Genomic DNA, 72089 nt, shown 5'->3' on the forward strand with positions numbered 1-72089 from the left:
CTGCCCTGTGGACCTTTCCTTAATGGCCCTGGTTGCGTTGTCTCTTAGCATTTCAATAACCCATTAGATCTCTGAGGAGGGCCCTTTTTTTTTTTAATCCTTTTTTCTTTTTCTAAAACAATTACTCTAAGAAGCCCAATACAGAAAGCTTCAAAGATTTGCAATTTGGGCAGGTCAAGTCAAGAGCAGAACTAAGAGAGCTCTGAGACAAAAGGCAATAATCCAGTGGCTGAGAAAATTCACTAAACACCACAACTTCCCAAGAAAAGGGGGGTGTCCGCTCACAGCCATCATCCTGGTGGACAGGAAACACTCCTGCCCATCGCCAGCCCCATAGCCCAGAGCTGCCCCAGACAACCCAGTGTGACGGAAGTGCTTCAAATAACAGGCACACACCACAAAACTGGGCGTGGACATTAGCCTTCCCTGCAACCTCAGCTGATTGTCCCAGAGTTCGGAAGGTGGAGCTGTGTGAATTAACAAAGCCCCATTCAGCCTTCATTTCAGCAGACTGGGAGCCTCCCTACACAGCCCAGCAGCCCAGAACTGCCCTGGGGGGACGGCACCCACCTGTGACATAGCACAGTCATCCCTCAACAGAGGACCTGGGGTTCACAGCCTGGAAGAGGGGCCCACTTGCAAGTCTCAGGAGCCATACGCCAATACCAACGACTTGTGGGTCAGTGGCAGAGACAAACTGTGGCAGGACTGAACTGAAGGATTAGACTATTGCAGCAGCTTTAAAACTCTAGGATCACCAGGGAGATTTGATTGTTAGAGCCACCCCCCTCCCTGACTGCCCAGAAACACGCCCCATATACAGGGCAGGCAACACCAACTACACACGCAAGCTTGCTACACCAATTGGACCCCACAAGACTCACTTCCCCACTCACCAAAAAGGCTAAGCAGAGGAGAACTGGCTTGTGGAGAACAGGTGGCTCGTGGATGCCACCTGCTGGTTAGTTACAGAAAGTGTACTCCACGAAGCTGTAGATCTGATAAAGTAGAGATAAGGACTTTAATTGGTCTACAAATCCTAAAAGAGCCCTATCAAGTTCAGCAAATGCCACGAGGCCAAAAACAACAGAAAATTATAAAGCATATGAAAAAACCAGACGATATGGATAACCCAAGCCCAAGCACCCAAATCAAAAGATCAGAAGAGACACAGCACCTAGAGCAGCTACTCAAAGAACTAAAGATGAACAATGAGACCATAGTACGGGATACAAAGGAAATCAAGAAGACCCTAGAAGAGCATAAAGAAGACATTGCAAGACTAAATAAAAAAATGGATGATCTTATGGAAATTAAAGAAACTGTTGACCAAATTGAAAAGATTCTGGAAACTCATAGTACAAGACTAGAGGAAGTTGAACAATGAATCAGTGACCTGGAAGATGACAGAATGGAAAATGAAAGCATAAAAGAAAGAATGGGGAAAAAATTTGAAACAATCGAAATGGACCTCAGGGATATGATAGATAATATGAAACGTCTGAATATAAGACTCATTGGTGTCCCAGAAGGGGAAGAAAAGGGTAAAGGTCTAGGAAGAGTATTCAAAGAAATTGTTGGGGAAAACTTCCCAAATCTTCTAAACAACATAAATACACAAATCATAAATGCTCAGCGAACTCCAAATAGAATAAATCCAAATAAAACCACTCCGAGACATATACTGATCACACTGTCAAACACAGCAGAGAAGGAGCAAGTTCTGAAAGCAGCAAGAGAAAAGCAATTCACCGCATACAAAGGAAACAGCATAAGACTAAGTAGTGACTACTCAGCAGCCACCATGGAGGCAAGAAGGCAGTGGCACGATATATTTAAAATTCTGAGTGAGAAAAATTTCCAGCCAAGAACACTTTATCCAGCAAGCTCTCCTTCAAATTTGATGGAGAGCTTAAATTTTTCACAGACAAACAAATGCTGAGAGAATTTGCTAACAAGAGACCTGCCCTACTGGAGATACTAAAGGGAGCCTTACAGACAGAGAAACAAAGAAAGGACAGAGAGACTTGGAGAAAGGTTCAGTACTAAAGAGATTCGGTATGGGTACAATAAAGGATATTAATAGTCAGAGGGGAAGAATATGACAAACATAAACCAAAGGATAAGATGGCTGATTCCAGAAATGCCTTCATGGTTATAACGTTGAATGTAAATGGATTAAACTCCCCAATTAAAAGATATAGATTTGCAGAATGGATCAAAAAAATGAACCATCAATATGTTGCATACAAGAGACTCATCTTAGACACAGGGACACAAAGAAACTGAAAGTGAAAGGATGGAAAAAAATATTTCATGCAAGCTACAGCCAAAAGAAAGCAGGTGTAGCAATATTAATCTCAGATAAAATAGACTTCAAATGCAGGGATGTTTTGAGAGACAAAGAAGGCCACTACATACTAATAAAAGGGGCAATTCAGCAAGAAGAAATAACAATCGTAAATGTCTATGCACCCAATCAAGGTGCCACAAAATACATGAGAGAAACACTGGCAAAACTAAAGGAAGCAATTGATGTTTCCACAATAATTGTGGGAGACTTCAACACATCACTCTCCCCTATAGATAGATCCACCAGACAGAAGACCAATAAGGAAATTGAAAACCTAAACAATCTGATAAATGAATTAGATTTAACAGACATATACAGGACATTACATCCCAAATCACCAGGATACACATACTTTTCTAGTTCTCATGGAACTTTCTCCAGAATAGATCATATGCTGGGACATAAAACAAGCCTCAATAAATTTAAAAAGATTGAAATTATTCAAAGCACATTCTCTGACCACAATGGAATACAATTAGAAGTCAATAACCATCAGAGACTTAGAAAATTCACAAATACCTGGAGGTTAAACAACACACTCCTAAACAATCAGTGGGTTAAAGAAGAAACAGCAAGAGAAATTGCTAAATATATTGAGACGAATGAAAATGAGAACACAACATACCAAAACCTATGGGATGCAGCAAAAGCAGTGCTGAGGGGGAAATTTATAGCACTAAACGCATATATTAAAAAGGAAGAAAGAGCCAAAATCAAAGGACTAATGGATGAACTGAAGAAGCTAGAAAATGAACAGCAAACCAATCCTAAACCAAGTAGAAGAAAAGAAATAACAAGGATTAAAGCAGAAATAAATGACATACAGAACAAAAAAAAAATAGAGAGGATAAATATCACCAAAAGTTGGTTCTTTGAGAAGATCAACAAGATTGACAAGCCCCTAGCTAGACTGACAAAATCAAAAAGAGAGAAGACCCATATAAACAAAATAATGAATGAAAAAGGTGACATAACTGCAGATCCTGAAGAAATTAAAAAAATTATAAGAGGATATTATGAACAACTGTATGGCAACAAACTGGATAATGTAGAAGAAATGGACAATTTCCTGGAAACATATGAACAACCTAGACTGACCAGAGAAGAAATAGAAGACCTCAACCAACCCATCACAAGCAAAGAGATCCAATCAGTCATCAAAAATTTTCTCACAAACAAATGCCCAGGGCCAGATGGCTTCACAGGGGAATTCTACCAAACTTTCCAGAAAGAACTGACACCAATCTTACTCAAACTCTTTCAAAACATTGAAAAAAATGGAACCCTACCTAACTCATTTTATGAAGCTAACATCAATCTAATACCAAAACCAGGCAAAGATGCTACAAAAAAGGAAAACTACCGGCCAATCTCCATAATGAATATAGATGCAAAAATCCTCAACAAAATACTTGCAAATCGAATCCAAAGACACATTAAAAAAATCATACACCATGACCAAGTGGAGTTCATTCCAGGCATGCAAGGATGGTTCAACATAAGAAAATCAATCAATGTATTACAACACATTAACAAGCCAAAAGGGAAAATTCAATTGATCATCTCAATAGATGCTGAAAAAGCATTTGACAAAATCCAACATCCGTTTTTGATAAAACCACTTCAAAAGGTAGGAATTGAAGGAAACTTCCTCAACATGATAAAGAGCATATATGAAAAACCCACAGCCAGCATAGCACTCAATGGTGAGGGACTGAAAGCCTTCCCTCTAAGATCAGGAACAAGACAAGGATGCCTGCTGTCACCATTGTTATTCAACATTATGCTGGAAGTGCTAGCCAGGGCAATCTGGCAAGACAAAGAAATAAAAGGCATCCAAATTGGAAAAGAAGAAGTAAAACTGTCATTGTTTGCAGATGATATGATCTTATATCTGGAAAACCCCGAGAAATCGACGATACAGCTACTTGAGCTAATAAACAAATTTAGCAAAGTAGCGGGATACAAGATTAATGCACATAAGTCAGTAATGTTTCTATATGCTAGAAATGAACAAACTGAAGAGACACTGAAGAAAAAGATACCATTTTCAATAGCAACTAAAAAAATCAAGTACCTAGGAATAAACTTAACCAAAGATGTAAAAGACCTATACAAAGAAAACTACATAACTCGACTAAAAGAAATAGAAGGGGACCTTAAAAGATGGAAAAATATTCCATGTTCATGGATAGGAAGACTAAATGTCATTAAGATGTCAATTCTACCCAAACTCATCTACAGAGTCAATGCAATCCCAATCAAAATTCCAACAACCTACTTTGCAGACTTGGAAAAGCTAGTTATCAAATTTATTTGGAAAGGGAAGATGCCTCAAATTGCTAAAGACACTCTAAAAAAGAAAAATGAAGTGCGAGGACTTACAGTCCCTGACTTTGAAGCTTATTATAAAGCCACAGTTGCCAAAACAGCATGGTACTCGCACAAAGATAGACATATAGATCAATGGAATCGAATTGAGAATTCAGAGATAGACCCTCAGATCTATGCCCGACTGATCTTTGATAAGGCCCCCAAAGTCACTGAACTGAGTCATAATGGTCTTTTCAACAAATGGGGCTGGGAGAGTTGGATATCTGTATCCAAAAGAATGAAAGAGGACCCCTACCTCACACCCTACACAAAAATTAACTCAAAATGGACCAAAGATCTCAATATAAAAGAAAGTACCATAAAACTCCTAGAAGAGAATGTAGGAAAACATCTTCAAGACCTTGTATTAGGCGGCCACTTCCTAGACTTTACACCCAAAGCACAAGCAACAAAAGAGAAAATAGACAAATGGGAACTCCTCAAGCTTAGAAGTTTCTGCACCTCAAAGGAATTTCTCAAAAAGGTAAAGAGGCAGCCAACTCAATGGGAAAAAATTTTTGGAAACCATGTATCTGACAAAAGACTGATATCTTGCATATATAAAGAAATCCTACAACTCAATGACAATAATACAGACAGCCCAATTATAAAATGGGCAAAAGATATGAAAAGACAGTTCTCTGAAGAGGAAATACAAATGGCCAAGAAACACATGAAAAAATGTTCAGCTTCGCCAGCTGTTAGAGAGATGCAAATTAAGACCACAATGAGATACCATCTAACACTGGTTAGAATGGCTGCCATTAAACAAACAGGAAACTACAAATGCTGGAGGGGATGTGGAGAAATTGGAACTCTTATTCATTGTTGGTGGGACTGTATAATGGTTCAGCCATTCTGGAAGTCAGTCTGGCAGTTCCTTAGAAAACTAGATATAGAGTTACCATTCGATCCAGCGATTGCACTTCTCGGTATATACCCGGAAGATCGGAAAGCAGTGACACGAACAGATATCTGCATGCCAATGTTCATAGCAGCATTATTCACAATTGCCAAGAGATGGAAACAACCCAAATGTCCTTCAACAGATGAGTGGATAAATAAAATGTGGTATATACACACGATGGGATACTACGCGGCAGTAAGAAGGAACGATCTCGTGAAACATATGACAACATGGATGAACCTTGAAGACATAATGCTGAGCGAAATAAGCCAGGCACAAAAAGAGAAATATTATATGCTACCACTAATGTGAACTTTGAAAAATGTAAAACAAATGGTTTATAATGTAGAATGTAGGGGAACTAGCAATAGAGAGCAATTAAGGAAGGGGGAACAATAATCCAAGAAGAACAGATAAGCTATTTAACGTTCTGGGGATGCCCAGGAATGACTATGGTCTGTTAATTTCTGATGGATATAGTAGGAACAAGTTCACAGAAATGTTGCTATATTAGGTAACTTTCTTGGGGTAAAGTAGGAACATGTTGGAAGTTAAGCAGTTATCTTAGGTTAGTTGTCTTTTTCTTACTCCCTTGTTATGGTCTCTTTCAAATGTTCTTTTATTGTATGTTTGTTTTCTTTTTAACTTTTTTTTCATACAGTTGATTTAAAAAAGAAGGAAAGTTAAAAAAAAAAAAAAGAAAAACAAGGAAAACAAAAGATGTAGTGCCCCCTTGAGGAGCCTGTGGAGAATGCAGGGGTTTTGGCCTACCCCACCTCCATGGTTGCTAACATGACCACAGACATAGGGGACTGGTGGTTTGATGGGTTGAGCCCTCTACCATAGGATTTACCCTTGGGAAGACGGTTGCTGCAAAGGAGAGGCTAGGCCTCCCTATGGTTCTGCCTAAGAGCCTCCTCCCGAATGCCTCTTTGTTGCTCAGATGTGGCCCTCTCTCTCTGGCTAAGCCAACTTGAAAGGTGAAATCACTGCCCTCCCCCCTACGTGGGATCAGACACCCAGGGGAGTGAATCTCCCTGGCAACGTGGAATATGACTCCCGGGGAGGAATGTGGACCTGGCATTGTGGGACGGAGAACATCTTCTTGACCAAAAGCGAGATGTGAAAGGAAGTGAAATAAGCTTGAGTGGCAGAGAGATTCCAAAAGGAGCCGAGAGGTCACTCTGGTGGGCACTCTTACACACACTTTAGACAACCCTTTTTAGGTTCCAAAGAATTGGGGTAGCTGGTGGTGGATACCTGAAACTATCAAACTACAACCCAGAACCCATGAATCTCGAAGACAGTTGTATAAAAATGTAGCTTATGAGGGGTGACAATGGGATTGGGAAAGCCATAAGGACCACACTCCACTTTGTTTAGTTTATGGATGGATGAGTAGAAAAATAGGGGAAGGAAACAAACAGACAAAGGTACCCAGTGTTCTTTTTTACTTCAATTGCTCTTTTTCACTCTAATTATTATTCTTGTTATTTGTATGTGTGTGCTAATGAATGTGTCAGGGATTGATTTAGGTGATGAATGTACAACTATGTAATGGTAATGGAAACAATTGAAAGTACGATTTGTTTTGTATGACTGCATGGTATGTGAATATATCTCAATAAAATGAAGATAAAAAAAAAAAAAAAAGAAACTTTAGACCGACATGTAGCTGAAATCACACCCTCACCTCCACACTGGCAGAAAATACGTGGTAGAAACACATTCCTTTCAGATACAATGAAATGGGCAGGATGAGGCCAACCCACCCAGGGCAGCCCCATAAGCTACAATCATCTGGATGATTCTGTCAGTGCCAAGCTCACCTGGAGCTCACCCAGGGCTCCAGGCCAGTGAAAAGTGAAATTCAGTCATGTTCAAGAGTCTCTTCTGAGCATGTTCCTCACTCGGTCAACTCTGGAGACAAGCACCAGGCTCAGCTTGTGTCTTCTGTTGCATCAGCACAGGACCCTGAACTGAGAATGAGTTCTTGGATGGAGTCTTGATTGCATCCCCTTTTCCCTGCAAACACCACACACATGCAGCATTGAGGCAACCACCTGCCAGAAACTGCACCAGGATCTTCTAAGATAAAATAAAATTCCACCAAAGGGGATAAAACAAGACCTGGATATAGTGAATTAATATGGGAACAATGAAAATTAAGCTAATTTAATTTATTAATATAATTAATAGATTTTAATAAATACAGGTTTATTAGGGAAAGTTTACACATTTCAAATACCCATTTGGAAATTGCTAAGCCCAGGAATATCCAGCAAGAGTTTTGCAAATTCATGAAAAATGAGGGGGACATACACCACTGCATAATGAAAGAAAATTTGAAGCAAAATTAAACAGTGTTAAACAGTTACAGAAACAGAAATTTAATTAACAGCACAGAAACAGACTGATGCATGCAATAGTCTCAGGAAGGATTGTTCAAATGAAAATTCCCTTCTCCCTCTTGACTCTCCTCCTACTTTCTTCTTGGAGCCCTCACCATGTCCCATGGATACCTGGTTCTCTCCCTCCCTCAAGTATCTCTCAAACACAACATCTCAAAGGTTTTGCCATCCATGGACCTCCCTTGACTTTCCTGAGTTTGAAGCTCTTAAAATCCTTTGTCTTCCAGAAGGCCACTCCCTCCTTCCCTCCCATGGGGAGCTCCCCACCCACTCATCCAAGCAGGGCCAATTGAAGGGCACCTTCTCTGAGGAACATTTTCTAAATGCCCCCAAATATTAGAGTTTTTAAGACTACAGTCTTCTCTCCCAGTACTTTCCATATTCCCTGTATTATTTATTTCATTTTGAAAAGGCCTCCAGGGTCTTCAAACCAGCACAGCATCTGACAGTTGACTGATGGGAAATATGTATTAGCTTTTTCCAGAATCTTCTGTATTGGTGCTAACCCCATAGGTGTAGTTTTTGCACATGATAGCAACTCCAGTAGGCTTTCTGGAAGTGGAAAACTGTTTAGTAATCAAGAGTGGTGTGTGAGAATCACAAAAGGTAGAAGCCAGGCCGTTGATGTTTGGACATAGAAAGTGATCTTGGGGAAATAAGCAGTGGAGCTCTCAGGCCTTTTGGCAATGGTGTCATCCTCCCCTGTGACCAGCAGGGGGTGCTGTGGGACTGCCCTGGGTCTCCTACACCGGGGCTTAGGAAGGACCATTCACTTATATGGGTGGGCCATGGCCTGGGGGGCTGGGCCCTGTGCTCACTGATGGGGACTCAGCAGCTGCATCTTCTCTGCCTGGCAGAGTCCCCTGAGCAAGGATCTTTGTGTCATCTCAGCAGCTGCTTCCTCCCGGGGTCTCCCAAGGGGCAATTTCTCCTGTATATGATATTCTTAGAGGTACTGATGCATGACTTTATGTTATATACTGTTGAACTGTGTATTTGACATATAAAATATGTACAATATTGATATCAACCTTTGGTTTGAAATTTACCCAAAAATATTGTTGTATAATTTTCTTTGGTCAGAAATGTTTGGACTAAGTAGTGCCACTTGGGTCAGGATTTTCTTCTGTGCCATTTAGCAAATGACTGTTTTTAGTCTATGCAACTGGCAACATTCTGAGATCTTCTATTTTAATTAATTAATGTTACAGTTGTCTCCTTTTAAATTCATGGGGATTCTTCTGGAAGCCAGTCTAGCAAACTCAGAGCAAAGGCCCTAAGGAAATTTATTTCTCTTTAGGGTAAAAGCCAACATTTTCAAGGCAAACAGTTGAACCTACTATAGACAATAATGTCTACTAGCTCAACCCTCCAAAGCTTGCAGTTTGGGGACCATAATTTCTGCTTTTTAGTGTGGTAGGTGCATAAAATTGGGCAGCTAAATTTTTCAGTCCCATGTGCCTCCCAAATAAAATAACTAGTTATTGTAAATTAAGACTTGATGTGAGGTAGAAACAGTCCTGCATGTTTTGTAAAACAGGTGACATTTTCCAACCAAGCTTATGCCATTCAGTTTCCTGTTGATCACAACCTTGTATAAAATGTATAAAACATTGTATAAAATGTCCAAGGTGGGGCAAATGATTATTTTGAGTGCTTTGAATTACTTTGCATGGTCTCATTTGATATAATTAAAAAGAAAAGAATTGGTAAAAGAATTATGTTTTCCACAACAAAAACTTTAAATGATTTTTTGACACTCTGTTCTTATGAATTTGATCAGCTATATAAAATGGCTTGCATTCTTGCACACACAAAAAATATTTCTTAGATTGAGAAATGGTAAAAGAAATCATTTTAATTCTGTAAATTTTAATACAATTAAATACATTTTAGTAAAAATAAAAGCTCTTTATTTATACTACTGGACCCATTAGAAACCAGAACTTTCTAACAATGTGAAAGAAAGATTTGCTCAATATTCCAAATTTGCAAGTATAATTCTTTAGCTTTAGATTAATTGTACAATATAAGACATGGCACAATGAATACATAGTCTATTGTGTATTAAAGGACTCCCAAATCTACAATGAAATAGAGCCTGAAAAACTGAATTTTTTGCATAGGTATACTTTGAATCTTTTACATCTTTGACAAAATAACTTTTTATATATGAAAAAATTATATGTAACAAAATAGATGCATTTCAGCTATGATAGCTCCCCCCAAAAAAACCCAGATTTATTAGATTGATTTTTCAAAAGGCTGATGTTTTCTTGTTGATCCTTTCCATTTTATAGACCCATTATAACAGTCATGCTCATTTTTCTCCACAGACTCTAGGAAAAGCCTCTGGATCTGGGTGTTATAATCAGTCAGTGCATCTGTGCAAATGCTGTGAGTCACCCCCATTCATGGAACTGCTGGAAGAAGTAAAAGACAATGAATGAAGGATCCCGGCCTCTTGTCAGTCATGGAAGACTTTGACAAACTGTACTGTATTGTGAAATGCTCTTCAATACTTTCTTTAATCTCAAGGAATGATTGCCAAATCATTAATAATCAAGTAAAAACAGTTATAACTTGATGTTTTCTCATCAATATCTGACTTCATATGAATGCACATTATATTAAATCCAAGTGTTGGAGCCAAGCATGCAGGATTTTGTAAAGTGGCTTCATAAATGAAAAAAAAAAAAAAAATAGAACATTTGAAACTTTGTTGATGTGGACAAATTTAAAGCTGCCTTTAAATCTATGCATTGACATTTTGGCTGAGCAAGAGTTACTGAGTTTACTTAATCTGGGCAGACATAATGGTTTTGAAACTGTTAAGCTTTTGTTTCAAAGTCAAATTAACTCTCCTAGGAAAGTGAACCTATTTAGTGAATGTGAATTTGAATGTTAAAGGAAATGAGACTTTGTTACTCTATGCAGTTATTGGAAAAATTTTGAATATGGTTGGTTAAACAATTTGGATATGTACATGTATTTGAACACCAGAAAATTTTCTGAAACCTTACTACAGATCAAGTATTTCCATTAAAAATTATTGTACAAATTGACAGGAGAGACAAATATATAATATACATCAAATTTCATACTTAGTGTGACAAAAAGCTGGTAAAATATCTCATGAATAAGTTCATATTGATTACATGGGGAAATCATACTATTTTTTTATATATTATGTTAAACTAAATATATTATTAAAGTCATTTAACTGTTTTTATTTTTTCATGTGGTGAGGAGACACTTCAAGTTCAGATGAGGCTCACACCATCTTGCTATTGGACAGTGAGGGTGCAGATGTCCTCTGATGAGAGGTGCATTGGGGTCACCTGGAGGAGGGAAGGTGGGTCTGGGTCTCCTCCACCAGCAGGGGGCAGCAGTGCTGCACTTGGGAATATCTAGGAGAAGCTGAGGCTGCCCAGGTGGAACCTACTCACAAAGGAGAACTGAGGTGGGGGTTCCCCAGGAGGCAAGATTCAGTCCTCACACAGGCAGGCTGGGACCCTCCCTCTATCCCTCAGGCTGTAGCCATCATGCTCTGAGGGACAGACTCAGACAGACCGAGCTCCCAGCAGCAACACTGAGTGGTCACCTGGGCAAGGAATGGGACAGAACCTGGTCCCAGCCATAGGGTCTCAGGAAGCAAAGCTCAGGGGCATCTCCACTGGGTCCTGGGCTCCTCTCCTGCTCACCTGCTCACTCTCAACACAGGTTACTTTCTCCAGGTGCATGAGGCTAAAATTCACCCAGAACTTCCCTCTTGGCATTTCTAGAGTCTGTAAATAATGGCAACAACCAAGAAAATGCCTCCTGCTGCAAACACCTACCACCCCTGGGGACTGATGTGCCACTTATGAGGAATGTCTCCCCTCCTCTCTGGAACCAGGTCCTGGGAGAAATGGTCCTGGGCCCTGGATGGGCATGATTCCCTCAGTCACTGCCCTCTGAGAGGTTTTGTCTTCCAGTAAAGAAGGAAATCCTGATGTCTCACCAGGCCCAGCTTTACCCTCTGAGAAGGACCTTTGTTCACACTCTGAGAGATGCAGGGAGGACAGGGCTGGGGACCAGCAGAGATGGTTTACATAAGGATGGGGTCATTTGAGAATACTGAAAAAAATGTGCAAACCTGGGACAAGGAGCACAGAAACCTCCTGGTGCATAAAAAACCAATGGGCTAGGAGAGACAGTGCCCTCCCCTGGGGGCTGAGAGAAAAGAGACGCTGTGGGAGCACAGCCCAGCTTTGTGGGGACCTTGAGGTGAAGACAGGCTGCAGCCCAGTGTCCCCTCTGTCCCTTTTTTCCATCCCTGACCCAATAAATGGAGTTTTTGCCAGGCCTAAGTCTCAGGTGACAAGATTCTGGGATTCAAAAGGCATCCAATCCTTTGAAAATAATCATGCTATAAATGGATATTTTGAGAGGTTCATGGCAGAGAGTGTGAGAGTAACAAGATTCAGGTATCACTCATCCTCTGAAACTGGGGCTATTCTGGAAATAACCATCAGGATCAAGCATAGTCTTGGAAACTGAAAGGACACTTACCACCACCATCTGGGGTATGCATGATAAGGGGCAAGGCTGGCAAGCTTTGCAGGAGAGTGGCATCCACATACCACCATCACCCCCAGTTCCTCAGCTGAGCTGCAGCCATGGGGATGGCAGCCTGGGTTCCATGGCCTGGGTGGGTGGCATGAAGGTGAGCAGTCATGAATGCCTCTGATAATGTGGGCCATGTACTTGGGTCAGTTGGGAAATTCTCTGGGGCCCACTCAGGGCCTAGTTTGTTTTGCTTGTGTATTTCCAAGCTGCTCCAATCAGAAAATATAAAGAGACACATGCAGCAAGGAGTACAGATTTTGAAAAAAATAGTTTGGAAAGTCACTGTACACAGATTTCAAAAGCAGCCTGGGGGAAGAGAGAATATAGTTTCTCAAGTGATGACATCATAATCCTCAAAATGTCCAGTTTCCACAAAATATTACAAAGCGTACAAAGAAACAGGCATTTTTGCTCATTCATGAGATAAAATAATTTGAAAGAAATGACCCTGAGGAAGCCAGATATTGGCCTTGTTATTCAAAGATATTTAATTAACTGTTTATAATATATTCAAAGAGCTAAACTTAAACCATGGAAAAGAACTAGAAGAAATCAGGAAAATGATGTATGAATAAATATGGAAAGTTAATAAAGAGAAATTTTAAACAGCCAAAAAATAGAAGTTCTGTTAAATATTTCCAGATGTTTTATAGTGTAGACACATGTGACCAAAAGATGCAAACAGCTGAATGCTAATCTTCTTCCAAAACATGAGACTGCAATTAGGCTATTGCTTTCCACGTACACGCCAATTCCACAAGGGACCCAGGAAACTTCTAATGATCTGTTCTATATAGTGCACAAGCTTTACTATCATTTGTCTTTGGTTTCAGTTCACACAAAGGCTGCTGCAGCCCAGCCACCACACCCTAGCCTAGAGTACTGATGCTTCATGAAAGCAGAATGTTCCCTTCTATCAAAAGACAAAAGGGACCTGAGACAGACTCTAGCACCTGGACCTTAGATTCCAATTGCCAATGCTGGTTACAGGGTCACTTTGGAAAGCAGGTGCCTGGCATTTAAATGAATATAACAGATGATGCAACGTTAGAAGGTGCTGGGCATGTCTGTAGTTTCTTCTAACAATTGTGCTTATCACATTGCCCAACACACAGGATTGGAAATCTCTGGGGAGCAAGGACCTCATCTTGCTCACTGCTGAGTTCTCAGGCCCTGGGATGTGGCCAGACCAAAGCAGGTCTGAATAAATATGATAGGGGTTGTTCACCTCTGTCTGTCTTTGTTGCAGGAGCCACCACTACCCCAGATTGGCCTGGCCTGCAGAATTGGCTCAATTAGCAGCCAATCCTGATGTCCTGTATCCCCCAGGGCCAAGTCTTAGGGCCATGACATAACCACCATCTCCAAGAGATGTGTGCAGGTGCCTCAGGTTGGTCTTGCCTCCTCCAACTTAAATGACACTGTTTATCCCATGCTTTATGGGTCACCTAGACTCTCTCTCCTGGTCTTCAGGCAGGTGGGGCCTCACAGAGAAGACTAATTCCTCGATGGAGCCAGAGTCCATGGATCAGGGAATCTCCACCCTGAGCAGCAGGGTCTGCATCTCCCCCTGGACAAGGACACCCCCTGTGCCTCCAGCAGCCAAGGTGGAGCAGCCACCAGGGGGCAGCAGAGAGTCACCTGGCAAAGCCCCTGGGGATGGGGCCCTGGGTCTCAGGGGATCCTAATGAGGAGGGAGGGGAGCACCTCAGACCTGGGGGAGAAGGTGACCTTCCTGTTCTGCAATATCCTCCCCGACCCTGCTGCTCAAACCCTTCTGAGCTCACTTCTCTCATCTCTGGCACTTGAAGATGTGGCTTCTGTCTCTGACCACAGGTCCAGGCCCCATGCTCCTCCCAGCCCACAGTTTGGCTACAATGCTGGGCCCAAACACAAATGCCTCATCACCTCTGTGACCCCAGAGGCAGGGGTCAGATTTTATTTTCCAAGATTTCTCAGTCCCTGGCACACATCAGTATCTATATCAACTTTCCTCAATTGGTTAATCACAGTATTTTTTTATTAATTCATTTTCTCCAACAACTGAGGACATTTATTTATAATTAAAAAATCCCTGAATTGTTACTGGGGCTGGCAGCCCACCTTCATCCCCTCACACAGCAGATGACACCTGATCTGTACCTGCCATGAAGCCACACTGGGGATACTGAGGCAAAGAACTGATGACCTGCCCCTGGAGCTCACAGTTGAGGGCAGAAACTAATCAGTCCCTGATGGTTGTTTTAAATCTCCATGGCCCTGGCCAGGAAGGAATGTTCTTCTGGTTCTGCCCCTCAAGAGCAGGACTCAGGACAAGGGCACAGCCCCTCCCCAAGCCTCCTGTTGTCACTTGTATGATGGGACAAAAAGGCCACTGCAGTGGGTTCTGGGTGGTCAGGGGGGTGTCATCCTTACAGCTTCCAAAGGTGTAGCTAGGATTAGATGCAGCATCTGAGCTCCTCTACAAAATACTGAATATTCTAGACAGGACACCTCAGGGCCCTGGACTGTAATGCACACCCCCCTCCTGAGCCAGGTGAGCACAGGAAGGGAGTCCCAGGGTCATTCCAGCATCACCCTGTGCCCCTCTGGCCAGCTCCAGGACAGGGTCAAGATCACCCCAGGAGCAGGAGCACCAGGTTCCCTAAAAATGCAGACAGGTGTCCCCTCTGGGCTCTACAGGGGCCAGGCCAGCCCAGGACAAGGGTAGGATGAGGTCTGGGGATGGAGATGGGCCCAGACTCCTGGACCAACAGGGTAGGAGAACCCTGTGAGCTGAGGGTGGGTCTGCAGGGGCCACCCCCCTTGCCCCTGGGGGCTGAGCTTTTCTCTGGGAGCCACAAAACTCCCTCAGGACAAAACCCTGAGCCCTGGCTGATTTGCATAACCAGAAGCTCTCCTCAGCCAGGGGATAAGAGAGGCCTCAGGGGAACCAGCCCATCCTAGAGGCCTGAGAGAGCAGACCTGGGGACACCTCCACCATGGCCTGGACCCTTCTCCTCCTCACCCTCCTGGCTCACTGCACAGGTGCTGCTGCCCGGGGATGGAACCAGCACTGAGCACTTTACCCCTGGGACTCTGGGCCTCAGGCAGCCCTCTCATCCTCAGAGAGGCAGCTGATTATTGTAGTTTGATCAAGGGGTCCATCCACCTGCCCAACCCTTTGTCAGACGTGATGGGGGCTGATGTGAGAGGGACCCTATGAGATCCAAGACTCCCTGGAGCTCAGTCCCAGCAGGCAGGAGGAGAATCTCCCAGGCATGAGCCCCTCACACCAAGCTTATGTCTCTTTGCTCCTCTTGCAGGTTCTGTGGCCTCCTTTGAGCTGACCCAGCCACACTCAGTGTCAGTGGCCCTGGGACAGACAGCCAGGCTCACCTGCTCTGGAGGTCAATTAGAGAAGAAATATGCTTACTGGTACCAGCAGAAGACAGATCAGTCCCCTAAGCTGGTCATCTATGAGGATAGCAAACGGCCCTCAGGGATCTCTGACCGATTCTCTGGCTCCAGCTCTGGGAACACAGCCACCCCGACCATCAGTGGGATCCAGAATGAGGATGAGGCTGACTATTACTGTCTGTCATCAGAAAGTGAGAGCAGTGCTTCTCACAGTGACACAGGCAGATGGGGAAGCAAGACAAAAACCCAGTCCCCTGTCTGTTTCACTCTCCCTCGAGCCCCAGGGGACTGAGGACAAAGAATGTGCAGGCCTAGCCCATTCACCCAGGCCTGAGACCCCCCAGGCTGCCCAGGCTGCCGACTTTCCCCCACCTTCTGAGTTCCTAGCCAGGTCAGTGAGTCTAAGGGATGTGGAGGAAATCAGAGCTGGGTCACCCTCAAGAGACCCTAGATGAGGTGCAGGACCAGAGTTCCCCACTGGGCTCAGAGGCCCCCAGGCCAAGAGGAGGGTACAGAATTAAGGCAGCATTAATGGGGCTTGGTGACCACAGCACCCAGTGTGCTCAACTGTCAGGTACAATATGGAGGTGCCAGGGAGCTGGATGGAGCCCACCTGGAGACACTGTCCCTGCCCAGGGGACACTCCTGGAGGCCATGAGTCCCTGATCAGCACCTGCCCAGGTCACCTGATTTATGACCCAGAATTTCCCCTTTACCACCCATGACCTCACATCCCTCCCCACCTCAAATTCCTCACTCAGGGGTAACATCACTGTACCTGCTCTGGCTTTGATTCCCAGCTCCCCCAGGTCACCCCTGTTCTCTTAGCTCCTCAAAGTCATGACCCCCACAGGGCCATGACATAGTTCTGCCCCAGATTCTGCCCATCCCCTCTTTCCTCTTCTTGTCCCAATAGAGGCCCAAAAGCCAGCCGTTGAGGAAGGTCTCCCCCATCCCAGAGAGCATCCTGCCTCTCATTTTCTCTCACACTCTCCACTAATTTTCTGCAGATCACTCACCACTGCTTACCCTGTGCCATACTGAATTCTCTCTTTCTTCTGTCTGTCCCTCTGTGTGTCTTTCCATAGATATATAAACACATGCATTGCTCCAATAAGTTCAATATCATTCTCCCAGAGGAGAAAACTAAAAGGGAGCCTCTCCCATGCCACAGTCACATTTCCTAACTTGCACAGGAATTTCTGCAATAGCTATTTAACTGTGTTACCAAGTAGGGCCCACAATCCCAGCCTCAGATTCCACAGGGATTCTCTCCTGACATGACTTTCTAACCCAGGATCCCTTGGAAGCTTTGTCTGCTGCAAAGTATTGCACAGAGACCCACAGGAAAGGGTTGCACTCAGCCTTCACAAGAAAACCCAATGACTGCACCACAGGTCTGGGGTCAGTGCACATGTCAGGATCATTTATTCAGTTCAGCAGGATATTGGAGTGGATTTAGAATTTGGACAAGCAAAAAGGGCATCATTTGTGACTGTTGTTCCTCAATTGCACTGAGAGGAAGGCAGTGACTGATGATGGCACTGTCCACTGTCAGATAGACATGAAGTCACCTGGCAGAATGGGGAGTTCAGGGAACCTGTTAATCTGAAGACAGAATTTTCTGATGCAAAATAATTTCTCTGACCACAATAGAATGAAGCTAAAATCAATAATGGGAGGAAACCAGAACATTTGCATGTATGTGGAAATTAAACAACACATCCTTAAATAGTAAGAGGTCAAAAAAATCACAAGGAAAATCAGGAAATAAATAATAGAGAGGTGTGAAAATGAAATGAAAGCAGAACATAACAGGTATGGGATGCATCAAAGGCAGTATTCAGAGGCAAACTTCTAGATGGAGATGCCTATGTTATAAAGACAGAGAAAGAACTCAGTCCAGGAACCTCACAGCTCACCTTGAGGATCTAGGAAAAAAGAGGGTCACTGCATTGAGTCCCGGGAGGTCAGAAGAGATTATGTATTTCCAGCCACCAAAGGTGGATTGAGGGCTGGATTTAGCAACTTCGATTCACCACCAAATTTTCATGCATTTATAGACTAGTGATTCCTGGATGAAATGTCACTCCTCCATTCCTGAGATAGGATTTCAGAAATTAGGGGAGGGTCCCAGGACAATTTTAGCATCTCTGCTATCACCTTGTACCCAGGAAGATTCCACAAACAGGGGCAATGATTTCCCTGAGAAATGCAGACATCACTGCCAAGCTCTGCCATGGCCAGGCCAGCCCAGGATGATGCCAGGATGAGGTCTGGGGGTGGAGATGGGCCCAGACTCCTGGACCAGCATGAGGAGGAGGAGGGGAGGGGCTGAGGGTGGGACTGCAGGGGCTGCCCTACTTTCTCTGTGTCTCTGGGGGCTGAACCACCCCCTGAAAGCCACAAAGGCATCCTAGGAGCAACCCCTGATTCTGACTGATTTGCATAACTGGGAGCTCTCTGCAGCCAGGGCATGAGAGCCCTGGAGGAAATCTTGGGGACTCAGAAAGCAGGTCTTGGGGAACTTCCACCTTGTCCTGGATGCTCCTCCTCTCCTTTGCTCATTGCACAGGTGCAATCACCCAGGATCACCCCCTCTGCTCAGACCCCAGGGCTCTGGACAAGCCCAGCCCTGCACTTAACTCTAGAGGACCTGAGTTTTGGCAGATGTTTATGAACACATGGCCAGCCAGGGGGTGATTGGAGCTAAGATCCATTTCACCCCAGGCTGTGCCCACTAAGGAGCAAACCCCAGAGGGTCCTGCCCTTGTCAAGAAAAGGGGGTTTTTCTCATTTTAAAATCTCCACCTGCCAGACAAGACCCTGGGCCCCTGGGGTGGGGGCTGATGGGAGAGGGTGCACTGGGCACCTCAGATCCCCTGGAGATCCACCCAGACAAGGCAGGCAGGATCTCTGGGTCACAACCCTGTTTCAATCCCACATCTCTCATCTCCTAGAGGCTCCATGACTTCCTATGTGCTGACTCAGCCACCCTCAGTGTTACTGGCCCCCGGAGACAGAGTAGGATCACCTGATCTGGAAATAACATCTGGAATAAATTTACTCAGTGGTACCCACAGAAGCCAGTCCAGGCCCCTGTTCAGGTCATCTCTAAAGATAAAAAACAGTCTCTGGGATCCTTGATCCTGAAAACACAGCCACCTGGACAAAGGATGAATGAGACTGACTCTTGTCAGGTTTGGGAGTCACAACAAAACTGCCCACAGTGACACAGGCAGATGGGAAATGAGACAGGAACCTTCAGCCCCCATCTTGCTGAAATGCCCCCAGACCCTGCCTGCATCCCACTGAACTTCCCTCCTCCACAAGGAGCCGAGCTTCTACTCCAGCCTCTCTTCACATTCCTGAGTTACATGGAGCCTCTTCTTGTCCCTCAGTGGGACTCAACTTGTCCCTTTGTAAATAGAGAAGAAGGTTTTAGACTGTCCACTCCCAACTTGCAAAAACCGCTGGAAATCCTGACATGCAGCAAGCCTGATTTGATGAGTGTTGAGGGAGAAGAACATTTCACAGTCTTGTAGGGTCAAGAGTGGGACTCAGTACCCAGCACCCGGGGCATCTCACTTTTCTCATCCAGCAGTGCCACAGGCAAAGGGCTCCAGCCGTGAGCTCCCAGTGCACACTCCGGGGTACCTTTGAAGGTGATATTCAGGCATCAGGGGCTTTCCTTCCTCACCACCCAGCGCTGGCTGAGAGAACCCGGAGGGTACGCGGGGATGTGGTGCCGCCAGCTCTGTGTGCACCGCGCCACGGAAGCTGCGCTCCTGTGCCTCACTCCTCTCTTCTCAGAACCTCTCTGGGCTCCAGCAGTGAGACCCCAAAGCAAGGAAAGGAGGAAAAAGCAAGAGAGGGGTGGCACTGCAGACTCCAGCGTCCTCCCAGTCCTCCTGTGGGAAGAGAGCAGCGCTGCGAGGAGGAGGCAGGGAGGGGACCCGGGCGCTCTGCTGGGGTCTGGTGCTGAGTCCCCGCGAGCGAGTTCTGGAGGCGACCGAGGCGGCGAGGGGGAGGGTCCCCACGGGGCTGCACGGCCTCTCGGAGGGGGGTTGTTGCTTGTTCTCTCTTTCCATTGCTTTTTTTTTTTTATAAAGTTACTACATAAACAACAGTTATTGCTTGAATAATGAGTAAATGAAGAGATTTTATAAACAAAAAGTTTTAAGATTTTCTAAGAGAGAAAGAACAAATAGCCTCTCCGGCTGAAACCTCAGAACTCCTAAGACATTCGTCCCAGCCAGGGGTTCCAAAGGAAGTACTACTCAAGCACTCTCAACCTTCTTTCCCCCCTATTTTTTTTAACTTTTATTTTGAAATAATTTCAAACATATAGGACAGTTGCAAATACAATACAAACCCCATACAGAGAGCTCCAACATCCCCCCACTTCCAGATATCTGTATCTACCAATTTTACATTTTGCTACCTTTGCGGTACCTTTCCTTCCTTCCTTCCTTCCTTCCTTCCTTCCTTCCTTCCTTCCTTCCTTCCTTCCTTCCTCCCTCCCTCCCTCCCTTCCTTCCTCTCTCTCTACCTCCTTCCCTCCCTCCCCCTCTCTTTTTCTTTCAACTATATCTATCTTTCTATCAATTATCTTTCTATCAATTTCTATCAATTTATCATCTTCTGAACATTTGAGAGCAGGTTGCATATATCATACTCCTTGAATTCATGGCACTTCCATGTACATTTCCTACAAACAAGGATATTGACTTATGTCATTAACTTAACTACAGTTAATTCAAGAAAATTAATACGGATATAAAGCTTAAATTCTATATTCCAATTTTTCCTTATGCCCCCTTTGAGCTTTTTTCCTCCATTCTTAGATCCACTCCAGTACCATATATTGCATTGATTGTCATTAACTCTTAATTAACTCTTTTTTTAAATTAACTATATCAAAAAAGATTTTTTTTAAAAAAGATATACAATAAAAAAAAATTCAAACAAACCATAACAAGCAAGTAAGGAAAAGACAACCAACCTAAAATAAATACTTTACTTCCAACATGTTCTTATTCTACCCCAAGAAAATAACCTAATACAGCAACGTTTCTGTGAACTTGTTCCTACCATACCTGTCTTAGTTTGCTAATGCTGCAGAATGCAAAACACCAGAGATGCATAGGCTTTTATAAAACGGGGGTTTATTTTGCTACACAGTTACAGTCTTAAGGCCACAAAGCATCCAAGGTAGCACCTCAGCAATCGGGTACCTTCACCGGAGGATGGCCAACGGTGTCTGGAAAACCTCTGCTAGCTAGGAAGGCAGCTGGCGTCTGCTCCAAAGCTCTGGCCTCAAAATGGCTTTCTCCCAGGATGTTCCTCTCTAGCAAGCTTGCTTCTCACAAAACATCACTCACAGCTGCACTCAGTTCCCTCCCCCCGAGTCAGCTCATTTATATAGCTCCACCAATCAAGGCCCACCCTGAATGGGCAGGGCCATGCCTCCATGGGAACATCTCATCAGAATCATCTCCCACAGCTGGGTGGGGCACATTCCAAGCAAATCCAACCATCACCAAAACGTCTGCCCCCACAAGACTACAAAGACAATGGCATTTGGAGGACACAATACATTCAAACCGGCACAATACCCATCAGAAATTAACAAAACATAGTCATTCCTGGGCATTCCCAGAATGTTAAATTTACCCACGATAGCTTATCTGTTCTTATTGCATTATCATTCTCCCTTCATTAAATGCTCTCTATCACTAGTTCCCCTACATTCTACATTATAAACCATTTATTTTAGGAGTGTGTTGTTTAACCTCCAGGTATTTGTGAATTTTCTAAGTCTCTGATGGTTATTGACTTCTAATTGTATTCCATTGTGGTCAGAGAATGTGCTTTGAATAATTTCAATTTTTTTTAAGTTTATTGAGGCTTGTTTCATGTCCCAGCATATGGTCTACTCTGGAGAAAGTTCCATGATCACTAGAGAAGAATGTGTATCCTGGTGATTTGGGATGTGATGTTCTATATATGTCTGTTAAATCAAATTCATTTATTAGATTGTTTAGGTTTTCAATTTCCTTATTGGTCTTCTGTCTGGTTGATCTATCTATAGGAGAGAGTGATGTGTTGAAGTCTCCCACAATTATTGTGGAAACATCCATTGCATCCTTTAGTTTTGCCAGTGTTTGTCTCATGTATTCTCTGGCACCATGATTGGATGCATAAACATTTATGATTGTTATTTCTTCTTGTTGAATTGCCCCTTTTATTAGTATGTAGTGGCCTTCTGTGTCTCTCCTAACATCCTTGAATTAAAGTCTATTTTATCTGAGATTAATATTGCTACTCCTTTTTTTTGCCTGTAGCTTGCATGAAATATTTTTTCCATCCTTTCACTTTCAATTTCTTTGTGTCCCTGTGTCTAAGATGAGTATCTTCTATGTGACATATTGATGGTTCATATTTCTTGATCCATTCTGCCAATCTGTATCTTTTAATTGGGGAGTTTAATCCATTTACATTTAATATTACTGTGAAGGCATTTCTTGAATCAGCCATCCTATCCTTTGGTTTATGTTTGCCAGATGTATTTTTTCCCTCTCTCTCTTAATGTCCTTTAATTTTGACTCTCTTTAGTACTGAACCTTTCTCCATCTCTCTCTCTCCTTTCTTTGTTTCTCTGTTGCTAGGGCTCCCTTTAGTATCTGATGTAAGGCAGGACTTTTATTAGCAAAATCTCTCAGCATTTGTTTGTGAAAAATTTAAGCTCTCGCTCAAATTTTAAGGAGAGCTTTGCTGGATAAAATATTCTCAGTTGGAAATTTTTCTCTCTCAGAATTTTAAATGTGTCATGCCACTGCCTTCTCACCTCCATGGTGGCTGCTGAGTAGTCACTACTTAGCCTTATGTTGTTATCTTTGTATGTGGTGAATTGCTTTTCTCTTGCTGATTTCAGAACTTGCTCCTTCTCTTCGGTATGAGAGTCTGATCAGAATATGTCTTGAAATGGGTTTCTTTGGATTTATTCTATTTGGAATTCACTGGGCATTTATGCTTTGTGTATTTATATTGTGTAGAAGGTTTGGGAAGTTTTCCCCAACAATTTCTCTGAATACTCTTTCTAGACCTTTACCCTTCTCTTCCCCTTCTGGGACACCAATGAGTCTTATATTTGGACATTTTTATATTATCAATCATATCCCTGAGGTCCATTTCAATTTTTTTATTTTTTTCCCCATTTTTTTCTTTTATTCTTTCATTTTCCATTCTGTGGTCCTCAAGGTCACTGATTCATTGTTCAGCTTCCACTAGTCTTGTACTATGAGTATCCAGAATCTTTTTAATTTGGTCCAACAGTTTCTTTTATTTTCATAAGATCATCTATTTTTTTATTTACTCTTGCAATTTCTTCTTTATGCTCTACTAGGGTCTTCTTCATGTCCTTCATATCCTGTGCCATGCTCTCATGATTTGTCTTTACTTCTTTGATTAATTGCTCCAAGTACTGTGTCTCATCTGATCTTTTGATTTGGGTGTTTGGGCTCAGGTTATCCATATCTTCTGGTTTTAATTTAAAATTTATTTTAAATTATCCATATCTTCTGGTTTTAATTTAAAATTTAAATTTAAAAATGCTTTAAATTTTTCTGTTGTTTTTGGCCTCTTGGAATTTGCTTTACTTGAGAGAGTTCTTTTAGGATATGTAGGATTATTCAAAGATGAATCTCTAATATGTCAGATCTACAGCTTGGTGGTGTACACTTTCTCTAACTGACCAGCAGGTGGCGTCCAAAAGTCATCTATTCCTCTCAAGTCAGTTCTCTCCAACTTTGTCTTTGTGGTGTGTGGGGGTCTGATTCTTGTGGGTTCCAACTGGTGCACCAAGTTTGGGTGTGTTGTTGGTGCTGTCTGCCCTGAATGGGGGCATGTGTCTGAGCAGTTAGGGAGGGAGGGCAGCTTTGATAATCAAACCTCCCAGGTGTTCCTGGAGATTTAAGGCTTTTGCAAGAGTCTAAACCTTCATTTCAGTCTTGCCACAGATTGTCTCTGCCACTGACCCACAAGTCTTTGGTATTGGCATATGGTCCCTGGGATTTCTGAGTGGGTCCCTCTTCCAAGCCATGCCCTTCTAGGGCCTCTGGTGAGGGAAGGTTGTGCTACATCACAAGTGCACACTACCCCTCAAGGGAAGTTCTGGGCCACCGGGCCATGTAGGTGCATTCCCAGCCTACTGTAAGGATGGCTGTATGGGCCATGTTAATTTCCCCCTTTTTGCACAGCTCTGCCTTCCCAGCTCTGGGACAATTAGCTGTAGGTGTGTGAAAGACTATTGTCCATGCCTGATATTGTGGTGTGTGCATGTGTTGTTGGAAACAGTTCCTGTCACACTGAGTTTTTTGGCACAGCTCTGGGCTGTGGCTCCAGCACCAAGCAGGAGCATTCCCAGTGTGCCCGGAAGATGACTGCAAGGGGTGTGGTTACTTTCCCCTTTTGGCTAACCTCTGCCTCCCTCACTCTGAGATGATTAGCAGCAGGTTCATGAAAGGCTATCTTCCATGCCAGATATTGAGGTGTTCACACAGCCTGTTCCTGCCACACTTCACTGTATGGTTCACACTGCAATATCTGCAGCTGCTTTTGGGTTTTTTTTTTTAAAAAAAGAACTAGTGGCCCTCCAAATGCCGACCTTCAGTTTCCCCACACTGCAGCACGGCTGCCAGATATTCAGCAGCTTACTCACTAGTTTCAGAACACAGACTCCCAGTTTCACCAAGTGTATGGTCCCTGTGGATTTAGCAGAAATTGTTCACCTGGTCCATTGCTGGAACTGGTGTTCTGGGTCACTTTCTGGCTTTTATCTAGTATTTTTCATGGAGGTGTTTTTTTGCCGTCTCTCCTAGCCACCATCTTAGGTTCTCCCTGCTTATTAATTTACTTTAATTTTTAGAAAGTCTTAGATTAACAGAAAAATAGAGAAGATAGGACAGAGCTTCCCATATACCTTGAGCCCAGTTTTCCCTATTATTGACATCTATTGCTACATTTCTTATAATTAATGGACAAATATTCATACATTATTATTAATCAGGAACAGTGAGAATATCCTCCAAAATACTGGCAGGATAACAAGCCTTAGGGGCCCCTTATTGCAGAAGTGGGTGAGCATCTTACCTAAATTGTAAATTTCCATTAAAATAAATGTGTTATTATCAAAGCACAGTGGGTATGTGATGTCATAGTGACCCAGGACTTCTCAGATACAATCTTCCTTCCTAACTGCCATTCAATGTGAGGCATGAGTGTGCATCTACTATTTTATTTCTATCCAGCAGAAGCCAGAGACCAAGAGTCTACAGTAAGATTGTGTGAGAAGGAGAGGGCAGGCCAGAGGGAAAGGCATGGGGCTCCTAGGGTAGGTCCTGACCATCTCTAGGAAGACTCTCATACATTCTGGGGGAGAAGGAAGAGAGGGGCAGGCTGTGGAGCCCTGGCAGGGAGGGCTGAGCTCTGACCAGGTGCTGGGCTTCCTGTCTCCCAGGGGCACCTCTTTCAGTGAGGCCGAGGTCTCAGGACTGTTCTGTAACCCACATGGTAAACCTGGTAGGGGAGTCCTGGTGGGAAAGGTTGGATGAGACAGGAGAATATGATATATTTGGCCCTGATAAGGTTTATTTGGCAAATGCTCCCTGGACTTATAATGAAGAAAACCAGGAGATCCTGGGAATTTCCCTGAGATGTTGGTTTTCTCTGTGATAAGAGGTTGGGATTATAATCTCCATGTACCACTGAAATGAGATGCATCTAACATTATCCCAACCAAAGATCCAGAGAGAGAAGAGAATTACACAGGCAGAGTGAGCAGGGGTGGGTCTGATACAACCATTGCCTAGCTTGGTCCTCTGGGTGAGGGGAAAGTAGAGAGTGGAGGAGAAAGAAAATGTGTGTGCCCAGGTCTCAGGCCACAGAGGACAGTGGCCTTTCCCAAGGGTCTGTGCTGCTGCCCAGCTGGGAGCATCCCACATGCCCTGGCCTGGGACCCTCTGGCCTGTGCTCACTGGGACTCAGCAGCTGTGTCCTCAAGGGCTCCTGGAGAGACACAGACCAGGGGCCCTGACCTAGCTCCACCTCATCCAGGATGAACTTTCCAGGGGGCCTCAGGTTCAGGTCCCAGAGAAGTGTGAGCTTGACTGTAAAGGTCAAATGGGGTCAAGGAAGAGTCCTCACCTGGCAGTGACATTCCCAATTGGCCTTTAGAGAGACTATCTAGCAGCAGATGCAGAAAGAAATGATGGGTAAACTGTGGCAAGAACAGAGAAAAGGAGAACAGTTACAAGGCAGAGGCAGTGATTTAAAGATAGGATGACAATGACCTTTCCTAGGTAAGTGATATTGGAAAAGTAAGGAAGAAGGGGAATTTCAGATCCAATGTGGAGGTGTGGTTGGGAAGTCTTGGGAAGTGAGTGACTTTTGAGATCAGGAAAAGGGAAGCATCTAATATGAGGAAGGTCTATCTCATTGGGGATTTGGAAGGATGCTGATACCCCATTTGAAAGAGAGCAAGCAGAATTATGGTTTTCTGGGTAAATATATGATATTATTGTTGTGTTTACCTCAGGGGAAGGTAAGGAATTTTGGGTAGTTTCCAGGGAGGAGAAGATGTGCAGAGTATTTTTCATATTTTCATCCTATGTCCTCCTCTGTATTATGAAGTTTTAAGTTAAGAATGTACATGTGAAGGATGCTTGATCCCAACAGCCAGATGTCATGGGATGAATGACCACTGTACCCCGAATTTAAGTCTTTTGAAATTTAAGGTCCCAGCACAAAAGCATAAGTGGGACGGTAGTCTCTAGACCCCCTGTGTGGTTACATGGGATAAGACCCCCTGCAGAAACAGGGCCTCTGCCTGGAGTTCTGAGAGACCTTAGAGGGCCCTAGGGATCCTGCTTAGGGGAAGGAGGGGGTGCTGTGGAGCTGGATATGAGAAGACAGCAAAGATGGGCAATGCCAGCTGGGGAAGCCCTCTACTTTCTCTAGAGCACTGGGTAAACTGAGTCATCAGTGTTGGGTGATTTTCATATGCCTTTGAGGCCCCCATGGCCTCAGGATAGCCCAGATCTGGTTCCCACCCCCATGGCTGTGATCCTGGTTATCCTCTCCTCTTCCCCATGGATTCCTCACCCTGGGATAGGTGCAGAGAGAGATGTGGGCAGTGAGGGGCAAGGAACACATTTGCCTAGAACAGCTCTGCCCTCAGGGCCAAGGATGTGCAGCAGCTTCTCTACAATGGCCCCAGGGGACTGAGAGCCTGTGCCATCTCCCCATGGGCCTGAGCTTGGTTCCTCTGCACAGGAGACAGTCCTTGTTTGTGGAGGGGAGAATCACCCTAGGGGGGACATGGTGGTAAGAGCTGATGGTTGGTTTTGTGTTCAGAGTTCAGGGGGTCTGGGAACCTCAGGGTGTTCCCTACAGACAGCAGATTCCAAGACCAGCTCTTCTGATGATCCTTCTCAGACATGGCACCCTTTAATTACACCTGATGGCCACTAATTCTCATCCAAGTGGACTAATCTGTTTTCACTATGACCTTGGGGAAAGTTATGGAAAGAAGACACATGTAATTTTCATAATGCAAGCTAGAATATAATTACTTTGTTTCAAACTGCATTTCTATTTTTAAAATAACTTAGAAAATAAGTAAAAATCTATATGAAGGGATAGATGATATTTTTAAGGTATAGTGAGCTCTGCTAATCCTAGGGGAAAGGGGGCAGATAATTATTTCAACTATGCTTTTCTGACCATAATGCCCCAAATTTCACATTCCTACAGGACATGGCTGAGACACTGACTCACTCCCAGCCACTCCTGGGTCACTTACTCTAGAAGGTGCTTTCCAACAGGAATGTAATGAGAGCCACTACGTCATGAAATATAGAACACAACTTAAAAAAATGAAAGAAAATCAAAGCAAAACAAACAGCAAATAGATGCAAGTATTTTATGATATATTTTATTCCTCTAAATATATCCAAATATTATCATTTCAACCTTTGATCAACTATAGTAAACTATTAAATACATACGTCATGTTCTTTACTTAGTAGTAAGCCTCCTAAATCTGGTTTCTAGTTTACACTTAGAGCAGGTCTCAATTGAGACTGGCTGCCATGCAGGACCAGTGACTTCCCTAATGCAAGAGCCATTCTAGAGCAGGAGGATGCAAATTTTGGGGTGTAGGGCCATTTTTCAAATACTTCTAACTTTTCAGGCCAAATTACCTCAGTTGTAACTGCTCAAGTTGGCCAATGTAGAGAGAAACTGCAGACTCGTACAAAGGAACTGATGTGGGTGTTTTAAATAAAGCTTTATTTACAAATGCAGGCAGGGGTCCTGACTGGACCTGCATGACTTGTTTGCTCATCATTAGTCTAGAGTCTATGTAACAGACTCTCCTTCCTCCCACCACAGCCAATTTAACCCAGATGCACACCCAGGAGCCCCTTCTGCTAGATACCCTCCTCTGCCCTTCAATCCTCTACTACCCAGTCCCCCATTGTCTCTGTGGACCCCCACCCTTGGCCCCCATCAGCCCTGGGTCTGATCTCACACTGAGGAGACCCTCCTTGGCTGAGGGAAGGCTGTGGGGTCCCTCATGCCCCTCAGAGTGGAGCAGCCCCAGGGCAAGCTGAGCTCTCTCTCCCTGACACTGGCTGCCTCTCCTCCCAGCCTCTCTGGGTTGTTTCCCCATCAGGGATGAGGGAGGGAGGAGCCAGGAGGGTTAGGGGAGCCTCCCACCTGCCCCCAAGGGAATGGGGCACCAGAGAGATGACAGGCAGGATTCTGGGCTTCACAACTGCTAGGTCTTGGCTGGTTTGTCACTGTCCTTTGTCCTCCTGGTTACTGAATCCAGAACAAATTCTCTCAGTGAGCTACTCAGTAGATAAACATCTTCCATGATTTTGTGCTAGGGAGGCCCCTTCCCTGAGCTCCTGGCTGAGCTGTGGTAAAGGGGCTGCAGCCTGAAGAGGAGGTTCCCGGGCCATGAAGATGCCCCTCTCTGTGAGGAGGGGCAGCAGGCAGGAGGTAGGACCAGTTTTCTCTCCCCAGGGTCCCCTGCACTGCATCCCAGACTTGAGTGATTCTGGCCCTGAGGCATCAGGGGGAGCTGTGGGCCTTCCCAGTGGGATCCCAGCCACCTGGCTCCTCTGGAGGGCCTGCTGCTCAGTGTCCCCTGGGACAAACCAGCCAAGTGTTCTTGTCCCCTGAGGAAGCATGTCATGCCAGGCCCTGCCTGTCCCAACCAAGAGGACTGATGAGAGCTCAGGGGTGGGAGGCCCTCCAGGGGTGGGCAATGTTTTGCGTGTGGGGTCCTCCCTCCCCTGAGTGGGGCAACTGGGTAAAAGAGATATTGGGCAGCTCTGGTGCAGCTGTGGGACCTGGGGAAGCAGAGCTCTGGGGCATCTCCACCATGGCCTGGACCCCCTTCCTCCTCACCCTCCTCACTCTCTGCCCAGGTGACCAGCTGTCAGGGGTCAGGAGATGGGGCAGAGAGAAAACACTCAGGCCCTGACATTTCCTCTTTTCCTGGGGATGTAACAAGACAGTGATTCCATATTTACCATTTCTGGTGTCCCTCTCCTTCACTCCAGGGTTCTAGGCACAGTTTGGGCTGACACAGGAAGCCTCAGTGTCAGGGTCTCCTGGGCAGACACTCACCTTGACATGCTAGGGGAACAGCTTTATCCTTGGAGTATTTGGTGCTGGCTGATACCAGCAAGTCCCTGGGGGCACCCCCAAGCCTGTGATGCTTGGAACTTCTTGGCCCTCAGGGATCCCAGCTCAGTTCTCTGGCTCCAAGGCAAGCAGCAGGGCCTCCCTGAGCATCACAGGTCTCCAGCCAGAGGATGAGGCTATTACTGCTCAACAGCTGACACCAGTGCAGGGCACCCACAGTGCTCCAGATACATGGGGAAGTGAGACAAAAACCTCCTCAGTCTCTGCCCCTCTCTTCCTCTCTCTGCCTGAGAGCAGGACCAGCTAAGGAGACTTTGGTTGTCTGTTCCCAGAACCTGAGCTCAAAACTCTGCCATTATAATGCGGTGAGGCTGACAACCCCTCCCCTTCCTGACTCCCTCTCCTCTGAGGGTCTGATCCTCCCCCAGACTCCACTGCTAGGATTGCAGCCTGTGAAGCATTCAGGTGGGCCCTGGCCCTGAAAGCATCCTCAGCCTCATCCTCCCACCTGCAGGGCCCCAGGAACCCTGGGAGATGGTGGAGGGCAGAGGGGCTGGTCCCAGCCAAGCCCAGCTCAGGGGACAGCAGTGACCAGAGACTGTACATGTGCCTGACACAGCAGCTCAGGACTCACACTGGCTCCAGGCCTGAGGAGAATTGAGACCCAGGCCTGCCCGAGGCTCCCCTCCCTCACCTGCCAGGCACTTAGGGACCCACAGAGACAAGCACCAGGTGCCCCTGAGGCTTCAGACCCCAGCACAGGGACCTCCCCTGGGAGCAGGACCTTGGATGGAAGACTTCCTGCTTCCTCTTCTCCCCAAAGATATTAAATCGGTATACACACATCAGAACAATCCCTATGTAGAATCTAGATGATAGCCTGAAAATATGCACATAGAATTTAGAAGTGAAAAATTTAATTGCTATAAAAAGCTATAAGTAATAGCTAATTAAAATGGAAATGATCAATGGCTGTCATTTCATAATTGCTCTCTGTCATGCAGACACTTCCTGCTCTATTGTGGGAATTGAGTGGAATATGTCTCATGAAATCCCCTCGTGGGCATTCCCTGGTTGTAGCTGCCAGAGTGGTGGTGCCTGGTGGAGCGGCATTTGTTCCACTATTTTTTTTTTAATGTTAATTTTATTGAGATAGTCACATACCACACAGTCATACAAAACAAATCGTACATTCAATTGTTGACAGTACCATTACATAGCTGTACATTCATCACCAAAAGCACTCCTTGACACCTTCATTACCACACACACAAAAATGACAGGAATGATAAAGTGAAAAAGAGCAATTAAAGTAAAAAGGAACCCTGTGTGCCTTGTCTGCTTGTTTCCTTCCCCTATTTTTCTACTCATCCATCCATAAACTAGACAAAGGGGAGTGTGGTCCTTATGCCTTTCTCAATCCCATTGTCACCCTTCATAAGCTACTTTTTTATACAATTGTCTTCAAGATTCATGGGTTCTTGGCTGTAGTTTGATAGCTTCAGGTATCCACCACCAGCTACCCCAATTCACTGAAACCTAAAAAGGGTTGTCTACATTATGCCTAAGAGTGCCCGCCAGAGTGACCTCTCGGCTGCTTTTGGAATCTCTCTGCTGCTGAAGCTTATTTCATTTCCCTTCACATCCCCCTTTTGGTCAAGATGATGTTCTCCATCCCATGATGCCAGGTCTACATTCCTCCCTGGGTGTCTGATCTCATGTAGTGGGGGAGGGCAGCGCTTTCACCTTTCAAGTTGGCTTAGCTAGAGAGACAGGGCCACATCAGAGCAACAAAGAGGCATTCGGGAAGAGGCTCTTAGGCACAATTAGAGGGAGGCCTACTCTCCTTTGTAGCAACAGTCTTCCCAAGGGCAAATCCTGTGGTAGAGGGCTCAACCCATCAAACTATCAGTCCCGTATGTCTGTGAGCATGTTAGCAACCATCGAGGTGGGGTAGGCCAATACCCCTGCATTCTCCACAGGCTCCTCAAGGGCGGCTCTGCATATTTTTTTCCTTTTTTTTTTAACTTGATTTTTTTCTAAATCAACTGTATAAAAAATAATAAAATAACAAAATAATAAAAAAAAACATATAATAAAAGAACATTTCAAAGAGACCATAACAAGGGAATAAGAAAAAGACAACTAACCTAAGATAACTACTTTACTTCCAACATGTTCCTACTCTACCCCAAGAAAGTGACCTAATATAGCAACATTTCTGTGAACTTATTCCTACTATACCCATCAGAAATTAACAGACCATAGTCATTCCTGGGCATTCCCAGAATGTTAAATTTACCCACAATAGCTTATCTGTTCTTGTTGGATTATTGTTCCCCCTTCCTTAATTGCTCTCTATCGCTAGTTCCCCTACATTCTACATTATAAACCTTTTGTTTCACATTTTTCAAAGTTCACATTAGTGGTAGCATATAATATTTCTCTTTTTGTGCCTGGCTTATTTTGCTCAGCATTGTGTCTTCAAGGTTCATCCATGTTGTCATATGTTTCACGAGATCGTTCCTTCTTACTGCCGTGTAGTATTCCATAGTGTGTATATACCACATTTTATTTATCCACTCATCTGTTGAAGGATGTTTGGGTTGTTTCCATCTCTTGGCAATTGTGAATAATCCTGCTATGAACATTGCTGTGCAGATATCTGTTCATGTTACTGCTTTCCGATCTTCCGGGTATGTACCGAGAAGTGCAATCGCTGAAGTGAAGGGTAACTCTGTATCTAGTTTTCTAAGGAACTGCCAGACTGACTTCCAGAGTGGCTGAACCATTATGCAGTCCCACCAACAATGAATAAGAGCTCCAATTTCTCCACATCCCCTCCAGCATTTGTAGTTTCCTGTTTGTTTAATGGCAGCCATTCTAACCGGTGTTAGATGGTATCTCATTGTGGTCTTAATTTGCGTCTCTCTAATAGCTAGTGAAGCTGAACATTTTTTCATGTGTTTCTTGGCCATCTGTATTTCTTCTTCAGAGAACTGTCTTTTCATATCTTTTGCCCATTTTATAATTGAGCTGTCTGTACTATTGTCATTGAGTTGTAGGATTTCTTTATATATGCAAGATATCAGTCTTTTGTCAGATACATGGTTTCCAAAAATTTTTTCCCATTGAGTTCACTGCCTCTTTACCTTTTTCACAAATTGCTTTGAGGTACAGAAACTTCTAAGCTTGAGGAGTTCCCATTTATCTATTTTTTCTTTTGTTGCTTGTGCTTTGGGCGTAAAGTCTAGGAAGTGGCCACCTAATACAAGGTCTTGAAGATGTTTTCCTACATTATCTTCTAGGAGTTTTATGGTACTTTCTTTTATATTGAGATCCTTGGTCCATTTTGAGTTAATTTTTGTGTAGGGTGTGAGGTAGGGGTCCTCTTTCATTCTTTTGGATATGGATATCCAACTCTTGATCTGTATGTCTATCTTTGTGCCAGTACCATGCTGTTTTGACAACTGTGGCTTTATAGTAAGCTTCAAACTCAGGGAGTGTAAGTCCTCCCACTTCATTTTTCTTTTTTAGAGTGTCTTTAGCAATTTGAGGCATCTTCCCTTCCCAAATAAATTTGATCACTAGCTTTTCCAAGTCTGCAAAGTAGATTGCTGGAATTTTGATTGGGATTGCATTGAATCTGTAGATGAGTTTGGGTAGAATTGACATCTTAATGACATTTAGCCTTCCTATCCATGAACATGGAATATTTTTCCATCTTTTAAGGTCCCCTTCTATTTCTTTTAGTAGAGTTATGTAGTTTTCTTTGTATAGGTCTTTGATATCTTTGGTTAAATTTATTCCTAGGTACTTGATTTTTCTAGTTGCTATTGAAAATTGTATCTTTTTCTTGAGTGTCTCTTCAGTTTGTTCACTTCTTGCATATAGAAACATTACTGACTTATGTGCATTAATCTTGTATCCTGCTACTTTATTGAATTTGTTTATTAGCTCTAGTAGCTGTATCATCAATTTCTCAGAGTTTTCCAGATATAAGATCATATCATCTGCAAACAATGACAGTTTTACTTCTTCCTTTCCAATTTGGATGTCTTTTATTTCTTTGTCTTGCCAGATTGCCTTGGCTAGCACTTCTGCCACAATGTTGAATAACAGTGGTGATAGCGAGCATCCTTGTCTTGCTTCTTACCTTAGTGGGAAGGCTTTCAGTCTCTCACCATTGAGTACTATGCTGGCTGTGGGCTTTTCATATATGCTCTTTATCATATTGAGGAAGTTTCCTTCAATTCCTACCATTTGAAGTGTTTTTATCAAAAAGGGATGTTGGATTTTGTCAAATGCTTTTTCAGCATCTATTGAGGTGATCATTTGATTTTTCCCTTTTGATTTGTTAATGTGTTGTAATACATTGATTGATTTTCTTATGTTGAACCATCCTTGCATGCCTGGAATGAACCCCACTTGGTCATGGTGTATGATTTTTTTAATGTGTCTTTGGATTCGATTTGCAAGTATTTTGTTGAGGATTTTTGCATCTATATTCATTAGGGAGATTGGCCAGTAGTTTTCCTTTTTTGTAGCATCTTTGCCTGGTTTTGGTATTAGATTGATGTTAATTTCATAAAATGAGTTAGGTAGTGTTCCATTTTCTTCAATGTTTTGAGAGAGTTTAAGTAAGATTGGTGTCAGTTCTGTTTGGAAAGTTTTGTAGAATTCCCCTGTGAAGCCATCTGGCCCTGGGCATTTATTTGTGGGAAGCTTTTTGATGACTGATTGGATATCTTTGCTTGTGATTGGTTGGTTGAGGTCTTCTGTTTCTTCTCTGGTCAGTCTAGGTTGTTCATATGTTTCCAGGAAATTGTCCATTTCCTCTACATTATCCAGTTTGTTGCCATACAGTTGTTCATAGTATCCGCTTATATTTTTTTTAAATTTCTTTGGGATCTGCAGTGATCTCACCTTTCTTATTCATTATTTTGTTTGTATGGGTCTTCTCTCTTTTTGATTTTGTCACTCTGGCTAGGGGCTTGTCAATCTTGTTGATCTTCTCAAAGAACAAACTTCTGGTGTTATTTATCCTCACTATTGTTTTTTTGTTCTCTATGTCATTTATTTCTGCTTTAATCGTTGTTATTTCTTTTCTTCTACTTGGTTTAGGATTGGTTTGCTGTTCATTTTCTAACTTCTTCAGCTGATCCATTAGTTCTTTGATTTTGGCTCTTTCTTCCTTTTTAATATATGCATTTAGTGCTATAAATTTCCCCCTCAGTACCACTTTTGCTGCATCCCATACGTTTTGGTATGTTGTGTTCTCATTTTCATTCATCTCTGTATATTTAGCAATTTCTCTTGTTATTTCTTCTTTAACCCACTGATTGTTTAGGAGTGTGTTATTTAACCTCCAGATATTTGTGAATTTTCTAAGTTTCTGATGGTTTTTGACTTCTAATTGCATTCCATTGTGGTCAGAGAATGTGCTTTGAATAATTTCAATCTTTTTCAATTTATTGAGGCTTGCTTTATGTCCCAGCATATGATCTATTCTGGAGAAAGTTCCGTGAGCACTAGAGAAGAATGTGTATCCTGGTGATTTGGGATATAATGTTTTCAATTTCCTTATTGGTCTTCTGCCTGGTTGATCTATCTATAGGAGAGAGTGATGTGTTGAAGTCTCCCACAATTATTGTGGAAACATCAATTGCTTCCTTTAGTTTTGCCAGTGTTTGTCTCATGTATTTTGTGGCACCTTGATTGGGTGCATAAACATTTATGATTGTTATTTCTTCTTGTTGAATTGCCCCTTTTATTAGTATGTAGTGGCCTTCTTTGTCTCCCAAAATATCCCTGCATTTAAAGTCTATTTTATCTGAGATTAATATTGCTACACCTGCTTTCTTTTGGCTGTAGCTGGCATGAAATATTTTTTCTATCATTTCACTTTCAATTTCTTTGTGTCCCTGTGTCTAAGATGAGCCTCTTGTATGCAACATATTGATGGATCATTTTTTTTGATCCACTCTGTGAATCTATATCTTTTAATTGGGGAGTTTAATCCATTTACATTCAATATTATAACTGTGAAGGCATTTCTTGAATCAGCCATCTTATCCTTTGGTTTATGTTTGTCATATATATTTTTCCCTCTCTCTATTAATATCTTTTAATGTACCCATATTGAATCTCTTTAGCACTGAACCTTTCTCCATGTCTCTCTTTCCTTTCTTTGTTTCTCTGTCTGTAGGGCTCCCTTTAGTATCTCCAGTAGGGCAGGTCTCTTGTCAGCAAATTCTCTCAGCATTTGTTTGTCTGTGAAAAATTTAAGCTCTCCCTCAAATTTGAAGGAGAGTTTTGCTGGATAAAGTATTCTTGGTTGGAGACTTTTCTCACTCAGAATTTTAAATATGTCGCGCCACTGCCTTCTCACCTCCATGGTGGTTGCTGAGTAGTCACTCCTTAGTCTTATGCTGTTTCCTTTGTATGTGGTAATTGCTTTTCTCTTGCTGCTTTCAGAACTTGCTCCTTCTGTTGTGTATTTGACAGTGTGGTCAGAATATGTCTCAGAGTGGGTTTATTTGGATTTATTCTATTTGGAGTTCACTGGGCATTTATGATTTGTGTATTTATGTTGTTTAGAAGATTTGGGAAGTTTTCCCCAACAATTTCTTTGAATACTCTTCCTAGACCTTTACCCTTTTCTTCCCCTTCTGGAACACCAATGAGTCTTATATTTGGACATTTTGTATTATCTATCATATCCTTGAGGTCCATTTCAATTTTTTTGATTTTTTCCCCATTCTTTCTTTTGTGCTTTCATTTTCTGTTCTGTTTTCTGCCAGGTAACTGATTCATTGTTCAACTTCCTCTAGTCTTGTACTGTGAGTATCCAGAATCTTTTTAATTTGGTCAACAGTTTCTTTAATTTCCACAAGATCATCTATTTTTTTATTTAGTCTTGCAATGTGTTCTTTACACTCTTCTAGGGTCTTCTTGATGTCCTTTATATCCCATGCCATGGTCTCATCATTCATCTTTAGTTCTTTGATTAATTGTTCTAGGTACTGTGTCTCCTCTGATCTTTCGATTTGGGTGCTTGGGCTTGGGTTATCCATATCGTCTGGTTTTTAAATAAGCTTTAAAATTTTCTGTTGTTTTTGGCCTCTTGGCATTTGCTTAACTTGATAGGGTTCTTTTAGGATTTGTAGACCGATTGAAATCCTTATCTCTAATTTGTCTGATCTACAGCTTCGTGGAGTACACTTTCTCTAACTAACCAGCAGGTGGCGTTCATGAGCCACCTGTTCCCCTCAAACCAGTTCTCCACCACTTTGCCTTTGTGTTGAGTGGGGGAGTGAGTCTTGTGGGGTCCAATTGGTGTACCAAGCTTGCGTGTGTAGTTGGTATTGCCTGCCCTGTATATGGGGTTTGTGTCTGGGTGGTCAGGGAGTGGGGCGCGGCTCTAACAATCAAATCTCCCTGGTATTCCTGGAGTTTTGAATCTGCTGCAATAGTCTAATCTTTCAGTTCAGTCCTGCTACAGTTTGTCTCTGCCACTGACCCACAAGTCCTTGGTATGGCCCCTGTGACTTGCAAGTGGGTCCCTCTTCTAGGCCGTGCACCCCCTGGTCCTCTGTTGAGGGATGACTGTGCTATGTCACAGGTGAGTGCCGTCCCCCCAGGGTGGTCCCAGTCTGCTGAGTGGACATCCCCCTTTTCTTAGGAAGTTGTGGTGTTTAGTGAATTTTCTCAGCCACTGGATTATCACCTTTTGTCTCAGAGCTCTCTTCATTCTGCTCTTTTCTTGACCTGCCCAAATTGCAAGTCTTCGAGGCTTTCTGTATTGGGCTTCTTAGAGTAATTGTTTTAGAAAAAGAAAAAAAAAGGGGGGGTGGCCTCCAGGTAGATATAATGGGTTATTGAAATGCTAAGAGACAAAGCAATTAGGGCCATTAAGGAAAAGTCCAGGGGGCAGAGAGATCAGTTTTTCTTCAGGATTTGCATATGAGCTGCAGAGCCTGAGCTCTGCCCTTCCCCTTTCTATGTTCACCAGAACTCCAAAAAGCTTCCATTTTTCTTTTTGGGCTTTTCTTGCTGTTTCTTGCTATCCCTATCTCCTCTCTGCTGGGCTGGCTGCTTTCAGATTCTCAGACTGGTCTCAGTCTATCCATGGTTGGAGTTTGGATCAGTAGAATGAGTTTCCAATAAGAGCCGCCACTGCGGTTCTCCCTTCTTCCCAGAGCTGGCGGCCCCTCCTCCCACGGGACTGAGCCTGGCAGGGAGGGGCGTGGGTCCCCTGGCCACAAAAACTTACAGATTTCACTGATCTCAGCAGTTTCACGTGTTCATGAGTGTTGTATGAAGTATGCCCAAAGTCAAATTGCTCTGTGGTATCCACTCCATGCAGTTCCTGGCTTTCTACCTACTTTCCTGAAGGAGTAACTAAAACATACACCTCACCAATCTGCCATCTTCTATTCATTTACTTTTTGTCCCTATTTTTTCTACCCATTTGTCCATACACAAATAAGTAAAGAGGGTTTGAGCCATATGGTTTTCGCAATCACATTGTCACACCATATAAGCTATATAGTTATATGATCACCTTCAAGAATCAAGGATACTGGATTGCAATTCAACAGTTTCAGATATTTCCTTCTAACTATTCTAATAAACTAAAAACTAAAAGGGGATATTTATATAATGCATCAGATTTACCTCCAGAATGCCTCTCAACTCCATTTGAAATCTCTCAGCCATTGAAACTTTGTTTCAATTCTGTTCCCCCTTTTGGCCCAAATGTCTTTCTCAATCACAGGATGCAGGGTCCAGGCTCATCCCCGGGAGTCACATTCCACATTGCCAGGGATTTATACCCCTGGGAGTTATGTCCCACATAGTGGGGAGGGTGGTGAGTTACCTGCTGAGTTGGCTTAGAGAGAGAAGCCATATCTGGGCAACAAAAGAGGGTCTCTGGGGGTGACTCAGGCACAATTATTAGCCTGAGGAGTAGGATTAACTTCTCCTTTGCAGTATCAAGCTTTGTAAGGGAAAGCCCCAAGATGAAGGGCTCAGCCTAGTAAGCTGGTGGTCCCCAATGCTTGTGAGGATATATGGAATTCCCCAGCTGGGGAAGTTTCATATTCAATTTTTCCACAGTCTCTCAAGGGGGCTTTGGAAATACTTTTTATTCTCTGCCCAAATTACTCTGGGATGTATCAGGGCTTCGTGCTAACCTGTACAACAACAAGGTCTCTCTGCCTAGTAAAGTTTCCATGTAATTATGACATTTGAATAAACTGACCATACAAGTTAAATTATATAGTGTGCTACAGAAAATATAGATTTTGAACCAAATATTTCTTCCTTTGGTCCCACATAGAAGTCAATGTTTTAAAACATGGTTAGTATCATCCTGTACCCTTTAGTCAGATCTACCCCAATCTTAACCAAGTCCATTTAATTTATATCTCCAATCGAACTCTGATCTCCTTTTCAGCCTCTTTAGCAGTTGTTTCATGGGACAATGCCAGCACTCACAGCTGCTGAACTCTGACTCTGAGTTCCAGGTGCCACACAGACACCCAAAACTCCAGGGACTGACCATGTCACACACAGACATGTCAGAACCTCAAAATTTTGAAATAACTGTTACAACTCATGAATAAATGTGACTGCCATAAGAGCTTACAGTCTAGGAACCTTTACATGAGTCTTCCCCTTCTAGCCCATGCTCCCAGATTCAATTCCCAGAGTTGACTCATTGTAACTAGTCCATTTTAGTGAGGCATTATAATGTTTGTCTTTTCATTTCTGGTTTATTTCACTCAACCTACTGTCCTCATGGTTCATTCACTTTGCTGTGTACCTCATAACTCTATTCCTTCTTGCTGCTCCCTCATGCAAGAATATTCTTATATTTGTACATTTAATCACACTCATTGGTCACTCTAGGGTTCAATAAGTTATACATTCCCAGTCTTCATCTTCTATCATTCCTTCTGGTGTCATACAGTCCCCTAACCCTCCTCTTTCAACCATATTCATAGTCATGTTTGTTCAGTGCACTTACAATATTGTGCTACTATCACCCAGTATTGTGCTATCCATTTCTAGATCTACACAGTCAACCCTCAAGAACATTCTATGTTCCTTCATCATCTGATCTCTACCCTTTATTTCCTGATATCTTCATTTCTACACTCTTCTCCAAACCTCTCTCCTGCCTTTTCCCCTCTGTAGCACTCTCTTTAGTATTTCCTGTACAGGAGGTCTCCTGATCACAAATTCTCCGTGTCTGTTTATCTGTAAATATTTTTAACTATCCCTCATTTTTGAAGGACAGTTTTGCTGGATATAGGATTCTTGGTTGGCAGTTTCTTTCTTTCAGTATCTTGAATATATCATGCCATTGCCTTCTTGCCTTTGTTTTCTGCTGAGAAATCCACACTTAGTCATATAGAGCTTCCCTTGTATGTGATGGATTGCTTTTCTCTTTCTGCTTTCAGAATCCTCTATTTGTCTTTGACATTTGAAAATCTGTTTAGTATCTTGGAGTAGGTCTATTTGGATCAATTCTGTTTGGGGTGTGCTGAGCTTGGTCCAGCATTCTTGTCTCAAAGGCATCTTCTGGGGTGAGGGGCTGCCAGCAGCAGGCACAGATCTGCCACCCTCTGTGGTGGGGCCCAGCAGACACAGGCAGGGGCCCTGAGCTGGGCTCTGCTCTCAAGAGGTTACCTGAGTTGGTATCAATCACCTTGACTCTCTGGGCCTCCGTTTCCCCAAATGTACTTGATCTAGCTGAGCCAGAGAGCCCTTCTGGTTCTGGCTCCCTCCCACTCCTGGCACACAGTAGGTGCTCAGGAAGCATCTGGGTGAAGAAAGCAACCTTGGGGCAAATCACAGGGGCTGCCCTCCAGGCCAGCTCCAGCGCCCTCTCAGCCACCCCACCCCAACCAGTCAAGGACACAGCTGCAGTCCCTGGCTTGCCTCCTGACACCCATTCCACACTCTTTGCTGGGCATTTGAACTTGAATTTGAAGTTCAACCCCTGCAGAAATATCTCGAGGCTCCCACCAGTGTCCCTGTGCTGGGATCTAGGGTGATCCTCTGAGTGACAAACAGATGCCCCCTGCCCTGGGCCTGGGCTGGGAGGAAACTGGGTTGGAGACAAAAAGCTGCCCTTCCCAGTGGCAGGAGGGAGCCAGCGGCAGGAAGGTGCCTGCTTGTGGCACCTGGAGCGGAGAGGGGAATGTGCCCAGAGAGCCAGGTGTTGGGGAGCCAGGCAGCTGATGTAAGGGATGTGGCACTTTGGGGCCAGGAGGTGGGCGTGTGCGGGCCCCTGCCTGAGAGTGTTTCCAGGCCCTTGTGCCTGTTTCAGAACCCTGGGCTCTCCCTCCGAAGTGCCCCCGGCCCTGAGCCTTCCACGCAGCAGCCAGCTCCTGGGCCCCGGTGCTCCCGCCTCTCAGGAACTTTGGGGCGAGGCAGGGGAAAGGGGCGTCCCCACCACCCAGGGGGGCGCAAGGCATATGCGCCCAGCTCTGGGCAGGCTCTGCAGGGAAGACCCCGCGCGACTAGATGGAGCCGGACCCGCAGGCTTCATCTAGACCCGCCGGAACACCAGGCGGGAACGCTGCAGGGCTCCGGGTGCCCCTGGGTCCCCTCCGAGGCTCGGACGAGGCGCAGACGCCGGGGGGCCAGGGCCGGGTCCGTGTCCGAGCCTTCCCCGCCGGCTCTGGCAGCCCGGAGTGGCCGCGACGGCATCGTTCTCCCGGCCCGCCGCTTTCCGAGAGGTCCGGGCCACCGGAGCGCGCCGGCGTCTGCCAGGCAGGGGCAACGGGGCCCGCGGGAGGCCGGCGCTGCGTTGCCCCCTACCGATAGGCGCCACCGCTGCCACTATCACCCGGCGGCCCGGGAAGCTCGCGCAGGGCCTCGTCCTGGCCTCGTCGCTGCCGCTGCTGCGCGGGCTCGGTCGACCATGGGGAAGAGGGCCTGGGGGCGGCCACCCAGGGAGGCGGTCCGCCATCCCCAGCGCGCCAATTCGCGCGGCCCAGGGCGGCCCCGGCTGGCGGCGATGGTGCGGCGCCCGGCGCCCCGCGCGTAGCCTTGAGCCTGGTTCTTGGAGGCGGCGCGGCGGCCCCTGATTCCCCGGCCGGAGCGAGCGCGGGAGGCGGCGGCAGATCCGGGGCGATCGACGGGACCCCGCGCGGCCGAGCGGCTGTGCAGTCCGGCCGGGGCTTTCGCGGCCCGGGCATGCGCGCTGCTTGGGGGGCCGCCGGCCGATTCACGGGGCCGCCGGGCCGCCTCTCCACGCCCACACCCTGCAGCCTGCGGTGGTGGGCGGAGCGCCAGAGCGGCGGCCTCTGTGGCAGGAGAGTTTTTTTAAATCCCGGCCTGACGCCCGCCCCTCCGCGGCGCCGCCCCCATCCTTCCCGGTGCCCTAAAAGACACAGATCGCCTCCCGGAGTGGCGCCTCCAGTAGCTGTGGCGGGGGCGGCGGCGACCGCTTCCCTTGGCCAGCCCCAGCCCGTCGTCCCCGCGCTCTTCTGGGACTCCGCCGGCTCGGGATCCGGATGCGGGGGCCCTGGCCCCTCCCGCGTCGAGCCGCGATCCCCGTCCCAAGCCGAAGCCGCCATCCCCAAGCCCCTCCCCTGCACCAGAGCTCCACGCCTGCAGGGCCGGGCTTCGCGGGAGCCGGCTGCGAGGCCTGTGCACCCACACCCCGCGCCCCAAGTCGCGCTTCCCCAGGAACAGGGCTTGGCCGCCGGGCCCGCGCAACGTTGGGGTTCCCCCTTCTCTGGGCCGTCCAAGCGCGGGGCTCCCGGGTCCCTATGCTTGGGATTTCGGCTGCGGGCAGGTAGGGTGTCGGCGAGACCCTTACGGCTGGAGGGACTCTTCTGTCTAGAGACACCTGCACTGAGCTCGGGGCACAGGGCGCTCTAGCAAGGGCTGCAGGAACCCCGGGCACCCCGAGGCTCCCGTCTCCACACCCTCAGCACACCGCTCCTTAGCCTGAAGGGCTGGCGCTGGAAGGCTGAGACAAGAGATGCCCGCCGCCTGTGGTCGGCCAGTGCTCCCTGCCTGTAGCCAAATGTCGGCCGGCTGGTGCCACGCACACCAGCCATGCCAACACTGACAGTTTGGCAGTGAAAGCCGAGCACAGAGAGGGCTGGTGCAGCCAGTGCCTGGAGCCTGATCTCATTAGCTCCGGTTCCTATAAAGGCCTTTGCCACTTCAGCTGCTTCTCTCCCTGATTGAGGATGCTCCGGGAGGCGGGTTCAAGGGCAGAGGGGATTTCAGGAGACCTGTGCTCTCTAATCCTACACCCAGGCCAGGCCCAAGCTTTACCCTACTCACATCATGGGGATATGCGCTCCAAGCTGGGCCCCAGCCTCTGCCTGTCTACACCGCAGGTATATCGTTTCTAAGCTGAACCCAGCCTCCCCCATCTACACAGTGGAGACATGGGCTCTGAGCAAGACCCCAGCCTCCACCCACGTATCCCACAGGTATATGGGCTCTGTGGCAGGCCCCAGACCTCCACCCCTCTACATTGCAGGAATATGGGTTCCAAGCCAGGCCTCAAGCCTCTGCCCAACTACATTGCGGGAATATGGGCTCCAAACCAGGTGTCAGTGACCACCTGTCTTCACTGTGGGGGTATGGGCTCCAAGCTGGGCCCCAGTCTACATCTATCTACACTGTTGGCATATGAGCACCAAGCCAGGCTGCAGCGTCCCCCCATCTAACCCAAACTGGGCCCCATGCCTCGTCTTGTCTATACCACCGTTATTTGGGCTCCAAGCCAGTCCCCAGCCTCCACCTGTCTATACCACAGCTATATGGGCTCCAAACCAGGCCCCAAGCCCCAACCAGTCTACACTGTGGGATATGGGCTCCAAGCTCGGCCACAGCCTTTACCTGTCAACCACACAGGTATATGGGCTCTGAGCTAGGCCCCAGCATCCACCTGTCTAAATTGCAGGAATACGGGCTATGAAATGGGATCCAGTTTCTACCTGTTTACCCCACAGGTATATGGGTCTGAGCCAGTCCCCAGCCTCTACCCCTCTATTCTTTGTGGATATGGGCCCTGAGCAAGGCCCTAGGGTCCTCTTGTCCACCCAAGATATATGGGCTCCAAGCTGACTGTGGCCTTCAACCTATTTGCACCACAGGTATATGTACTTGAAGCTGGGCCCCAGCCTACACCTGTCTACACTGTAGGGATATGGGATCCAAGCTAGGCCCCAGCTTCCACACATCTACACTTGTTGGGATATAGGTGACGAGCCTGGCCCCACATGCCCTGCTGTCTACATTGTGGGGATGTGGGCTCCTATCTGGGCCCCAATTTGACACGGGTACACTGTGGAGATATGGGCTCCGTGTCGGCCCTCAGCCTCCACTCATCTACACTCTCAGAAAGTGAGCTCCAAGCCTGGCCCTAGCCTCCGCCTGTCTACCCCAGAGGTATACGGGCTCCAAGACGTGCTCCATCCTCCTGCTGTGTACACCACAGTTAAATGGGCTCCAAGCATGGCCCCACACATGCACCTGTCTATAAAAAGATCATATGGGCTCCAAGCCAGTCCCTAGCTTACACGTGTCTCCAACAAAGGTATATGGGCTCTGAACCAGGCCCCACGTCACGACCCGTCTAGAGTGTGGGGATGTGGGCTCAGAGCCAGGTCCCAGCCTCCACCCATAAACACTGTGGGGATACGGGCACCAAGCAGCACCCTAGCCTCCACATCTCTACCCCATATGAATATGGGCCCGATGCTGGGGCCCAGCCTCCGTGCATCTACATTGTGGAAATATGGGCTTCAAGCCAGGCCCCCAGGTCCAGCTGTATAGCCTATAGTTATACGGGCTCCAAACTGAGCCCCAGCATGTATTTGTCTACACTGTGGGTATCTGGGCTACAAGCTGGGCCCCAAACTCTACTTGTATACACTTGAGTTATAGGGGCTCTAATCTGGGCTCCAGCTTCTACCTGTCTACACTGTGGGGATATGGGCTCTAGCTGGGCCCTAACTGCCACCTGTGTGGCCCTCATGTATGTGGGTTCCAAGCTGGTCCCTAGCCTCCACCTGTCTACACTGAGCAGGTATCGGCTCTGACCTGGACCCCAGCCTCAAACTGTCTACCTCACAGTTATATGGGCTCCAAGCAGGGACCTGGGCCTCCACCCATACACAGTGTGGGGATATGGTGTCCAAGCCAGACCCCAGCATCACCTGTCTACACTCTAGGTGTATGGGCACCAAGCTGGGAACCAGCCCCCACACATCTATACCACAGGTATAGGGGCTCCATGCTGGGCTGCAGCATCCACCCATCAACACCACAGGTGTTCGGGCTCTGAAGAAGGCCCCCAGCCTCCACATGTCTACCTAACGGGAACATAGGCTTCAAGGTGGACCCACATCTCCACCTGTCTACCCTGTGGGCATATGGACTTGGAGCTGAGCACCAGCCTCCACCCATCTACACTGTCGTCATATGAGCTCTGAGTCAGGACTCAGCTTCCCCCTGTCTATACTCTTTGGGTATGGGCTCCAGGCTGCCCCCCCCTTCCAACTGTCTACACTGTCAGAATATGGACACTGCCACAGCCAGCCTCCACCTGTTTACCCCACAGGTATATGGGCTTCAAGCTGCCCCACGCTTCCATCCATCTATACTGTGTGGATGTGGTATCCAAACTGGACCCCAATATCCACCTGTCTATACTCTGGGTATATGGGCTGTGATCCAGGCCACTGCCTTCACCCATCTATACTATGGGGATATGAGCTCTGATCTGGGCCCCAGCCTCCACTTGTCTATACCACATTTATATGGGTTCCAAGCTGGGCCCCATGCCTCCACTTGTCTACACTGTGAGGATTTGTGTTTTGAGCTGGGCCCCAGCCTGCACCTTCTACACTGTGGGGATATGGGCTCCAAGCAGAGCACCAGCCTCTACCCATAAAGACTATGGGGGTATGGGATGCAAGCTGGGCCCCAGCCTCCACCTGTCTACCCCACAGGTATATGGGCTCCAAGCTGGATCCAAGCATCCAACTGTCTACACCATCAGTATATGGGCTCTGAGCCAGGCCCCAGTCTCCACCTGTCTACACTGCGGGGACATGGGCTCCCTCAGGGGCCCAAGCCTCCACTTATCTACCCAACGTGTATATGGGCTCCAAAGCTGTGCCACAGCCTCCACCTGTCTATCCCGCAGATATATGAGTTCCTAATCAGCCCCAGCCTCCACCAGTCTATACCAGATGTGCATGGGCTCCAAGCTGGGCCCCAGCCTCCACCAGTCTGCATCAGATGTGCATGGACTCTGAGCCGGGCCACAGCCCCCACCAGTCTACACTGGAGAAATATGGGCTCCAAGATGGGTGCAAGCCTCCACCTATTGTCCCCACAGATATATGGGCACCAAGCTGGGCCCTAGCCTCCACCTGTCTGCACAACAGGTATATGGGCCCCAAGCTGGGCCCCATGCCATAACCTGTCTACATTATGGGGATATGGGCTCTGAGATAGGCATCAGCCTCAACCTGTCTACACCACAGGTGTATGGCTTCAAGCTGGGCCCTAAGTCTCCAACCAACTACACTGTGGGGATATGGGCTCTGGGAAAGGCCACAATCTCCACCTGTCTACACCACAGTTATATGAGCTCTGAGCCAGGCCCCAGCCTCATCCTGTCTACCACAGAGGTATATGGGCTCCAAGCTTGGGCCCCAGGCTACAACTGTCTACACTGTGGGGATATGGGCTCCAAGACAGGCCCCAACCCCCACCTGTCTACCCCAGATCTATATGGGCTGAAGCTAGGCCCCATCCTGTCTACACTAGAAGTAAATGGCCTACGAGCTGGACCCAAGCCGTCATGTCTACACCAGAGATATATGGGCTCTAAGCTGGGGCCCAGCCTCCACTCATATATATTTTGGTAGTTTGGGCTCTGAGGTGGGTCCCAGCTTCCACCTGTCTGAACTACAGGTTTATGGGCTCCATGCTGGGCCCCACGCTTATACCTGTCAAAACCACAGTAGTTTGGAAGTTGAGCCAGGCCCCAGGCTCCACTTCTCGAACCATAATGTTCCAGTTTGCTAATGCTGCGGTTTTACAAAACACCAGAAATGGATTGGCTTTTATAAAGGGGATTTATTTGGTTATAAAGTTACAGTCTTAAGGCCATAAGGGGTCCAAGGTAAGGAATCAACAATAGGGTACCATCACTGAAGGATGGCCATTGGCATCCAGAAAGCCTCTGCTAGCTCGGAAGGCACATAGCTGGCATCTGCTTGCTCCCAGGTTGCGTTTCAAAATGGCTTTCTCCAAAATGTTGCTCTTGGGGCATTTTGTCCTCTCAGTTGCAGCTCCTCTTCAAATGTCACTCTCATTTGCTCTGAGGTCCTTCTGTCTGTGAATTCCTTTATATGACTCCAGTGATCCAATTAATACCCACCCTGAATGGGCGTGGTAACACCTCCGTGGAAATTATCTAATCAAAGGTTTCACTCACAGGTGGGTTGGTCACATCTCCATGGAAACACTCAATCAAAAAATTCCAATCTAATTAACACTAATATGTCTGCCCCCACAAGACTGCATTAAAGAATATGGCTTTTTCTGGGGGACATAATATATGCAAACCAGCACACATATATATATGGGCCCCAAGCTGGATCCCAGCTTCCACTTGTCTACACCACAGGTATAGGGGCCCAAACTACCGCCCATCTACACAGGCCTCCAAGTTGGACTATTGCCTCCTCTTGTCTACCTAACAGGTATATGGGCTCCAAGCTGGGCCCCATGCCTCCACCTGTCTACACCACAATTATATGGGCTCCAAGCTTGACAGATGCCTCCACCTGTCTACCCAACAGGTATATGGGCTCATAGCCAGGCCCCAGACTCCACTGTCTACATTGCAGGATTATGGGTTCCTTGCCGGGCCCAGCCTACATCCATCTTCCCCACAGGTATATATGGGCTCCAAGCTCGGCCCAGCATCCACCTGTCTACACCACAGGTATATTGGATCCAAGTTGGACCCAACACCTCCACACATCTACACATAGGGATATGGGCTCTGAGCCGGGCCCCAGCTGCCACCTGCCTATGCCCCAGTTGTCACTTGTCTACCCCACAGGTATATGGGCTCCAAGCAGGGACCCAGACTCCACACATCTATCCCAAGATACATCAGCTCCATGCAGGTTCCTAGCATCCTCCCGTCTACACCACATGTATATGGGGTCCAAGTCAGGCCCCAGCCTCCACCTGTCTACCCCCACAGGTATATGGGCTCCAAGATGGGCCCAAGCATCCATTCATGTATATTGTGGGGATATGGACGCTGAGCCTGTCCCCAACCTCCAACTGTCTACACTCTGGGGATATGGGCTCCAAGCCTGGCCCCAGCCTCAACCCATCTACATTGTGGAAATATGGGTGCCGAACTGGGGCCTAGGCTCCACCTGTCTACACCACAGTCATATGGGCTCCAAGATGGATGCCACACCACCCCCATCTACACTGTGTGATATGTGTTCCGAGCTGGACACCAGCATCTCCCAGTCTGAACTGTGAAGACAGGGGCTCTGAACTGGGCTGAAGTGTCCACTATCTACCTGACATGTGCATGGCCTCCAAACTAGGCTCCAGCCTCCACCCGTCTACACTGTGGGATATGGGATTAGAACCTGGCCACAGGCTATATCTGTCTACCTCACACATATATGGATTCCAAACTGGGCCCCAGACACCACCCATCTGCACTGTTGGGATATGGGCTCCCAGCCATACCCCAGACTCCTCCTAACTACACTGTGAATATATAGGTTCAGCCAGGACCCAGACTCCACCTGTTTACCCCTTATGTATATGGGCTCCAAGCTCTGCCCCACACCTCCAACTGTTTACACCACAGATATTTGGACTTGAGCCAGGCTGTAGCCTGGACCTGTCTACACCATGGGTATATGGGCTGGGAGCCATGCCCGAGCTTCCACCTGACAATGCTACTGGTATCTGGGTTCTGAGCTGGGTCCCAGCCCCACACATCTGCATTGCAGGAATATTGTCTCCAGGCTGGGCCCCAAAATCCACATTTGTACCCCACAGGTATATGGTCTCAGAGCCATGCCCCAGCCTGCACCCATCTATACTGTAGGAATATGGGTTCGCAGATGTGCTCCGACTTCCTGCCAACTACACCACAGATATATGGGTTCCAAGCAGGATGCCCTGCCTCCTCCTATCTACACCACGTTTATTTGGGCTCAGAGCTCTGCTCTAGCCTCAATCTGCCCACACCACAGGTATATGGGCCCTGAGCCAGGTCCCAGCCTCCACCTGACACTCCTACTTGTATCTGGGTTCCAAGCTAGGCCCCAGCCTCCACCTGTCTACAATGCAGGAATATGGGTTCCAAGATGGATCCCAGCCTCCACCAGTCTAAATTCTAGGGATACGGCTTCAAGTTGGGCTGCATTCTCCAACTGTCTACACTGTGGGGATTTGGGCTCTGAGCCAGACCCCTGGCCTCCACGTCTCTGCACCAGCATTATCTGGGCTTCAACCCAGGCCCCATGCCCCCATCCATCAACATTAGGGTATTTGAGCTCCAAACTGAGCCCCAACTTCCACACATCTACACTGTGGTGATAAGGGGTTTGAGTAGCACCCAGCCTCCTCCTCTCTACCCCACAGGTATTTGGGCTACAAGATGGACCTCAGCCTCCATCTATCTAACCACAAATATGGGCTTTGAGCTTTGCCCCACCATCCACCTGTCTATACTACAGGTATATGGGCTTCAATCTAGGCCCCAGCTTCCACAAGTCTACATTGTTGGGATATCAGCTTTGAGCCTGGCCCCACGCACTCACCTGTCTACACTGTGGGGATATGGACTCTAGCTGGACCCTAGCCACCACCTGTGTGCCCCTCATGTATATGGGTTCCAAGATGTGCCCCAGCCTCTACCTGTCTACACTACAGATACATGGGATCCAAGCTGGACACCAGCCTCTACCAGTCTACACCACAAATATATTGGCTCCAAGCTTACCCCACACCTCCACCTGTCTAAACCAGTTGTTTGGGCTCCAAGCCAGGCCCAGCCTCCACCGTCTACATTGCAGTAAAATGGGCAATGAGCAGGGTCCCAACTTCCCCTTGTCCTCCCTAGAGATATAAGGGCTCCAAGCTCAGCCCCATGCCTACACCGGTCTACACTGTGGGGATATGGGCTCTGAGCCAGACTCTGGCCTCCATGTGTCTTCCAGGCAGGTATATGAGCTCCAAGTTAGACCCCATCCTCCGTCTCTCTAGACCAGAGGTATATGGGCTCCAAGCCAGCCCACAGGCACCTCCTGTCTACATTTTGGGAATAAGGGCTCCAAGCTGGACCCCAGACTCCACCTGTCCACACCACAGGTATATGGGCTCCAGGCTCTTTGCAGCCTCTACCTGTCTACACCACAGGTATATGTGCTTGAAGCTGGGCACCAGCCTACACCTGTCTAAAGTGTGCGGATATGGTATCCAAGCCAGGCCCAGTCTCCACCAGTCTACACAAGTATATATGCTGCAAGCCGGGCCCAGCCTACCACCATCTACATTGCAGAATATGGGCTCTTAGCCAGGCCATAGCCAACACCCATCTATACTGTGGGGATATGGGCTCCGAGCCAGGCCACAATCTCCACCTGTCTACACCACAGTTATATGGGATCTGAGCTGGCCCCAGCCCCCACCTGTGTACCCCATAGGAATATGGGGCCAAGTTGGGCCTAAGGACAGTGTCTATATTGTGAGGATATTGGCTCCAAGCCTTGCCCCAGCCTCCACCCATTTACCCTGTGGGGATACAGGTTCCAAGCTGGACCCAGCCTCCATCTGTCTACAATGTGGCAATATTGTGGCCTCCACCTGTCTAAACCACAGGTATGTGGACTCAAAGGTCGGTTCCATGCCTCTACCATCTACACCATTGGTGTATGGGCTCCGTGCTGGACCCCAGCCTCTACCTGTCTAAACCACTGGCATATGAACTCCAAACTGGGCCCCAGCATAAAAGCATCTACCATGAGGGAATATGGGCTTCAAACGAGGCCCACCCTCCACCTGTCTACACCACAGTTATATTGACTCCAAGCTGGGCCCTAGGGCTGCCACCCATCTAAATTAAGGGAATATAGTGTCAGAACCAGGCGCAGTCTCCACCCACAAACACTGTGGGGATGTGGGCTCCAGGCTGGGCCCCACTCTCAACCTGCCTACCCCACAGGAATGTTGGCTCCACACTGGCCCCATCCACCACCTGTCTACTCCACAGTTATTTCAGCTTCAAGAAGGGCTCTCACCTCCATCTGTGTACACTGTGGTAATATGAGCTCCAAGTTAGGCCCCAGCCACCACCTGTCTACCCCACAGTGATATGGGCTCCAAGCAGGGCCCTGGGCCTCCACCCGTGCACATTGTGGGGATATGGTATCCAAGCCGGACCCCAGCATCTACCTGTCTACCCTCTAGGTGTATGGGTGCCAAGCTGGGAACCAGCCTCCACACATGTATCCCACAGGTATAGGGGCTCCATGCTGGACTGTAGCATCCACCCATCTACACCACATGAGTTTGGGCTCTGAAGAAGGCCCCAGCCTCCACATGTCTTCCTAACAGGAACATGGGCTCCAAGCTGGGACCCACGCCTCTACACTGTGGGCATATGGACTTGGAGCTGAGTACCAGCCTCCACCCATCTACACTGTCATCACATTAGCTCTAAGTCGGGCCTCAGCCTCCCCCTGTCTATACTCTTCAGATATGGGCTCCAGGCTGACCCCTCCCTTCCAACTATCTATACTGTCAGAATATGGACACTGCCACACCCAGCCTCCACCTGTCCACCCCACAGGTATATGGGCTTCAAGATGGCCCAACGCCTCCATCCGTCTATACTGTATGGATGTGTTATCCAAACTGGACCCCAGCATCCACCTGTCTAAAGCACTTTTATATGGGTTCCAAGCTGGGCCCCACGCCACAACCAGGCTACAGGGTGAGGATATGGGCTCTGACCAGGGCCCCAGACTCAACCTATCTACCCGAAATGTATATGGGTTCTGAGGTGGTACCCAGCATCCACATGTCTACACCACAGTCATTTGGGCTTCGAGCCAGGCCCTAGCTTCCTCCTATTTACACCACAGGTATATGGGCTCTGAACAGGCCCCATGTCACCACCGTTCTACCTTGTGGGGATATGGGCTGAAGCTTGGCCCCCCACACCCACCTGTCTACACTATGGGGATATGGGCTCCAACCTGGGCTCAATACCTCCACCCATCTACACTGTGTGGATATGGGATCTGACCCGTGCCCAGCCTATACCCATCTACAATTTGGGAATATGGGCTCTGAGCTGGACCCCGGCCTCCAGCCATCTATCACACAGATATATGGGTTCCATGCTGGGCTGTATGCATCCACCTGTCTATACCACAGTTATTTGGGCTCCAAACCAGGCTCCAGGCTCAAGCTGTCCACACCAAAGTTATATGGGCTCCAAGTCAGTCCCCAGCCTCCAATGGTCAACCCTACAGGTATATGGGTTCCAAGGTGGGCCCCAGCACCCAATGTCTATATTGATGGGATATGGGCTCCAAGCCAGGCCAGATCATCCACCTATTTTGATTGCAGGGAAATGGGCCCTGAGCAGGGTTCCAGCATCCATCTGTCTACACCACAGGTATGTGGGCACCAAGCTGGGCACCAACTTTGTTCTGTCTTCTTTGGGGAAATATGGGCTCCGACACAGGCCACAGCATCCACCTTCTACCCCACAGGTATATGGGCTCCAAGCTCAAACCCAGCCTCCACCCGTCTACATTGTTGGAATATGAGCTCTGAGCTGCAACCAAGCCTCCTCCTTTCTACCCACAGGTATATGGGCTCAGAGCTAGGCCTAGTTTCCAATGTCTAAACTGTGGGATAATGGCTCAAAGCTGGGCCCAAGTCTCCATGTATCTACACTGTGGTATATGGTCTCTGAGCCAGCATATAACCTCCACCTGTCTTCACCCCAGTTTTATGAGCAGCAGGTGGTGCTCCATGCCTCTACATGTCTACACTGTGGGACTATGGGCTCTAAGCTGGGCCCCAGCTTCCACCTGTCTACCCCAGTGGTATATGGGCTCCAATCTGGGCCCCATGCTTCCACCTGACTACTCTTTGGGAGTATGGGTTCTGATCTGGACCCAGCATCTACCCATCTACCCCAGAGGTATACTGGTTATAAGTTGGGCCACAGCCTCCACCCGTCTACACTGTGGGTATATGGGCTTGAGCCTGACCCCAGCCTCTACCTGTATATTCCACATGTATATGGGTTCCAAGCTGGGCCCCACACTTCCACTTGTCTACACTGTGAGGATATGGGCTTCGAGCTGGGCCCCAGCCTGCACCTGTCTACACTGTGGGGATATGGGCTCCAAGCAGAGCCCCAGCCTCCACCCATAAAGAATATGGGAGTATGGGATGCAAGCTGGGTCCCAGCCTCCACCTGTCTACCCCACAGGTATATGGGCTCCAAGCTGGATCCCAGCATGCAACTGTCTACACCACTGGCTTATGGGCTCTGAGCCGGGCCCCAGCATCTACCTATCTACATTGCGGGAATATGGGCAGTCTGCCAAGCCCCAGCCACCACCAGTCTATATTGAAGAGATATGGGCTTTAAGCTGGGCCCCGTCCTCCACCTGTCTACACTGTGGGGATTTGGGCTTGGTCTCAACATCCAGCCATTATATGAGCTCTAAGCACTGCCCCATGCTCCCCTTGTCCACATTGTGTGGATTTGGGCACCAAGCCAGGCCCAAGCCTTCCCCTCTGTAGCCCACAGGTACATGGATTCAAAGTTGAGCCACAGTGTCCACCCGCATGCACTGTAGGTATATGGGCTCCAAAATAAGCTCAAGCCTACATCCATCTACAGTGTATGGATATGAGCTCCAAGTGGGACCCTAGCCTCCACCAATCTTCTGCACAGGTTTATGGGATTTGGGCTGGGCCCCATGCATCCATGTGTCTACAGCGGAGTTATCTGGTGTTCGAACCAGGCCACAGCCTCCACCTATCTATACTACAGTTATAAGGGCAACAAGTCAGGCCCCATGCCCAGTAATCTGCACTGTGGGGATAAGGGCTCCAAGCTGTGCCCCAGCTTCCACCCATGTACAGGGTGGGGATATGGGCTCTGAGCTGGGCCTTAGCTGCCAACTCTCTACCCAACAGGTATATGGGCTCCAAGTCACGCCCCAGCCTCCAGCTTCTATCCCACAGGTATATGGGCTCCAAGCTGGGCCTCAGCCTCCACCTACCAACACCACAGTTATATGCATCTGAGTCAGGTCTTAGACTGTGCCTGATGAAATTGCAGAAATATGGGCTCCAAGCTGGGTCCCAGCCTCTACCTCTGACCTCAACAGGTATATTGGAAGCAAGCTCTGCCCAACCTCCACCTCTCTACCCTTCATGTATATGGGCTCTGAACAGGGCCTTAGCATCCACCTGTCTACCACACAGGTGTATGGGCTCCAAGCCAGACCCCAGCCTCCACGCAACTACATTGTGGAGACTAGAACTGTGAAGCAGGCCCCAGCCTCCACCTGTCTGCCCCACAGTTAAATGAGCTCCAAGCTGGACCACAGCCTCCACCTGTCTATACCACAGGTATATTGAATCCAAATGTGGTCCCACACCTCTACCCATCTACAATTTAGGGATGTGGGCTCCGAGCCAGGCCTTGGCCTCCACCTATCTACACTGTGGGGATATGGTGTCAAGCCAAGCCCCAGCCTCTTACTGTCATCCCCACATGTATATTGGTTCCAAGCTGGACCCCACATCTCCATCCTTGTATACAGTCTGGCTATGGGCTCTGAGCTGGGCCCCAGTTTGCAACTGTCTACACTGTAGAAATATGGGCCCTGAGCTGGCCCTGGTCTCTAGCCATCTGCTCCATAGGTTTATGGGCTCCAAGCTTAGCCCCACCCTCCACATGTCTACAGCACAGTTTTATGGGCTCTAAGCTGCCACCAGCCTCCATCCATCTACATATTGGGATATGGGCTCTGAGCCAGGCCCCAGCTCCACCTGTCTATACTGGGGGGACATGGGCTCCCTCAGGGGCCCAAGCCTCCACTTTTCTACCCAACAAGTATATGGGTTCCAAAGCTGTGCCACAGCCTCCACCTGTTTCTCCCACAGGTGTATGAGTTTCTAATCAGGCCCCAGCCTCCACCAGTCTACACCAAATGTGCACAGACTCCAAGCTGGGCCCCAGCCTCCACCAGTCTACATTGGAGGGATATGGACTCCAAGATGGGTGCAAGCCTCCACCTATCGTCCCCACAGGTGTATGGGCACCAAGCCAGGCTCCTGCCTCTGTCTACACTGTGTGGATGTGCTCTGAGCTGGGACCCAGCCTCCACCTGTCTACACCAAATTTATATGGGCCCCAAACTGGGCCCTATGCCTCCAACCAACTACACTGTAGGGATATGGGCTCCGGGACAGGCCACAATCTCCACCTGTCTACACCACAGTTATATGGGCTCTGATCCAGGCCCCAGCCTCCTCCTGTCTACCACATAAGTATATGGGCTCCAAGCTCAGCCTCAGGCTACACCTGTCTACCCTTTGGGGATATGGGTTTCTAACTGGACCCCAGCTTCTATCAGTCTACACCACATGTATGTGGGCTACAAGCTGGGCTCCACATCTCTACCCTGTACACCATGGGTTTATGGTTCCCAGATGGGTCCTAGCCTCCACCTGTCTACCCAACAGTATATGGGCTCCAAGCTGGGACCCAGCCTCCACCAGTCTACACCACAGGTGTATGGCCTCTGAGCTGGGCCCCAACCTCTACAAGTAGAGACTTTGGGAATATGGGCTCTGAGCTGGGTCCTGACATCCAATCATCTACCACGAAGGTACATGGGCTCCAGGCTGGGCCCCAAATATCCACCTGTCTCCACCACAGTTATTTAGGTTCTGAGCTAGGTTCCAGCCTCGAGGTGTCCACAGGTATATTGGCTCTGAACTGGACCTTAGCCTCCACCTGTCAACGCTACAGGTATTTGGGTTCCAAGCTGGGCCCCAGCCTAAACCCATCTAAACTGAGGGAATTTGGACTCTGAGATGAGTCCCAGCCTCCACCCTTTCACAATATGGGAATATGTGCACTGAGCCTGGCCCCAGCATCCACCTGTCTACACCACAGGTATATGGGTACCAAGCTGGGCCCCAGCCTACAGCCATCTACACTTTGGGGATACAGGCTCTGAGCTAGACCCCAGCCTCCACCCACCTACCCTAGCTGGGCCCCAACCTGCAACAGTCTACACTGTGGGTATCTGGGCTCTGAGTCATGCCCCAGCCTCCACCCATCTGCACTGTGAGAATTTGGGCTTGAGCTGGGCCCCAGCCTCCACCCATTTACCCCACATGTATATGAGGTCCAAGCTGGGCCCCACACCTCCACCTGTCTACACTGTGTAGATATGGGCTCTGAGCCAGGCCCCATGCCTCTACCTATCAACGCTGTGTGGATATGAGCACTGAACTGAGCCCCAGCCTCCACCCACTCACCCCACAGTTATATGGGCTCCAATCTGGGCCCTAGACTCCAGGTGTCTACACTGTGTGGATATGGGCACCAAGCTGGGCCCTGGTCTCCAGCCATCTACCCCACAGCTACATGGCCTCCAAGCTGGGCCCCACATCTCCACCTGTGTCCTAGTTTGCTAATGATGCAGAATGCAAAACACCAGAGATGGATAGGTTTTATAAAATGGGGGTTTATTTCACTACACAATTACAGTCTTAAGGCCACAAAGTGTCCAAGGTAACACCTCAGCAATCGGGTACCCTCACCAGAGGATGGCCAATGGTGTCCAGAAAACCTCTGTTAGCTAGGAAGGCAGCTGGCATCTGCTCCAAAGCTCCGGCCTCAAAACGGCTTTCTCCCAGGACGTTCCTCTCTAACAAGCTTGCTCCTCTTCAAAACATCACTCCCAGCTGCACTCTCTTTCCTCTTTGAGTCAGCTCATTTATATAGCTCCACCGATCAAGGCCCACCCCGAATGGGTGGGGCCAAGCCTCCATGGGAACATCTCATCAAAATTATCACCGCCAGCTGGGTGGGGCACACTCCAAGCAAATCCAACCAGCACCCAAGGGTCTGCCCCACACAAGACCACAAAGATAATGGCATTTGGGGGACACAATACATTCAAACCGGCACAACCTGTCTACGCTACAGTTATTTGGGCTCCAAGCCAGGCTCTATCTTTGACCTATCTACCCCACAGTTATATGGGTTCTGAGCTGGGCTCTAGCCTCCACCTGACAATCCCACAGATATATGGTCTCCAATCTGGGCCCAGCCTCCACCCGTGTAAACTGTGTGGATATGGGCTCCTAGCCAGGCCCCAGTTTCCACCCACATACCCCACAGTTGTATGTGCTACAAGTTGGGCCCCACACCTCCACCTGTCTTCACCACAGCTATATGGGCTCCATAGACCCCAGCCTGCACCCATATACCCACAGTTATATGGGCTCCAAGCAGGGCCCCACACCTCCAAGTGTCTATATTGTGTGGATATGGGCTCCAAGCCAAGCCCTAGCATCCACCTGGCTACCCACAGATATTTGGGTTCAAAGCTGGGCCACAGCATCCACCTGTCTATACCATAGTTATATCGGCAACAAGCCAGGTCTACACCCCCACCTGTTTACACTGTGGGGATATGGGCTCCAAGACAGGCCCCAGATTCCATGCATCTACATTGTGGGAATATGGGCTCCAGATAGGCCCCATCCTCCACCTGTTCATCTCACAGAGAAATGGCCTGTGAGATGGGCTCCAGCCTCCACCTGTCTATGTGAGAATATGGGTTCCGAGCAGTGTCCCATCCTCTACCTGTCTGCCACAGAGGTATACTGGTTCCAATCTGGGCTTCAGCCTCCACCTGTCTACACTGTGAGGATATATTTCAAGCCAGGCCCTATCCTCCAACTCTCTACTGCAAAGATATATTGGGTCCAAGCTGGGTCTCAGCCTCCACATGTCTACTCTGTTTGGTTATGGGTTCCAAGCTGGGCCCCAGCCTGCACCCGTCTACACTGTGGGAATATGGGCTCTGAGGTGGGCCCTGGCCCTCAGCCATCTTCCCCACATGGTATGGACTCCAACGTGGGCCTCATATCTCCACCTGTCTACACCACAGTTATCTGGGCTCTAAGCCAGGCTCTAGCCTCGAACTATATACACCATAGGTATATGGGCTCCTAGCTAGGCCACAGACTACAGCTGTCTGCATTGTGGTGATATGGGCTCCCAGCCAGATCCCAGCCTCCACCCACCTACCCCACATGTGTATTGCTCCAAGCTGGGCCCCATGATTCCACCAGTCCACACCACAGGAATATGGGCTCTAAGCTGGACTCCAGGCTACACCTGTCTGCCCTGTGGGGATATGGCTCCCAGCCACATCCCAGGTGTATGGACTACGAGCAGGAACCCAGACTCCACCCATCTTTTCCTTGGGTATACTGGTTCCAAGTTTGGCCTCAGCCTACACTTGTCTTTCCCACAGGTATATGGATTCTGAGCTAGGCCCCAGCTTCCACCCATCTACCTACAGGTATTGGGGCTCCTCACTTTGGCCCATGCCTCCACCCATCTATACTGTGGGGATGTGGGCTCAGAGCCTCCACCTGTCTATCCCCTAGTAATATGGGCTCCAAGCTTGTCCCCACACCTCCACCCATCTACACTGGGGAGATATGAGCTCTGAGCTGATCCCCAGGCTCTGCTCATGTACCCCACAGTTATATGGGCTCCTAGCTGGGTCTCATTCTACACCCTCACCCACCCTGTCATCCCGAAGCCCCAGCCCTCCTGTCCACTGTGGTCTGTGCAGCCTCACCTACCTGAGAGTGCAGAGGGTGCACCCTCCTCAGCCGCCCAGGTAGCCATGGTCCCCTCAGACTCACCTGCCATCCTGGTGTGCTCCACCATAATCACCTTGTGGGGAAGGCCAGGCCTGGAGGTGAGGGAGGGGTGGTGGTCCCCTGATACTGTGGGCACATGTGGGGGTCCTTTTCCACACAGGCCTCTGTGCACAGGTGCAAGGTGGCCTGCTCTCTGCACCTCTGCAATGCCGAGTCCCCACCTATTGTCAGCCTTGGGGTCTGGGCTCCCAGGAAGGCAGCTGGGAACCCTGGGCTGGCCCCTGGCCTGTGTCTCCTCCCTGACTCCCACAGGCTGGGCCACTCAGAATCCCTCCTTCCACTCCTCACACATCTCTGTCCCCCCAGAGCTCAGCACCCTCCCCCTCATCACCCCCACACAGGAGGGTCTGCTCCCCATGCAGTCCAGCCCCACAGGACCTCCAGCCTGGCTCTTCTCTGGGAGGGGAGGGGTGTCTCTGGCCAGCAGACAGGATGGCTGCACTGTCCCTGTGCATCTCCTGGACTCCTGCTCTGAAAGGGAGACTGGGGGACTGACTGCTACCTCCTCCATCAGACACCTCCAAGATTGGGCAGCACAAAAGGTCCTAAAGCTAAAAAGCACCTGGCAGAGGAGCTGGTGAAGCTTTATGCATTTCCTGTGAGATTGGGATGGGTGAGCAGGTGGCTTTACCAGCCCTGAGTCCAGGGCCTTCCATGCACACCCCATAGCTTGTACCCACAGCATGGGCTGCTTCCCAGCATCAACACATGCACAGTGGAAAGTAGAGGGCTGTGGAAGTCACCTGCCTGAAGGTGGATGGTGAGTACAGGGATGGGGAGAAACTGTCCTGGGTGGTCTGACCCCAGGCTTTACTGGGGCTGCGTCTGCTTACTTAGAATGTCTTGACCCCACAGGAGCAGAGTCATATAAGGTGGGGGGCAGGACATGCTTGAGCACCTTCCTGTGCTGGTGCCATACTCAGGAGTGGGGCACAGAGGCACCGGATAAAGCCAGGGTGACCCTGTGACCCTCCTGGGGAAGGGCAGGCAGGAATCTGATGAGCACACACAGGCATTACCCCGGGTGTGATGAGGACACAGAGGAGGAAGCTGTGGGAGGTGGGGGTGTGTGTCCTAGTGCTGGGGTCAGGGAGGAAATGACAGAGACACGAATGACAGCAGGACTGGCCAGGGGGTGTGAACACCCAGTTCCCACAACTGGAAAAATGTCATGGTTGCTGAGGAGCGACCTTGGCAGGTTTGAGGGGGTGAGTATCCCCTGTCTGGGATCCCAGCAGCTCATCAGGGGACAGAGCCCAGCAGAGGTTTCCCTGGAATGGCAGTGACAGGGCTCTGCTCCCTGTCAGATCCTCTGTGGAAACCCTGCAGAGCCCCTCTGCTATAAGTTCATCACATGATCGCCCCGGGGGTCAGGGAGACAGGGAGACACTGTCCCATTAGACTGGGCCTGCAGACCCCAGTGAACTCCTGTTATTAGGGGGAAGGCATTGAGGCAGGAGCCGCTTTCACACTCCCAGAGTGCACCCAGCCCAGCCCAGGAGGTGCGAGTGTGACTGGCCCAGACATGCATTTCCTGAGAGCAAGGCCCCTCCTGGTGTGGGAGCCTCCCCAGCACCCACCTCTGCACTGGGGTCTCCCCTGCCCTGCACTGGGGTCTCCCCTGCCCTGAAGTTCTCAGTCCACAGACCCAGTGTCAGAGCCTGAAGCTCCACCAGCAAAGGGAGTGGGGGCAGCACTGGCAGGTGAGGGGTGAGCATGTTCCCCATGGAGACCCCAGACCCTCCTGCAGTGAGTTGGTCACAGCTTTGGGCAAGGGCAGGACTCTGGGCTAAACCGCACCATGGTACTGGGAGTCCCCCTCCCTGCCCCATCCCAGAGCCCTCCGGGTCCCTGAGGAAACGTGGTGGTGGCAGCTCCCCAGGCTGCCCACAGTCACTTCAGGTGAGGCCCGAGTGCTGGTCACCACCCCCAACCCAATGGCCACATCCGGGACAGACTGAGGGAGGCGGGGGCTGCACGGAGGGAGGATGGTGGTGGGGAAGGTCCCCTGGGCAGGGAATCAGCAGGGCACAAGCAGGGGGCTGGGGGGATGGAGGGCACTGACGTCATGGGGGAGGGGAAGGTGACCTCACGGGGAGAGAAGGCGGTGATGTCACAAGAAGCAAGCTGAGCTCCGCCAGCTGATTGGTGGGTGGGTTTGGGGGCGGGGCCTGGACACACTGCAGTTGCCAGGGCCTGAGGCTGAGCAGAAAGGCTGAGTGAGCCGAGAGGGCGCCACTGCTGCTGCTCCTGCTCAGGTCATGTGAGGGATCCTCCCTCGCAAACACATCCCATACCAGGAAACCCACCCAAATGGGGGTCCCCCTCGATGGCTTCCTCCTTCACTCCCAATTTTGGACCAGGGAATATGCCAACCTGCACTTGATGCCCCATGTAACCCCTCCTGGCTGGGGAAACCCTGTTCCAACCATCCACTTTTGAGTCCCTGCTGATCCACCAACAGCTGTGGACCCACAATCAAAATCCCTGGGTAGACCAACCACCAGCACAACCCCTGACTCAACCGTCCAACTTCAAGCCCACAAATGATCTACCAACAGAAGTGGCCACACACTCAGCATTCCTTGGACCACCATCCACCTGCAGAACCCCTGTCCCAACAGCACAACTTCAAGCCCCACTAATCCATCAGCAGTGGTGGAACAACACACACTGCACCTTGGAAGACAGCCAGTGTACACAACTCCTGTCAGTACTGTCCACTTTCAAGATGCTGATATACTGGCAGCCACAGACCTGCAACTGGCAACCCCTGAACCACCCACCACCTTCAGAACCCATCCCCTAATTGCCCAACTTCAAGCCCCTGCGGATCAAACAGAAGTCACGAACACACACACAGTGCCCCTTGGATGAATTCTGGTGTGCACAAGTCCTGTCAGAACTGTCCACCTTTGAGATCCACCAATCCACTGGCAGCTGTAGACCTGCACTTGGCAACCCTTTGACCACCTCATGCCTGAGGAACCCCTGTCCCAACTGTCCACCTTCAAGTCCACACTGATCAACCAGAAGTCACGGACCCACACACAGTGCCCCTTGGATGACTTCCAGTGTGCCTGAGTCCTGTCAGAACTGTCCATGTTCAATCCTCTGCCAATCAACTGGCAGCCATGGACCTGCACTCAGCAACCATTGTTCACCTACCACCTGCCGAACCCTGATTCAACCATTCACTTTAAAGCTCATGCTGATCCACTAGCAGTCATGGAACAACACACACTGCCCCATGGACGACCTCAGGTTTGCACAACACGTCAGAACAGTCCTCTTTCAAGACCCTGCTGATACATGGGCTGTCATGGACCTGGACTTGATGACCTTTGGACCACCACCTGCCTGCACAATCCTTGTCAAAACTGTCCAACTTCAAGCCCCCACTGATCAACCAGAAGTCATGGACCACATTCAATGCCCCTTGAATGACTTCCAGTGTGCACAAGTCCTGTCAGAACTGCCCACCTTTGAGCCCCCACTGATCCATCAGCAGCTGTTGACCCACACTCAGTGACCCTTGGACCATCTCACAGCTGTGGAACCTATGTCACAGCCATCCACCTTCAGGCCTCCATTGATCCACCAACAGTCATGGAACAATACACACTGCCCCTTGGGTGACCTCTGGGGTACACAACACCTGTCAGTACTGCCCACTTTTTAGATGACAATATGCTGGCAGCCACAGGCCCACAATCAGCAACCCTGGACCACCTACCACCTGTGGAATCCATGTCCCAACTGCCCAACTTCAAGCCCCCATTGATCAACCAGAAGTCATGGACCAACACTCAATGCCCCTTGGATGACTTCCAGTGCACACAAGTCATGTCAGAACTGTCCACCTTTGAGCCCCCACCAATCCAATGGCAGGCACAGACCCACACCTGGCAACCCTAGGGTCACCTCATGCCTGTGGAATGCCTGTCCCAACCATCCAACTTCTAGACTCTGCTGATCCAACAACAGTCATGGAACAACACACACTGCCCTTTGGATGACCTCCAGTGTGCACAACTTCTGTTAGTACTGTCCACTTTCAAGACACCAATACACTGGCAGCCACAGACACACAATCAGTGACCCTTGGACCACTCCCCAGCTGTGGAACCCATGTCCCAACTGCATAACTTCAGGACCCCATTGATCAACCATAAGTCATGGACCCATACTCAGTGCCCATTGGATGACGTCTGGTGTGCACAAGTCCTGTCAGAAATATCCACCTTTGAGCCACCTCTGATCCACCAGCAGCTGCAGACCCACATTGACCAACCCTTGGACAACCTCCTGCCTGCAGAACCCCTTTCCCAACTGTCCATCTTCAAGACCCCATGGATCAACCAGAAGTCATGGACCCACACTCGCCCCATGGATGATTTCTGGTGTGCAAAAGCACTGTCAGAATGCCCACCTTTGAGCTGACGCTGATCCACTGGCACCCTCAGACCCGCACTCAGTGTCCCATGGACCACCTCATGCCTGTGGAACCCATGTCCCAACTGCATAACTTCAGGACCCCATTGATCAACCATAAGTCATGGACCCATACTCAGTGCCCATTGGATGACTTCTGGTGTGGACAAGTCCTGTCAGGACTGTCCACCTTTGAGCCACTGCTGATCAACTGGCAGCTGCAGACTTACATTTGGTGATGCTTTGACTGCCTCCCACCTGCAGAACCCCTGTCCCAACCGTCCACGTTCAAGCCCCCACTGATCAACCAGAAGTTGTGGAATAAAACACTCTGCCACTTGGATGACCTCTGGTGTGCACAACTTCAGTTAGATTGGTCCACTTTCAAAACCCTGCAGATCCACCAGCAGCCACAGACATGCATTCACTGACCCTTTGACAACCTCCTGCCTGCAGAACCCATTTCCCAGGCATCCACATTCAAGCCCCCGCTGAACACCTAGACATTGTGGACCCACACTCAATGCCCCTTGGATGACTTCCAGTGTGCACAAGTCCTGTCAGAACTGTCCACTTTCAAGCCTCTGCTGATCCACCTGCAGCCACGAACCCACAAACTACAACCATGGCACCACCTCCCACCTGCCAAACCCCTGTCCCAACCATTCACCTTCAAGCCTGTGCTGATCTACCAGCAGTCATGGAACAACACATACTGCTCCTTGGATGACCTCCAGCTTGCAAAACTCCTGTCAGAACTGTCCAGTTTTGAGACCCCACTGATCCACTGGTAGCCATATAAACACATTCTGCAACCCTTGAAACACCTCCTGCCTCTGGAACTCCTGTCCCAACCATCTACCTTCAAGCCCCCACTGATCAACCATAAGTTATGGACTCACATTCAATGCTCCTTGAATGACCTCTGGTGTGCATAAGTCCTGTCAGAACTGTCCATGTGCCAGCCTCTGCCAATCCAGCAGCAACCATGGACCCTGATTCAGAGACATTTGGACCACATCATGCCTGCAGAACCCCTGTTCCAACTGTCCACCTTCAAGCCCCTGCTTATAAACCAGCAGCCATGGAACAAAACACACTGCCCCTTGGATGACCTCCGTGTGCACAACTACAATCAGAACTGTCCACTTTTGAGTCCCTGTCTATTCACCAGCAGCTGTGTACCTACAGATGATGACCCTTGGACTTCCTCCAGACTGCAGAACCCCTGTCCCAACTATGCACCTTCAAATCTCCGCTGATCAACCAGAAATCATGGACCCACACTCAATGCCTCTTGGATGACCTCCAGTGTGCCCAAGTACTCTCAGAACTGTCCACCTTCAAGCCCCTTCTGATCCACCAGCAGTTGCAGTCCTGCGCTCGGCAACCATTGGATGTCATCCTGCCTGTAGAACCCCTGTCCCAAACATTCAACTTTGAGCCACCATTGATCCACAATCAGTAGTTGACCCATATTCAATGAACCTTTGATGACCTCCCAACTGCAGGAGCCCAACTGTCCACCATCAAGCCCCCACTGATCCAGCAGCAGCAATGGATTTGTACTCAGCATCCCTCAGACTATCTCCTGACTGCAGGACCCCTGTCTCAGCCATCTACTTTTAAGCCCCCGCTGATCCACCAGCAGTTGTGGACCCACACTCACTGTCCTTGGATGACCTCTTGTGTGCACAAATCAAAACTGTCCACTTTTGAGCCCCTGCTTATCCACTGGCAGCCACAGACCTGCACTTGGCAACCATTGGACCACCTCCCACCTGCAGAAATGTTTTCCCAACCATCTACCTTCAAGCCCTTGCTGATCCACCAGGAGTCACAGGTCCACATTCACTGTGTAACTGATGACATTCAGTGTGCACAACTTCTGTCAGAACTGTCCAACTTCAAGCCCCCACTGACTCACCAGCAGCCATGGACCCACACTCTGTGACCTTGGACCACTTCCTGCCTGTGGACCCTATGCACCAACTGTCCATTTTTGAAACCCTTTTTATTCACCAACAGCTGCACACCTGCACATGGTTAAATTTGGACCAGCTCCCACCTGCAGACCTCCTGTCTCAACCATCCATCTTAGAGCTCCCACTCATCCACCAGCAGTTGTGGACCCACACTCAATTCTCCTTGGATGACAGCCCAGGTGCAAAATACTTGTCCCAACTGTCCACCTTCCAGCCCCCGCTGATTAACTGGCAGCCACAGAACCACATTCAGAGACCCTTGGACCATTTCCCATCCACAGAACCCCTACCCCAATAGTAGTGGACACACCCTCGATGGCCCCTGGACCCTCTCCTGCCCATGGAACCCCTATCTCAACTGTCATCTATCAATCCCCCACTGATCCAACAGCAGTTGTGGACCTACATTCCATGCCTCTTGGATGAACTCTCTCCAGCTCAACTCCTGTCATGACTGTCCAGAATTAAGCCTCCCCTGATTCACTGAGAGCCAGATTTGCACTTGGCAGCCCTCAGTCCCCATCAGGACTGAGGATCCCTTGTCCAAACAATACACCTCCAAGCCCCTGCTGATCAACTGGCAGTGGCAGACCTGCATTTCAAACCCAATGGATGATCTCCTGCCTCTGGACCCCTTAATCCAGGTTTCTGTCTTCCTGCCCCTGCTAATACAGTATGAGCCATGGGCAAGCTGTCGATGTCCCTTGTACCCCCTCCCATGAATGGAATTCTTGTCTTAACCATCCATCATTGAGCCCCAACAGATCCTGCAGCAGCCATGGATCTCCGCTCAGTGCCCTTGCCCCCCTCCTGTCTGTGGAACCCCTGTCCCAAGAGTCCATCTTTGAGCCCTCAGAGATCCACTGGCAGATGCAGACCTGCAATTGATGACCCATGGACTTCCACTCACCTGCAGAACCCTCATCACAGTCCTCCATCTTCCTGCCACTGTTGATCCATGGGCAAACTGATACACAGAGTGCCAGGGACACCTGCCTGCCAAGGAACACAGGACAAGGCAGAATGGGAAATACTGATGGTTTAGGGCCAAGTTTTGAGGCCCCAGCAGTACCCAGAACTGTTCAGATCACAGTTCTCCCTCTGAGTCAGTGCTCAGGGGATAGCATTCCCATGGCCAGAAGACCTTGATCTGGGGAGTGACTTCAACCTACTCTCCCTGTGTGGTATCTTCTGGGGAGCCCATTTCTTCCTTGGAGTTCTCTTGTTTAAAGAGTGTAAAGGATGGTGAGGTCATGAAAAGCAGATGGACCTGGAGTTCAAGAATTTTACAAGACCAGCAAGTTTGTACATCAGCCCTTTTTAGACTGTGAGGAAGCACTTGAACACAAAAAGACAAATTCTAAAGCAACCATGAGTGTTACTGACAATCTGTTGAAGGAAGTCTCTGAGTTAACAGAATCACTCAGAGAGCATGAGCAGGAACACTTCAGGTTGCTGCAACTTTGACTTCTCAGCTTGGTGACCCAGGAAGGACAGGATTTAAAGGTCATGCCAGAGAGTCAGTTCTCCCTGTGTGCATTATAACAAAGGGAGCTGTGAACAAGTTCCTGAGGAAACCCACACCCTTGGGATGATCATGCTGGACAAGGTGAAGCTCAACCAAGGACTCCCTTTCTCAGTATCATCATTCTCAGGGCCAGCGATTCCTCAGGAACTTGTTCCCAACTCCCCTTATCATCTGCTAATGTGCTCATGGAGAGCTGGAATTTCAGGATGTTCTTTACAAAAATGTTTTACCTTGAAGCTTTCTGGTTTTGGAGAACTCTTGCAACTCCAGGTCCATCTGCTTTTCATGACCTCAAAAATGTCTACAGCCTCTAAAGAAGAGAACTCCAATGAAGAAAATGGCTCCCCAGAGGATACAGCACAAGGACAGTAGGTTGAACTCAGTCCTCAGACCAAGGTCTTCTGGCCATGGGAATGTCATCCCCTGAGCAGAGTGACTCACAGGGAGAACTGTGCTCTGAACATTTCTGCATACTCCTGGGGCCTCAAAACTCAGCCATAGACCATTTCCTAGCCCACCTTGTCCAATGTTAGCACCCTCAACCTTCATGGCCAAGTCTGAGTCTGTCCTTTCCATTGGAAGTTTCATTCCAGCCTCAGCTAGTGGCTTTGGATTTATCCTTCCTGGGTAACGATGCTTCCATCTTTGAGCCATTGTTTTCAACTCTGTTGGTCCTTTTGGCTCTGTTTCTGCATTCTCCATTTGTTTTACAATGTAATTGCCTTGTGTTGACACAAGAGGAGCCCAATGAGCTCTTCCTTTACTGTCTCTTTAGATGCCATCTGGTGACCAATGATATGGCCAGAGTCAAGGGTGCCAGAAGGCAGTGGAAACTTCCCAACATTGCCCTCTACAATCTTGGCAACTCCTGCACTCAAGTTCTCAGCAAGCAGTGTAGTTATGGGATTCTCATGCAGTGATGGGTGACATTTCTCCTCTGTTAGGTAGCAGCTGTGCCCACTACAGATACCTGGACCTGACAGAAGGGCTGCTGATGAGAGGCATCCCAGTACTTGGGTATCTGGAAAAACTCCAGCTCTGGACAACTTGCAGAAGCAGGCAGACATCTAGGAAACTGTGTGTGTGGGTTCTCAGCTGATCATTGTAGGGATGGATAGAGAAGGTAGAGGGCTGAAATGAGGGATATATGTGCAGGGGTCCAGGGTACTTTGGGTAATGGTTGCTCTTGCATGAATGTAGAGTCCACTGGGGAGATTCTGGGTGGAGGGTTCCCTGGTAGGTGGGCATCCAGTGTATGCTGACTCGGGTTCCATGGATGCCCTCAAATGATCCAAGAATCTACTGTTGCAAACTTGAATGGAAGCTTTGCCAGCAGATGGAGATCCACAACACTTCATGTTGGACTCAATTATTGTAATTTGGTTACTTGGAGTCCACTACAGAGTCCCTTGATTGCAGGGGTGTCTGGCAGCAGTGTCCAGCTCAGACCTGGCTTTCCAAACACACTGCCCATGGCACTTGCTCCAAGCATGTTCCTAGACAGCTGAGCTTAATGGGTTTTCTACAAAAGAAACAGATCAGAATCAATAGCAAATTCCCTGATATCAATGCAAAAAATAAAGCAGGATTTAAATCTAGTGTTACTTTTCATAAATGCTAATAATATTTTTGCATGTCATTCAATTGAATAGTGTCAAATTCTCCAAATTTGACATTACCAATTGAATGTCAAATTGACCAATTATCTTACATTATATTTGAATGTTTTACTGAAAAGTGTAATAAATACTTTCCTTCATAAAATCAAATAAACTTGTAAGTGTGAAGGCAAAGACATTGAAATGTGAGATGGTTTTGGGATGAATAGAATGGAAATAAGACACCTGGGGTAGGATTAAATTGTATTAGAACCATCTCTGTATTGTCATTACCATGAGAAGAAGCTTGAAGCCTGTTCACTCTGAACACAGCTGCCAAGGTCCAAATCCCAGGTCCACCCTTTCACAACTGTGTGCCCTAGGGCAACTGACTTACCCTCTCTGTTTCTGCACTTGTAAAATAGAACAATAATACCAATTAAACACATTTCTTCTGGTGTGATGGTGATTGAATGTTTGTAAAGCTTTTAATAAATGGCCAGCCACAGGGAAGGTGCAATCTAAGTGTTTGCTGAGTGTTTCCAGAGCCAAATGTCTCCTCCAAGGGTGAAGCTTTGGCTCCTGGATGAGGAGCCCTATTGCAGCTGGTTGCTTTCCTAACAACTGAATTTTTCAGCCTGCATTTGAAGGGAAAGATGTAGAGTAAGGGGACAGGGTGGCCCACCCACCCTTCATGGTGTCTCATGGCCACTTGCCTGGATGGACATGGCCCAGGACATAGATGTGGCACTGAGCTGGAGCCAAAGAGCTACTGGAGGCCTTTGAGGTAGAAACAGCCAATGTGCTACTGAGAGCTGGCTGAGGGGAGATCTGTCTAGACTGGCACATGGCAATGCCTGCCATGCTAGCTACCTCAGCTTGGTGGCAGGGTCCTATTGTACTCCTCCCCCTGTGGACATTGCTGTCTGCTGGTCCTCAGTGCCCCCTCCTTCCTTGTTTTCTTCACTGCTCTGGTTCTTTGCTGACTCAATGGTTTCCCCCTGCCCCCCAACCCCTGCCCACCTGGGCTTCCATTTAGGCCCCTCCACTCTGGGGTCTCCTTAGCCATCACCCTATGCAATTATTTAGATTTAGAGCTCAGCTACTTAATGTTTACTGTGAGTACAGGGAAAAATTGGATACATGTCAAGTCACATGACCTAATTTTTACATAAAAAAAGAAAAACATATTGTCCTCAAACCACAGAACTGCAGACTCTAGTTGTGGAAGAGACCCTGTGAGTCTGACCCTCCTGCCCCTGATGGGGTCTCAGCACACACAATCCTCATCTCTGCAGGGCAGCACAATCGGCAACCATCCAAGAGCCAACACTTGCCTCCCACAATTTTCAGCCATCTTCATTCTGCCCACTTCTTTCTGGCTCCACTCAAAAGGAAGCTATATGTATATTTTTAAATTAGAGAACTTAGAAGATTGCAGATAAATCATGCATAAAATATAAAGTTCCCCTATACTACTCCTGCATCATTTTCCCTATTATTCATACTTTGCAATAGCATGACAACTTTGCTAGAATTGATGAAACGGTACTATTATAATTATCCTATCAACTATAGGCCATAGTTTACATTAGGATTTACTGTTTGTGTGACAGCCCTACGGTTTTTTAAACATTTTTATTCTAATCACGTCATTCTGTCTTTTTAAAAAATATGCTTCATAATTTTGTTTGCTGAATACTATGGATGAAAAAGTGTGATGACTTTGGATAATATCCTCTTCCTATGAAAGGATTGATTTTTCTCCCAGCAGACAGTTATGGCTGGTGTGTTTCTATTTTATCCTTATTCATAGAATGAAGCCCTTATCATAACATGTGATCCTCCTAGAGCCTCATCTTATTCCTCCAGTGTGGCCCTTCTGTGCTTACAATGGAAAGTCCAGAGTGTTTACCAAGGTCCCTTCTATGCTGTTAGTTCTTCAACCTTTCTCCATAGTTCCTTGTGACTGACGTCTCTGTTCAGCTTCTTGGTGCCAAGTTACCATTTTCTGCCATTTTTGAAGCCTAATATATTGAAGTATCAGCCAATGGCTTGAGGAGGATTCTTTGCAGATTTGGGGCCTCCCTCCTTGTTTTCATTTCCTTCTTCTCCTGTGTTTCACCCCTCAATTCCCAGCCACTTTGGCAGCCTGGAATTCTGAACTGTTTCCTTAGCCCATTTTTCTTAGCCAGTGTTCCCTTAATCCAGAATTTCAAAAATGTCCTGATGGAAAAAAAAATGTCAGGATGATTGTGAAGCTCACATAGTGTCCTTCCCTTCTCTCAGACTTCACAGCCTCTTAAGTCTACCCATGTTGATTATACCCCAGTGCCTTCAAACACTTGTTTAATATATTTTGCCAAATTTTCATTGTTGTTTTCAAATTGGAGCTCAGTGAACTTGAAGTCAAGATGATTGAAAAATCCAGACTGAAGAGCAGAAAGAAAAAAGAATTTTAAAAACACAGAGACTAAGGGGCCTGTGAGACAGCATCAAGTGTATGAATACATGCATTATGGGAGTCCCAGAAGGAGAAGGAGAGAAAGAGGCAGAAAGAATATTCAAAGAAATAATGGCAGAAAACTTCCCAAATTTAACAAAAGACATGAATATACACATTCAAGAATCCCAATGAACCCAACAGGATAAACTCAAAGAGAACAACACCTAGACAAATAGTAATCAAATTGTCCTATGCCAAGGTTGAGGAAGCATTTTCAAAGTTACATAAGAAAAAAAGTTATGTACAAGGTAATCCCAATTAGATTAAGTGCTGAATTCTCATCAGAAACCATGGAGGCAAGGAGGCAATGCATGAAATATTTAAAGTGCTGAAAGAAAACAATTGCTGAGCAAGAATTATATATCTGGTAACAGTCTTTCAGAAAAGGTAAAATTAAGACATCCCCAGATAAAAATTGAGGGAGTTCACATCACTAGACTGTCCCTACAGGCAATGCTAAAGGGAGCTCTTTACACTAAAAGGAAAGGACACTAGACAGTAGATCAAAGAAGCATAAAGAAATAAAGACCTCCAATAAAGGTAACCACATGGTTAATTATAAATTCCAGTTACATTGTATTGTTTTTTTTTTTGGTATGTAAGTCCACTTTATACTTCTTTCAGGTTCTAAAATGCAAATGCAAAAAACTAATGAGAATTCTATGGTTTTGGACATACAATGTATAGAGATATCATTTGTAACAAGTACAAAAAATATAGGGCTCAGAGGGGTATAGGAACAGGGTAGGTATAGGCTACTGAAGTTAACTTGGTATCAGATCAATTGTGATTATTATGGATTTAGGATATTAAGTTTAAGCCCCATGGTAGCCCCAAAGAAAATGTCTGAAAATATATACAGAAAGAAATGAGAAGGTTCTCAAATTGGTATAATAAAAAAAATCAAAGAAATATAAAAGTAAGCATCATTGGCAGAATTGAGGGACAAAATTTATGTCTTAGAAGTAAAAAAATAGCAAAATTGCAGAATAAAGTCTTACATGATAAGTAGTTTAAATGTAAATATATTCAATGCTCCAAACAAAATGCAGATATTGGCATGATGGATAAAAAAACATGACCCAACTATACGCAGTTTACAAGAGACTCTCCTTAAATTCAGACACAAATAGGTTGAAAATGAAAGGATGGGAAAAAACATACCATGCAAATAATAACCAAAAGAGAGCTGGGC

General features: G+C 47.7%; 1 gene segment (V, D, J or C); it reads left to right on the forward strand.

Annotated features, from left to right (window-relative positions):
- The first annotated feature begins 15577 nt into the window (after positions 1-15577).
- LOC119525070 lies at positions 15578-41340 on the forward strand. The segment is given in 3 exon segments: positions 15578-15682; positions 15961-16266; positions 41138-41340. Coding segments are annotated over 3 exon segments (555 nt in total).
- The last annotated feature ends 30749 nt before the right edge of the window (positions 41341-72089 follow it).

This window comes from Choloepus didactylus (assembly GCF_015220235.1).
Source record: "Choloepus didactylus isolate mChoDid1 chromosome 23 unlocalized genomic scaffold, mChoDid1.pri SUPER_23_unloc5, whole genome shotgun sequence".
Taxonomy (NCBI): Eukaryota; Metazoa; Chordata; class Mammalia; order Pilosa; family Megalonychidae; genus Choloepus; species Choloepus didactylus.